A 72,089-nucleotide genomic window follows, 5' to 3' on the forward strand; every position below is an offset into this window, starting at 1 on the left:
CTCCTGTCCCATGGAGTGCGCATTTCCTCTGGGCTTCTCCCCTCCGGGGCCACGCCATCCAGAAAGGAGCGGCCACGCAGCTGTGTGACTTGCATTCATGTAACAGATTCCTGTATAAGCACCCAGGTCACATGCTCACATGAGCAGAGAAAGGGATAAGTCTATACACTGAGTGGCCAGATTATTATGATCTCTGGACGCATAATAATCTGGCCACTCAGTATATATATAGGAGGCCTGGTGCATGAATTCGTGCATGAGTGGGGTCCGGCCAACTTGGCCAGGGGGAGGGTACATGGGCGGTTGGCCAGCCTGCCTGCTGGTCGAACTCCTGATCGAGGGGACAATTTTCATATTAGCCTTTTATTATATAGGATATACACGGAGTGGCCAGATTTTTATGCTTTAAGAGATCATAATAATCTGGCCACTCAGTGTATATCCCTCTCCTTCCGAAGTTCCTTCTTATAGTCTTTGTGTACATCAGAGCACTAGGCAAACACCAACTGGCCCTATAACAGCGAGCTTGATAGCATCAGGGCTATGTATGAAATGCAGACATTTGGATGTGGATACACTGAACATAACTTCTGACTGAGGAAACAAAACATTGGTAGGTATGTGGATATGGAAGGGGTGGGCCCCGAATGAAAATTTTTGTGTCAACTCATTCTCTCTCAGTGTTTGCAATTTCACTCATGAGGTAAACGGCTATTACTATCCCATTTAAACTGATTTGTGTGTGTAGGTTCGGTAGTTCTATGCACCACACAAACTCAAGACATATATAAGCTAGAAAAATTAATTTGAAAAATTAACTTAAAACAAATATTAAGCTAGATAATAGTACTGCTAGGTAATATATTGAGTACCAGTCATTGACATAAAGGACTTTGTACCTGGTGAGTTAATTAATTTTTAGTATTACCCTAAGGGCTGTAGCATTATTCTTCCCATTTTGTTGATGAGGAAACAGAGGCATGGAGAAGTTGACTTGTATGGAAACACACAGCTCATAAGCAGTAAAGATGTATTTCAAGTCCAGGAACTTTGTCTCTAGAGTTTAAGCCTTTATCCTCAGTGCTACACTGTCTTCAGGGAAGATAGTTCTTGTGATGATGAGGAGGAAGAGTTTCATTATGATAGTATTGCTTATTCATGACCCTCGTAGTGCTTATAGATTGAAGGGAAGCGTTTCTGCTCAATTAGAACCTGAACATTTGGTTCTCTCCTCCTAAATTTGAGCCCTGTGGATGTCAGAGTTATGAGCCTCATTGCTTGGACAGAATTTTGCAACTGATAAATCCCCTTAAGAAATTCTTTCACTGTAGCCTTACAATAACCCAGGGAGGTGGAGAGGCTGAAGGCGAGCTTTCTCCAGGACCGATCATCATTCAGCCATGGTACCCTCTGGGAGTATCCCTGACTGCTCTTCCTCTCTCCCTTTACACGGCTAACTCCTCTGCCGGTCCTGGCCTTATCAAGTCACCACCTGCAGGAAGACTTCTTTGGTTACCCCTGAAGTGTGTTAAGCTTCCCTGCTATGCACTTTGGTCACATCTGCCTCCAGTGTCAAGTGGCTGATGTTCTGAGTCTTGAATTTTCCACACAGGACACTCAAGGAGGCTGAGGATGGAAGCATTAGCTCTGGTGGCAAAAGATGCGACCAAGGTCCCAAGGCAGCCCCATGTTCACAATAGGATTGTAAAATGCTACAAATATATGGAGGTAGTGATAAGAAGACCTGGCTTCTGATGGCAAAAGATTCAGTAGTTATCCATGGTAGTTATCCTGGTTTCTCAAAACTATGGACTCCTTCTGCTTTAGCTTAGACTCTTGACCCAGTGTTGCTCAATTTCTGATAAGACATTTTTTATTCAAGAATCGGGTATTGAAAGATTATGGTGTACCAGGGAGTAGAGAATAATGGTGAAGTGAGTGGGTTCTAGAGTTTAATCTCGGACCCTACTCCATTAACTGTGTGCTCTCAATTACTGGCTTCGTCTGTGACTCATCTGTAAGTTGAGTTTCCTTATCTGTAAAATGGAGATAATAATAGTACCTGCTTTATTGGATTGTTGTGAGGATCAAATGAGATTATTCATGCGAAACTCAGAGCCTGATGTTTGGAGAACAGCGAGTGCTTGGTAAATGCCTTTCTTAGCATTGTGAGCAAAACGCCCACTCTCTAGTCTAATTTCCTGGTCTCCAGAACACTGCCTTAAGAATTTATCTTCTGTTTCTTTGCTTCTTCCAAGTCCAGATATAAATCTTATTTTTCTACTCTAATTTCTTCTCCAACCTCTAGCCTGCTCTGCCATATCACATCCTAAGTTCTGCTGCTGCCTCCCTTTTCTAAATATATGCTGTCAAAGCAACCAGATGACTAAAATGAAAAAGAGGCAAAGTATAAACAAATGGATGAAGATGTGATGCATCCAACTCTTTATTGTAGTGCCGGTAGGAGAGTAAATCCATTCAACCAGTGAAGCTGAACACATACTTATCTTTTAGCCCAGGATTCCACTCCTCGGTCTGTACTCAACAGAAACGTGTACATATGGACACCAAACATCACATGGAAGAAATTTCACAATAGCACAGTATTAGTGATCTATTGCTGACTAACAGATTACTCCAAAACTGAGTAACTTACAACCACAAACGCTTATTATCTCATAGTTTCTGTGGGTTCTGCAGGCATTTGCAAGAGCCTTAGCTGGATGAAGGGCCAATCTCTAGACCTCACTTGATGGGAGACCTTGACTGAGTTAAGTCACTTTCTCTGAACTGCAGTTTGTACTCTGCAGAGCTGGGTGGGTGCTAGCACTTGTAGCCTCAGAGTGTGGTGGAGAATGTCAGGTAACATCAGGTGCAGTGGAGTCTGTTGTGCACAAGATTAAGTGCTAAAGTCGGGGAGTGATGTAAAAATCAAGTATAAACAAAATTCCCTTGACATTCCTTAGATAAGCCTTCTATCACTGGGTGCCCTTGGAGGTTCAAAAGCCCGGAACCAAGAATTTGCTTCATTTGTTTTTCTTTAGATTTCTGCCCTGGTCTTCCTTTCTGTGGGGCAGCCTAGGACAAGGTTGGCTGAAATGGCAGGGGAGGGAGGAGGGAATTTCATACTCTCCTTATTGGTTGTTGTTGTTGAGGGCACCTAATTGAATTTCCATATTAAAATATACCTTTACACTGACTGCAGTATATGTGAAAGCACTGAAGATTATGATTGAGGAAATGTAAGTCATGACTCATCTGTGGAACAGGTGCTTTCCCCAGTTTATCTTGGGTCTAGAAAGCCTTGTGGTTAATGTCAAGGTTAAACACAGTGACTGGTTAAAGCCTTTATCAAAACAAGGGGCTGCTTGATGCTAAATGACATTTTGGGATAATGGGTAGAGAAAGGAGCGGAGGTCAACATGAAATATTATAATAAATAGCAATTTTGCAATTGTGTAGTACTTTATAGTTTACAAAATAATTTCTTAAAAATTAACCTTATTTTTAAAATGAGGTTTAATTTCAGAATATCATCCGACTAGTTTACCAGAAGAGGTGGGATTCATAACCATAAATTCCAAGTTCAAAACCATAATACTTTACCAGAGACAAGGATATCTTTTCCTTTTCTTCTCTCCTTCTCTTCCTCCTCCTCCTCCTACTCCTCTTCCTCCTCCTCCTCTTTTTTCTTCTCTCCTCCTCCTCCTCCTCCTCCTCCTCCTCCTCCTCCTCCTCCCCCTCCTCCTTCTCCTTCTCTTCCTTCTTCCTCTTCCTCCTCCTCCTCTTCTTCTTCTTCTTCTTCTTCTTCTTCTTCTTCTTCTTCTTCTTCTTCTTCTTCTTCTTCTTTCTCTTTCTCTCTCTCTCTCTCTCTCTCTCTCTCTCTCTCTCTCTCTCTCTCTCTCTCGTACAAAGAAGTAGGTATGAGAATCTATGACCTGGCTATCCTGGGCTTGACCACTTGCATAATGGACTTGACTTTGATCACCTTCTCTAGGCAAGCCTACTTAGATTAATTAAGACAGTGAGGTGGGAAGAGCAGGTTCTTCTGTGTGGCTATGGTTCCCACCTGGACAGAGACCTGCTCCACGGATAAGGTTAAACATTGTTCCTGTGCATTCTTGGGATATGTGGGTTTTAGGGAAAATCCTGTTAGTTTTAGGGGGTTTCTCATGCTCCAGGATGGGGCCAGGTTATCATTTTAATACTAGTATATCATGCTTATGAATGCATTTAACATCTGCTTATTGATATATAATAAAATCATTTGTAAAGACAAACAGTGCCCAATAAACACATGTTATGAGATCATTGTGATATCATAATTTAAGTCTGGGTTTGACTAGGACTATCTCTGTGCATAGGACTATGTCTTTGCAGGGCCGTGTTCCCTTTAATGAGACCAAAGCTCCCTAGACAGGGCAAATCCTTCCCATACTTCCCAGGAGAACCCAGAAGTAGCCAATGTGAGATGGTCTAGGGGGGAGGGTAGGAGTGGGCTCAATGGAGACTCTTCACTGAGTTCTCACATCCAGGAGAGATGTGTCTATCTCCACATAGAATCTCATGTGAGTCATTACAATGTAAGCCATTCCCTGGTGTTTCTTTTGGGACTCAGATAGCAGCACGAGGCCCCCTGGTGGCCTGAAATAATTCATGAGTTTCCTTGTCAGGCATTGAAGGGCAGGTGTGGCTGGAGAAGGACAAGGTAGTCAAGACTCACCTAGACCTGGTGCTGACAGTGAGGCAGGGCAGAGGAGGATGAGCTCTTTGGGGAGAGTTGAGAACTAAAATATTTTCTTGTAAGAAGTGAAAACAAATGTACTGTAATTCTGGATAAACCACTCACTTTCTGATTTTTCATTCAATAGTTCATTTAGCCAACACTACCGAGTACCTACTCCATACACTTCTAAGGAGCTTTGGACGAGCATAAAACTTTTATGCCACTAACATGGTAGAAATGCAAGTGCCCTCAGAGAATAAATGAGGTGAAAGGGAAGGCTTCTAGGAAGAGGTGGCACTTCAGCTGGGGCTCTAGTGAGAAGCAGGATTTGGATCTATTGGGATGGAGAGGGAAAGGATGGCATTCTGGAGGCGGAAAAACAGAAGTTTGAACAGACATGGAGGAAAAGTGAAGCCTGTTTGTATTCTTCTTGCTTGGGACTCTCTGTGCCCCCTGAACTTGCATGATTTTTTCCTTCACCAGGGTAGGGAAGTTTTCCGTCATTATTTCTTCAAACATGTTCTCAATCCCTTGTTCACTCTCTGCCCCTTCTGGCACTCTTATTATGTGAATATTGTTATGTTTCATGTTGTCCCACAGCTCCCTTAAGCTGTCCTCCTGTTTTTTTTTAATTGGTTTTTTCTTTTTGATTCTCTGATTGAGTGGTTTTTTTCTTAACCTGTCTTCTAATTCACCGATTTGATCCTTACCTTCTCCTAATCTGCCATGCTTTCCTTCCATTGTGTTCTATTTTTAAAAAATATACATTTTTAATTGATTTCAGAGAGGAAGGAGAGGGAGAGATGGAAACATCAATGTTGAGAGAGAATCACTGACTAGCTGCCTCCTGCACGCCCCACAGTGGGGATTGAGCCCACAACCGAGGCATGTGCCCCGACCAGGAGTCGAACCATGACCTCCTGATCTATAGGTTGACACTCAACCACTGAGCTACACCAGCTTAGCACACTGTGTTCTTTATTAGAGTTGTCATTCTTCATAGTTACTATATTTTTTCTCATGCTGTTGAGCTTCTTTGCCATCAGTATTTTGAACTCCGTCTGATAAATTTCTTATCTCTATTTCATTTAGCTCTTCTTCTGGAGAATTCTTTTGTTCTTTCATTTTGGGCTTGTTGTTTTTGTTTTTGTTTTTGTTTTGTCTCCCCATTTTGGCTGCCTCCTTTGGATTTGTGTCTGTGTATTAGGTAGATCTGCTACAACTCCCAATCTCTAGTCCAGGACAATGTCAGACTCTGTTTGTGACTGGCCCTGAGTGCTCTGTTTGGAACTACCAGCAATCCACAGCTTGTGGCTCCCTCTCCTTTGCGTCATTTCTTGATTCTTATCTTCGATATCACTAGTTCTTTCCTATAAGTGGTTGGTTTTGTTTTCTATACTCAGTAGTTCACTCTTACTCTCCTTAATTGCATGCTTCATTTCCAGGATTTCTGATTGTTTCTTTCTTAAAATTTCAATTTCCTTAGTAAAATACTAATTTTATTCATTGATTTGTTTTCTGAGTACACTGAATTGCCTGTCAGTATTTTATCGCATCCCACTGAGTATTTTCAGCACTACAGTCTTGAAATCACTATCATTTATATCACATATTTCCATGTATTCCAGCCTTCTTTCTGGAGATTTTTTATTTTCTTTCTGGTCATTGTCATCACTGTGGTTCTTCATGGTATTTGCTGTCATCCTTTGTTTTCACATTTATTTATCTCTGAAGAGGTCTGAGAAAGGTCATTCTTACCTGGCTGAGACCTGTATGCCCCGGGACATAGGAGTTAACCTAGGAATGCAGTCAGTCCATTCTCCTTTTCTGAGAACTTCCTATCATCATGGAAAGGTTAACAACCTTGTTGCCTGTAATCTGGTCCCAGAGGCGGCCACCATTTGCAACCCCCAGCCTGCATTGCCTGTAACCTGTAACCATTATACCTTGCCTGTAATTCCTACTCTCCCATGTAATCTTTGTTCTTCTACCCCATATAAACAGCTGGCTTATGGGGAGGAGTAGAGCAGATTTTTGTGGATGACCTGCTGCTCTCCCATACTGCCAGCATTATTGGAATAAATGCTCATATATAATTCAACCGTTTCTTTGCCTAATTGGCTCAAGTTGTGACAGGCAGCCCAGACCCATTGGTTGTCCAGTTTCGGTTCTATATTACTAGGGAGATAGCATAGTGAAATCAGTATGCTCAGACACATAGACCTGGATGAGAAAATAACTTGTCACACACCATAAATGATTTAGCCTGTTTGTTTTTTCATTTTTAAAAGAAGGATCTATTGCCCTGGCCGGCTTGGCTCAGTGGATAGAGTGTCAGCCTGTGGACTGAGGGGTCCCGGGTTCGATTCCGGCCAAGGGCACATGCCTGGGTTGCGGGCTCCATCCCCAGTGGGGTGTGTGCAGGAGGCAGCCGGTCAATGATTCTCTCTTATCATTGATGTTTTTCTCTCTCTTTCCTTCTCCCTTCCTCTCTGAAATCAATAAAGAAATATATTTTTAAAAAAATAAATAAAAGAAGGATCTGTTTCACAGGATGTTGCATAAAATGAAGCAATAAATCTGAAAGCATTTAACAAACTATGAAGTGGCCTGTAGCTGTACAATTTTTGTCAGTGTCTCTAAAATTTTCTGGACTTTTCTTTAGTCAAAGCCTTATGAAGATTGTACTAATCTGTCTTCAATGTCTGGTGCAACTTATCAAAATACCTTTTAAATAAGCAGCTACAATATATAAAGTATATGTTAGTGCCTGACAAAAAAAATAGGCACTCAATTATTTTTAATATCCTTTACCCAGTAAAAGTATATGTTTTGACTCTCCACATAACATAATACCAAACATTTTACAATACAGATAACAGCCAAATTGCAATTATGCACCTGTGATCTTTTTGAAGTTTTGTTGGATAAACGAGTGGAAGGAAATCAAAATAACCTTTGTTATGAAACCTTTCAGCCCAGCTACACACCAGCCTTTTCACTTTACTTCCTTCTATCTCTCCTCTGCACCCTCTACCAACTACAAATCTGTATTAAATTAGCAAATTTAACTGTTTTGAACAAAAAGATCATAATTTTCCCACCTGTGACTGAAAGTTATAACACACAAATTACAACTTTAAAGAATCATGGTGTTCTCTTTTTTCCTTTTTAATGACACCAGGAAAACCTGGTGTAATCATGTAAAGATTAGATATTATAACTAGGTAATAAAATAAGTAGAAAAAAATAAGTAGAGAATAAAACTCAAATGTTAACTTCCCTTTCAATAGAACTGTCAACTTTTCCCTGCATCTTCAGTTTTCTCTTTATATATAATGTATGTTATTTTCTTACAATAATAGGATCATTCTGTTTTTCTATAATTTTTACAAACTGACTTTTAACACTATCCAAATATGGCAAACATTTTTCCACGTCAGTAAGTGGATCATCAGAAAGGCTACATGGTGTTCCATTGCAAGGATGTCCCATAATATCTTTATATATTTATAAAGTGCACATTGAGTCTGCTTTTAGTTTTCCCATTGCTGTTTTTTTAAATTTTCTTTTTATGTCCTATATTCTCCATGAAGATATGTCAGAAGTTAGAGCCAACATTGATAATACTCCACCATTAATATCAGCAGCTAAAAATGATTCACCAGTACCAAGATCAGAATGTACTGTACTCTCATGTATTTCTCCCACCCCTTTCCATTCCCTACACTGCTCGTTGCTTCTTACTAACTGGTATGAAAATACATCTATTATAAGCAAAGAGCAAACATTTTAATATGATTTAAAGTCTTTTCCTCAGTAAGATTTAAGAAGACATTTCATCTCCAAAATGAGAGTTGACAGTCATGAAGGACTAATCTGAGATCTGGTAAGAGTAGGTGAAAATTAGAACTGTAGTTGCCCTGTTCCTGTCTTAGTTACTGAAAACAAACAAACAAACAAACAAACCAATTAGTGAAGCTGAAGATAAACTGGAGAGTTTTCCCAAGACTCATAGGAAGATAATTAATAATAGGAAATAATGTGAGAAAAAGTTAAGCAATAAGGAATCCAACCCTGGCCAGGTGGCTCAGTTGGTTGGAGTGTCCTCCCATATACCTCCCCCCCCCCCCCAAAAAAAAAAAAAAAAGATGTGAGTTCGATTCCTGATCAGGGCTGGTGGTTGGGTTCCTAGGTTTTGGGTTCAATCCCCGGTGGGTAGTGAAGAGGAGGCAACAGATTGATATTTCTCACATCAGTGTTTCTTTCTAAAATCAATTTAAAAAACATACCCTCAGGTGAGGATTAAAAAAAACCAACAACAAAGGAGCCCAAAAGTATAGTCTATGTAAAGGTAGAGAAATCGCAGAGCAGGAATTAGGACCAAGAGAACACAGCACAAATAAAAGCAAAAGAAACAGAAATTTTTGAGCTGAAGAAATAGCTGAGTTTGAAACTTTAAAAAGACTTACTGAAAATAAATGAAACACATATCCAGATAGGTCCAGGCAAAATTCTTGAATATAGAGGAGAAATGAAACTTTCTGTACCAATCGCAGCTTTTAAAGGAAAACAAGTATATATTCTGGTGAGCACAAGTCAGACTACCCTCCCTAAAGCTAAATGCCTATCCTCAACGTTCATAGAACTTTAAAGAGGAGTCAAAATGAAGAACTCAAGGGTATTGAAGACATAGTTTGTAAGTTTTAAAAGTGAGCAATGAAATCATGCTTTTAAGACATTTTGCAAATGTAAAAATGCAATTCTCAAAATAGAAGAAGTCTGTTGTAAACTACAATAGTACTAATTCGGGTTTTCATTCCAAAATAATATAAGCCAACCCAGGAAATAGCAGAGGTTGGTGAGAAGCAGTATAGAATCAGTATATATTTTCTTTTATTTATTTTAAAATATATTTTTATTGATTTTTTTTTAGAGAGAGAGGAAAGGAGAGGCATAGAGAGACAGAAACATCAATGAGAGAGAAATATTGATTGCATGCACCCTGATGGGGAATCGAACAGGTGACCTCTTGGTTCATGGCTTGATGCTGGGCCATCAAGCACTGGGCCACCAACCACTGGGCCACACCGGCCAGGCTATTTTTCACTTTCCACAGGGAAAGTCAGTAATAATTGTTTGTTCTTGATACTGACATATATGATATGTGTATTCAAAAACCTCACCATTAGGAATTTCTTTTTTCTTTCTACTTTTCCTTCTTTTGTAAGACAGGCATATCTGAAGTGTGTCTTCTGTTTTAGTTATTTAGTGTTGCTCAACCAGCTACCCTAAATCTTAGTGGCTTCAACCAACCACCATTATTTATTTTGCTTGTGAATTTGCACCAGGCAGGCTCAGTGGGGCCAGCTTCTCTCTGCCCTTGCAGTGTCAGCTGGGGTGGGCTAGAGGATCTGCTTTCAAGATGACTCACATGGCTGGCAAGCTGGCACTCACGGCTGGCTAGGAGCTCAGCCAGGGCTGAGGGCCAGGGGCCTTAGATCCTTTTCCGGGGGTCTTCACAGGCCGCTTGGGCTTCCTCATGTCATGGTGTCTGGGTTCTGAGCGGAGTTTCAAGAGTAACAGGAAGCTGCGTTGTCTTCTGTGGCCTGGTCTTGTAAGTTACAGGGTATCACTGCTGAGGGCTCAGAGGACCAGCAGATTCAAGAAGAAAGGATGCAGACTCTACCTCTTGGTGGGATGAGTGTGAAAGTCACATCATAAAAGGTTATGTGGAATAAGAGATAATGTTGCAGCCATTTTTTAGGAAATGCAATTTGTCTGTCTTTAAATTACTAAAGGGAAAAAAGTATTTAAAAATCTCCTCAGGAGGAGGTAAAGAAAGGGAAAATTGGGGGACATCTGTAATACTGTCAACAATAACAAAGATAAAAAAATATTATAGCACAGACATGCACACAAAATACAATAAAATAAAAATGTCCTCATATATGGCTTTATTTACCTTAGTAGTTATGAGAAATGGCTAAGATTAGAAAGATCTGGATTTGAATCCTGTTTGTGATATTTACTTTCCATGTATCTATGGATGTGTCATTTAGTGTTGTGTGTGTTTTTTAACAATCTGTTAAATGGAAATATTGACACACAACTGATAGTTTGTAGTGAGAAATGTACCGTTAAGTACTAAGCATAGTCCCTGCTCATATAAGTAGTCAATAAATGGTAGTTTTAAAAGAGACAAAAATGGCTATGATAGCATTGTTCCAGAGGTTCTAGCCCAGTAATTTTCAAGTTTATTATTAACGGTAGAACCCCTCCCTCTCATAAACTCTTTTGCAGACCCCTGACGTAGAAAGCCAGTGAAAGCTTACCTCCTGATAGTGAAGCAAGGATGGGGGCCTGGAGCTCTACCTGCTAGTTTACCCTCTCTCCCACGATGGAGCCAGAGGCCTCTCCTCAGACACATCGCAAACCACTGTTCCAGCCCACATGATAGCACTGGGAAGGAAAATCACTGGGATAGCTGTTGGAAATGCTGTGGTGGATTTATCTTTGTCATTTCCCTTGACAGTATGATTGTCTATGTAGACAACTGAGAGAAGGCACTGAAAAACTAATAGAACTCACCAAAGCAATTTAGTATGGTGGTGGCCAGGATAAGGTGTCCCCCCATTCCCCCCCCCACAAAAAAAAAAAAAATATATATATATATATATATACACACACAGATCAGAGCTCAACCTAGAAAATTAAATCTATTTGAATAAGCACTGTCTTTATAATTATTCAAAGTGTGTGTGTGTATACATTTTGGGACACCCTATATATATTTTTATATTCATATATACATATATACATGTATATATACAGGTATTTATATATGTAATTCATATGTGTGTATGTATATATATATATGCATATATGTGTGTGTGTGTATATATATATATATATATATATATATATATATTTATATATATATGAATAAAGCAACCGTTTGTTTAACCGTTCGATTGTTCAACCATTTGATGGATAGCTATGACATGCAATGACCACCAGGGGGCAAATGCTCTGACTGGGGCCTTGTCAGCCCTGAATCTGGTTCACCTGCACCCCAGACCCAGAGAGGAGGAAGGAGGGAGCCCAATTTCTCGTGGAATCGGCTGTGGGTTAGCTTGCTGCTAGAGCCCTGTTGGCCCTGAATCTGGTTCATCTGCACCAGATTCCCTTTCAATGTGCACAAATCCATGCACCAGGCCACTAGTATATCCTATCTAATAAAGAGGTAATATGCAAATTGACCATCACTCCAACACACAAGATGGCCGCCCCTATGTGGACACAAGATGGCCAGCAGGGGAGGGCACTTGTGGGCAATCAGGCCAGAAGGGGAGGGCAGTTAGGGGGGACCAGGCCTGCAGGGGAGGGCAGTTAGGGGTGACCGGGCCTGCAGGGGAGGGCAGTTGGGGGCAACCAGGCCTGCAGGAGGGGCAGTTGGGGGGGATCAGGCCTGTAGGGGGGGGCAGTTAGGGGTGACTAGGCCAACAGGGGAGGGTAGTTAGGGGCAATCAGGCTGTCAGGGGAGCAGTTAGGCGTCGATCAGGCTGGCAGGCAGAAGCGGTTTGGGGCAATCAGGCAGGCAGGCAGGTGAGTGGTTCAGAGCCAGCAGTCCTGGATTGTGAGAGAGATGTCCAACTGCCCGTTTATGCCCGATCCCACTGGGACATCCCTTGAGAGATCCCAGATTGAGAGCTTGCAGGTTGGGCTGAGGGACACCCCCCACTCCGCGCATGAATTTCGTGTACCAGGCCTCTAGTATATATATATATATATATATATGTATATATGTGTGTGTGTGTGTGTGTGTGTGTGTGTGTGTGTGTGTATAAACAGAATCCTAATACTGATTCTCACCAGATATTTATGTGCCAGGCATGAGCTAGTTACTGGGGAAAAAGAGGTGAGAGGACAGACAGGTCTTTGCTATTGAACTTATGCTCTGATGGAGGAGACAAATGCTCAACTAATTACAGATCAAGATCAGTGCTGGAAAGCAATTCACATTTATGAGTTTACTTCTTATTGTTTTCCTCCTGCCCCCACTGGGGCACAGATCCAATCACAAGTGGCAACCAATTTTTACACAGGAAAAGAAAACAAAAGGCTGAGATCGAAAATAAAAGAGGCTGGGGGAGGAGAGTCCTTGGAAGGAAGATTCTGGCTGATACCAGAAGGACAAAAATGAGTGAAGAGCCTTCGGAGAGCAGTTGAAGCAGAGAAAACAAGAGGGCCAAGTTTCTGAGGTGAAGACGCACTAAGCATGACCCAGGAACTCAAGAGCATCAGGCTGGAGCCTGGTGAGTGAGGGGAGGGAGGAGAGGGTGGGGATGGAGATTCAGGAAGGGCCAGTAGGATGGCATGACTTTGTAGGCTGGGGTGAGAAGTTTGAGTGTTATTTAATGCAATGTGAAGCCTGTGAACTCTTATTGTAAGGAGGGGAGTAACATTTGACTTTTTAAAAATATATATATTTTATTGATTTTTTTACAGAGAGGAAGGGAGAGGGATAGAGAGCTAGAAACATCGATGAGAGAGAAATATCCATCAGCTGCCTCCTGCACACCCCCTACTGGGGATGTGCCCGTAACCAAGGTACATGCCCTTGACCGGAATCGAACCTGGGACCCTTCAGTCTGCAGGCCGACGCTCTATCCACTGAGCCAAACCGATCAGGGCGACATTTGACATTTTTAACACAGCTCTCTCTGTCTGTCTGTGTGAGGAATGGATTCCAGCAGGGAGACCAACCAGTTAGAAGGTCACTGGGCAGTTAAGGGGACGGTGATGGTGGCTTCGGTGAGGGTGGGCAGTGCAGATAGAAAGAAAGAAGTAAACAAGCCCTGTCGGTGTGGCTCAGTGGTTAAGCGTCGACCTATGAACCAGAAGGTCACGGTTTGATTTCCAGTCAGGGCACATGCTTGGGTTGTGGGCTGGATCCTCAGTGTGGGGCGTGCAGGAGGCAGCCGATCAATGATTCTCTCTCATCATTGATGTTTCTACCTCTCTCTCCCTCTCCCTTCCTCTCTGAAATCAATAAAAATATATTTTCTAAAAAAGGAAAGAAGTAAACAAATTCAAGCTACGTGGGCAGTAGAAATAGTAAAAACTGTTGACTCATTATACATACGGTTTGAAGGAAAGCGAGGAGTATCCTTACAAGGTTTTCAAATTTGCAAACAAATCTGATTTGTTCTCATGGACACACAATCCTAGTGAGATAGTGAGTAAAGGGGACCCGAGGGAGTCTTTTTCCCAGATGGAACTGGTCTAAATGAAGGCAGCTAAAGTCACGAGGAGCCTAGTCTACATTCCCAGAGAAAGACAGCCTGGCTTTGGTCCAAACTGGAGACCTTCACTCTAAGAGAGGGTTCCAAGTGTCCAGAAAAAAACAAAAAAACAAAACAAAAAAAAAGAGGCACCAGTATTTATGCTGCTGAATAGGAGAGTGCAGGTCTGCAGTCTGGGGATCACAGCCCAAGTGAAACCCTAGACACTGGGTGTGAAATGCCCTAGTGCTGAACTCAGATCCCTTGTGCTGATTAGTCAGGGCAGCGGAAGGGACCTGTAATCCAATACTTCCAGCTCTCTCTGGAATCTCCTTACTGGAAGGAAGGTGGATGATGACTTTATTCTCTGACCCCTTCCAGGATTCCGACAAATGCAGTTTTCTTAAATGTCAGTTTCACTTAATAAAGTTCACACAAAGTAGATGCCCCACAAGGCAAAACTCATCTTTCCTAACACCTGTTTTGTACGTCTGATTTTATTCGTATTAGCAGGAGAAAGGCAGTAGGGACCCTCGGTCTTGATGGATCTGTGACAACATGGGTTGACTAACTGAATAACCCAGGTATTACCCAAGGTATTATCTCTTTGTGCCTCCATTCTCTTATCTACGGAAGTGATGGATTAGATCATATGTAACACATACATAAAATAATTTATCTGATTAATTTTGTTCATGTAGATGGCAAACTAAGACCGAGCATTTGCATCTGACCCATCTTTGTACCCCACAATAGCTGTGATCGCCATAAAGCATACAACCTCATACTTAAGGAAGATTCATATGTTGCCTTCAATTTTTTATTTATTTTTAATCTATTAATGTAGTCACTTGTGATAAATATCGATCAATGATTAAGAAATATCAAACAACGAGTACATGAATAAATGAGAAGAAACTAAAGGTGATATCCATGTCCTTTTTCAGTGTTAAATGTTATAGTTTTATGGCTATCATGGTTCATAAAAAGTCTTTTAGGAGTGAAAACCTTTACAGATAGAGTTGGGTTAGAAGCTATGTTCACTGCTTTCTGTCTATGGGTCCTGCATCAGTAAGAGCTGACAAGGGCCCGAGTAAGCAGGCTCTAGACCAGCGGTTCTCAACCTGTGGGTCGAGACCCCTTTGGGGGTCAAACGACCCTTTCACAGGGGTCGCCTAAGACCATCAGAAAACACAGATATTTACATTATGATTCATAACAGTAGCAAAATTACGGTTATGAAGTAGCAACGAAAATAATTTTATGGTTGGGGGTCACCACAACACGAGGAACTGTATTAAAGGGTTGCGGCATTAGGAAGGTTGAGAACCACTGCTCTAGACTCTAACGGAATTGTGACCTTGGGCAAGTTACATCACTTCTCCAAAGTTCAGTGTTTGTTTTTTTTTTCATGTGAAATCTGGAGATTATAAAAGAACTGATTTCAGAGTGGTATTGCGAGGATTAAATGAAAACACTTAGCATAGTTTCTGGTTCATAATGAGTACTCTGCCGGCTTACACTATCATTAACCGATTTACAGGTTATTATTTTACAAGATTTGGAGCCCAGTGACAGTGAAATCCCCCTCTTGGGTCTCCATTGTCCCAGCGAGATAAAACCCTTAAGCATTTTAGCAGGAGCGGACATTCAGCAGTAGGAGTTGAATAGAGCAAAACTGAATGATGTGGACGGCCAAAGAAACAGGTTAAAATCAAAAGTCAGCTGCAGTTTGGCGCTACCTATTGAGACAATACACTTTACAAGTGTTCACTTTCACTTTACATTGTGCTTTTGTTTGTCTTACTTTCATATTCCTCCAGCAAATCCTTGAGATAGACACTAGAATTTTTCTATCACTGTTGAGTAAACAGTGTTTTAAAAATAAATAAGATTTTAGCCCTAGCCGGTTTGGCTCTGGATAGAGCCTCAGCCTGCGGACTGAAAGGTCCCAGGTTCGATTCCGGTCAGGGGCATGTACCTTGGTTGCGGGCACATCCCCAGTAGGAGGAGTGCAGGAGGCAGCTGATCGATGTTTCTCTCTCATCGATGTTTCTAACTCTCTATCCCTCTCCCTTCCTCTCTGTAAAATAATCAATAAAATATATTTTTAAAACAATAAATAAGATTTTAATAAATAAGTAAACAGCAACCAAAAATAAAAAATCATTTAAAAAAATTAAAGTGATTTGCTGGTTCTTAAAGTGACTAGAACTCAGACTGCAAAGCTAGTTTTCATAATCATGACTCGATCTTGGGAATCCACCAACCAAATTAGTTCTATACCAGGAAAACCATGCCTAGAGAGAGTAAGAAGTGCTGATCTTTACCAGATGTTTCATCCATGACACCATATATTTCAATCACTTCTCACTTCCTTGGTGCTCTGTAGCTTTTACTAGGACATAAGAACAGATATGCTTTTAGTACTCCAGTAAAAACACACACCACAACACTGATCAATCACTCAGCCACAACAGGGAGTTTGTGTATCAAAACACACACCACAACACTGATCAATCACTCAGCCACAACAGGGAGTTTGTGTATCCAGTTTGTGTATCCTCAAACTTACTCCCGTAGGTCTTTTCTAGTTGTTTTTCAAACTGTTGTTTACACTTTGGCCAGAACATTTTATGTCAGAGCTTTTATTACGTGTTTTATGTTTATTTCATGTAGTTACCTCCTCAATTCTAACTGGTTGCACAATTCTTACCCCATTTTACAGATGAGGAAACACGGGTTCCCAGAGTTTATTGGCACTAATGCGATGCTATACTGTTTTGATGTTTAAACTACCTACTTTATTCAAAGCCAAGTACAGTCTGGTGGTAATAACTATAGTAATACCCAAGGGACCTGAGAGAACAAAAAGGTCCTCGAGTTGTAAGAAGTCTAAATTTATGCAAAATGCAGAAATCCTTGGTGGATACAATAATAACTTTGATTTATTTTATTTTTAAAACCTTTGTTGTTGAAAGTATTACGTATGTCCTTTATTTTCTCCCTTTGACCTCTTCTAGAGGCGCCCTTCCCCCCCCCCTTCCCGCCTCCACCACCCTATTGTCTGTGATAGGGTGTTCTTTGGTTGATCTCTTCCCACCACCCCGCCTTCCCTCTGAGATTCCAGTCTGTTCCATGCTTCTAGGTCTCTGGATCTTACAATAATAACTTTTAGATCATCTTTCACCCTCTAGGCAGGCAAATTACCTTATAGGTCCAATATACAGGGTGCCCCCCCCCAAAAAAAAATGTATACACACTTAGACAGATGATAGCTCAATTTTGAAAATGAAATGTATATTAATAAACATTGCCTTTATAATTATTCAAAATGTGTGTATATGTATTTTTGGGGATCCCCTGTAGACTAGGTTTCTTGACCCCTTTTGTGGAATAAATCCCTTTGGCCTTCTGGAGAATCCCATGGACCTCTTCTCAGAATAATGTTTTAAAATGCGTAACAGAAAGAATAGAAATTATATTGAAACATATAGTTCTAGCATCTGACCCCTGAGATTTTCAAGGAGTATGGGATGGGTTACTCAGGGGATGTTTCTGAGATGACAGTGTCTTCCTTCTTCCGTCTATAAATAAGCCCCCATTTCCACAGGAACCCCAATCTTTCCCTAGCTCAAATCCAGTTTTTCTCACTTTATTTTTTTTTAGCCACCTTCATCTCTTGCTTAGCCCCGCCCACTTCCATAGCCCCGCCCCTTCCTGGGGCCACCCCATTCTAGACTCCGCCCCCCGCTAAGTCCCGCCTTCCCCTGGATTACTTCTCGGTTCCCTGCCAATCACGCTGGGCCACCCTTCCGCCCCGCCCCCGAACCTACATGCAGCCTTTGGACAGCCTCTGCGGCTGGGGAAGGAGCCCTGCTGCGGAAGGATGGACCCTGCTACGGCCAGTGGCTTCTCCCCGGAGCAGTTCCGGGAGGCCTGTGCCGAGCTCCAGCAGCCCGCGCTGGCCGGGGCCGAATGGCAGCTAATGATGGAGGCCTTGGGCATCAGCATCTACCGGCTGCTGGACCAGGTAGCGGCCTGCCTGCTGGAGGACCGCGGGGCTGCCGCGTGCCAGGGCCAGCCTTCCGGGGGAACCGAGGGGCTGCAGCCGCGGAAATCCGGACCCGGGCGGGTCTTCTGGTGCTGGGAGGAGCGAGTGCTGGGGCGGTGCCTCCAGCTGACTTTGTCCAGTTTCTGGGAGTGGGGGGGTCATCAGAATTCAGCCTCAGGTCTGAGGCCCCACGGGGGTGTGGTCTGTTAGAAGTTAACTGTCAAGTTAAAACGTGGGTCTGCTGATTCTTAGCCGCATGCACCTCCGGAGTGGGTGCCAGGGGTGTGTGTATGTGGGGAATTTCCTCGGGTTTGAATCTAGGTGGAAAAGAAAGGACTTTTCAGAGACTGGATGTGCAGGGTGGCTGGTGTGTGCGGAGAGGAGTGTCGCTGAGGAGGGGCTTACTATCAACTCTAGCCATTCCTGTGACCTGCTTCTTTTGGCTGCTGCCCCTTCCTTGTAAGTTGCACTTAATAACTTTAGTCTGAAGCTTCAGAGGGAAAGGTTCTCTGAAGGCCTTGGAGGAATGGAGTTGGTTATTAAGCAGGTCTCCAGGCGTTCCTGCAGGCCTTTGGAACAAGTAGCCATCCAGGTGGGAGGATCATATTGCACCTGAGCCCTGTCATCAGTTGCTCTGTGTAATAGCAGTTCATGACAAGTAGGTTAAAGGTCATCCTCAGGCAAGGTAAGTGAAATCCAGGTTTCTTGGCAGAGGACCAGAGTATTATAGTGTTAGAGCAGGGAGGAGCTCTGGATGTCTTGCTACATATACCACTGGGTGTAGCAAGGTGAGCAAGTTCACGGTCTAGAGCAGACAGAATTAATTTCCTAGGGAAATTTCAACAGTTACCTTGGTGCAAAATTGGACAAGTTTTCAGACAAGATCCGTTTATCTTCTCTCAGATTATTCCATTTTCCTTTACCAGCCACATCCAGGCATTTGGCAAGGTGTGTCCATTCGATTGTTGAGACATATCTGACATAGGGCCCATTTCCTTTCCCTTTACCTTTCTACATGTTTGTCACTATACATGGTACTGCTCACCTAGAACTGCAGTGACCTCTTAACTAGTTTCCCAGCTTTCCATCCTACACACTACAGTCCAAACACCCAAGAGGCTATGATCTTATCACTCCCGTTTCAGTGGCATTGCTGGTTGCAGAATTAATAATAACTATTGTAACAGCGAATACATTTCATGCTTTCTTATGTTCCAAGCACTGTTTAAGTCTTTGCAGGTACTTAATCCTGACATCATCCCTAATGTAAGGTGCTATGATTATACTTTTTTTTTTTTTACCTGTATGGAAATGAATCTACGGAAAGGTTAAGTTGCTTGTTCAAGATTTGAACTGGAATCAGAACTCAGCTGTCTTGCTCTAGTCCTGTGTCATAAATATGCTTCCATAGCGCCTCTCTGAAGGAAGGCAAATGTTGCCCGCAGGTTATCCTGAACTAGTTTGGTCTTTTTTAAAAAAATGTTATTATTATTATTATATTTTAATCTTTATTTTTGAAAGTATTACATATGTCCCTCTTTCCCCACATGGACCTCTTCCAACTCCCTCTCCCCTCCCTCCCCCCCACCCCCCCCAGGACTTCACCATGAACTAGTTTGGTCTTAACTCATCTTTGAACTAGTTTGGTCTTAACTCACCTTTCCAGCTTTATCTCCCATAACTCATGCATACTGCTCCTGTCCTCTAGCCACCCATACTCCCTACCCCATGGGCCTGTGCTTTTTTGCTTTTGTATCTTTTATCTCACAGTATCCATTGCCTGCAAGCTGAGACAGAGTGACTGGCTTTGTATTGTGTATTGTTTCCATTGTGTATTGTTATGTAGCAGGGACCACTTCTCTCCTGTGGGGGGGGACGTGAGTGGTATTTAGACAGTTCCTATCCCTACTAACCATTCTATATGTCTTATTCCCACCTGTTCTGGGGATGAAGACAGTCATGGTACATTGATGTAAATTAGCGAGCTTTCACAAGTTTGGAGGATCCTAAGATTCCCATAGGCGTGCCATTCAATGAGCCTCAGCGGACAGGATGGAGGGCCATTGCCCCTAGCCATTTTGATCTCCATCTGTATTGAAATGTGGAGGCCCTATTGGCTCAGGCTACACACCAGCTCCTTCCTAGAACCCTTACTGGCCTTTAGCATCATCCAGCATGATTTGCTGCCTGGCCCACTTTGCTAAAGCCTCATTTGTTTTCCAGGTTGACGCCCATCCTGTACCTCCCTCCTGCCAGAGAATTCCTTCTAAGCTTTAGTTAGTAAATCTTTTCTTATGAACACCCATAGATTTGGGGTTGTTGTGTTTTCATTTTCATTTGTCTCAAGGTATGTTTTGATTTTGTCCTTGATCTCGTTGTTAACTCATTCATTGTTTAGTATAAATGTTATTTAGCCTCCATGTGTTTGTGTGTTTTTCAGGTTTTTTTCTTATAGTTAAGTTCTAGTTTCATACCATTGTGGTTGGATAAGATGCTTGATATACTTTCAAATTATATTTACTGATAATGTCCCAATATACCCCCCACAGGCCCAGTTTACACCTATTGTCCCGGAGAAAATTTTTACAACTGCCACTCTCAAAAGTGTGCCAGCTGGAATGGTAAATTATAGGGTGACCCTATATATAGCCACAGGCACTCAGACAGCTTATGACTTATCTAATGACGTGTTCAGAGAGTGCCGAGACCACGGAGTCCGGGTCATAGACCATGGACTCCGCTGTCAGAGCACTGGCTTCATGCCTACGTTCGGCCTTCATTAGTTGTGTGACCTTCGGTGAGTTTTATAAACTCTCTTATTTATGGAGGGATCATTTATATGAACTTTATTGACATGTCATTTACAAATAATAGAATCCACTTATTTTAAGGACAATTCAGCGATTTTTAGTAAATGTGTGCAGTTATGCCACCTTCACCACCATCTGATTTTAGAACAGTTGTGTGGCTCCCACAGGAAACCTCTTGCTCGTTTGCAGTCACCTTGTTCCCACTCCCAGCCACCAGTCTACCTCCTGTCTCTGCCTTTTCTCAAAAGGTTTGCCTTTCCCAGGTTATTTCTCACAACTTCTTTAAGCCTCCGTTTCTTTGTCTGAAAAATTGGTGTATCTCCTGTTATCCTTGTGGATTAAGTGGGCTAACCCCATGTGAAGCATTCAGCCCAGTGTGGTATTTAGTAAGCTACCTCTCACGATCACTCTACCTAGCTATCTGCAATCCTAAGAGATGAAACCTACCCTGCTTCCTTAGAGAGATCTAAACTACTGAATCAGACTTAGCTCACTGTCTCCACGCAGTCTTGCTACACACTTCCCAGTGGCAGCTGTCGCGTTGGCTCCTGCCATGAGAACTGGTTCTCTCTGGTGAGAAATGCTCACTTTTCCTCCCATCTGAGTCTGTTGCTTGCCAGAGTGGCTGGCGTTGGACAGCTTCCACAGTCGTAGGCTGGGGAGGCTTCCTGTCCCCCTGAGGAATAGAAATGAGCTCTTCTGTGAAAAGCAAAGAAAATCCAGTGCACAGTCCAGGGTGTGCTGACAGGATTAGGGAAATGGGATTCATCAAGGCTGCCTGGAAGTTAGTGATGTAAATGCAGATAAACACCATAAATTGAAGAGAACGAGTGAGGTCAGTTGAGGGGTGGGTACAGGGGTTGGGGGTCCACCAGGGATTGCTTCTCCATGGGAACCGCAATGTCAAATGCAAACATTGTGACATTTTGATGTTTCTCATGTATACACATGTTAGCTCTTACAGAATTTATTATGCTTAGGATAAATACGTGTACCATTATTGGCAGTTCTGTTCCTCAACATATGTTAACCCTGTGAATGCGAGTGAAAAGAAATGGAACAGTTTTCTTGCAGGCATTTGAAAAACCATTGCTAAGAAATGTAGCAGCTTGCCTGGCCAGCGTGGCTCCGTGGCTGTGTCGACCTATGAACCAGGAGGTCCTGATTCAGTTCCCAGTCAGGGCACATGCCTGGGTTGTGGGCTCAGTCCCCAGTGTTGGGCATGCAGGAGGCAGCCGATCAATGATTCTCTCTCATCATTGATATTTCTATCTCTCCTTCTCCCTTCCCTTCCTCTCTGAAATAAATAAGAATATATTTTAAAAAAAGAAAGAAAGAAATGTAGCAGCTTGATATGGAGACCAGTTAGCCGGAATACCAGGGCATCTCAAAAATCAGCGATTTTAGTAGTAAGTGGCCGAACCCCCCCACCCCCCTTCCAGGTCTTCGTTTATATAGTGGAGATAATAACATGCTGACTTTGAGGGATTATTGTGCCTATTCATCATTAAGCGCAGTGCCGGGTTGGAGTAGGTACTCCGTAGATATTCGTTTTCCTAAAAACATGCATTATGTTGCAGTTCTGAATCCTGGGTTCTTCAGTCTGGAAAAAGAGTGTCATACTGACCTTGTTAATGAAAGTGATATCGAATACTAAGTACTTTTTATGGGATGAACTTTAGGCGGATCATCTAATTTAATCACCATAGTCATGTTATTAGGTAGGAACTCTCATTAGACCCACTGGGCCGCTGAGAAGAGCAAGGCCAGTCGGGGGGAGAGCTTAGACGCTATGCCTGCTGTGCCTCCGAGCCCCGCCGTAAGCACCAGGCTGTAGTTTCTGGCTACGATTTTCTGTATTTTCATGACTCTTTGGAATAACATAGAGAAAGACAGCACAGCCCTGCTCCGTTGAAAGTGATAACATTCATCCTTTCGCCATTCCCAGCTTTCCCTGGTCCTTATCTGAACCCCCCAGAAGCAGCATCCAAAAAGTACCTCTTGGGGTAGTTGGAGGCCCATTGGACACACACTGGGCTAAGGGACTCAGGGGAGCATCTCCGTGGGAGGTCCATCCTGGGTGGTCTGGGGCAGAAGCACTGGCTTGGGGACCGGAAGGAACAGGTTCCCATCCAGGCTTTGCCACCAGCAGTGTTGTTGACTGACGCTTGGCAAGTCACTGACATCTTTTACAAAAGGGTCTAAGGCCCCTTCTGGCTGTGATATGCTGTGTGATGGGTCTTGTTTACCTTAAGCATTAGCATGTGGTCTGCAACAGTGGCCTGGACAGAGGAGAGCTAAAGAAGGAGACATTGTGGGCAGTAGGAGGGGCCGGTGTCACCCTCTTTCTGTCCCAAGTACTAGCTGTAGGACTCAGGCACATGATTTAGCCTCACTTCAGTTCTTTGTACAAAGACGGAGGCAACACCAATGTTTCTATCTACACTGAGTGGCCAGATTATTATGATCTCTGAACACATAATAATCTGGCCACTCAATATATATATGTAAGTATTGCTAAAATATATATATTAGAGGAGGCCTGGTGCATGAATTCATGCATGGGTGGGGTCCGGCCAGCCTGGCCAGGGGGAGGGGACATGGGCAGTTGGCTGGCCTGCCTGCTGGCTGAACTCCTGGTCGAGGGGACAATTTGCATATTAGCCTTTTATTATATAGGATATACACTGAGTGGCCAGATTATTATGCGTTCAGAGATCATAATAATCTGGCCACTCAGTGTATATGGCAATCAGGGCTATGTTAGAGAGCACATGAGATAATGAATATAAGTCTGGAAACAGCACCGTGCTGTGAGAAACAATCGCTGGCATTATTGAAATAACGGGTAGCAGGTCCAAGTGATGGGAAAACTTCGAATACGAAGTGCATAGCTGCTGCAGTGCTGTTGACAGGTCACCAAAGGAAGCACTTTCCAAGCCAAAAAGCCAGCCCAAGCTTGATTTCTTCTCAAGACTAAGGACGTGGTGGGTCCCAGCAAGATTGTAATTTTTTTTTTCTGAGTTACTTAGTGGAAGGAGGCAGCACTTACTATAAAAGAGTGTGTGGAGTTGTAGATATCTCTGTGTAAACTTAAATATACTTCTATTTAATGTTCATTGACAGGGTCCATTATCTCTCACTTCTTTTCCTTGGCCACGCATTTTAGCAATGCTTATATACTTTTGTACTGTTGTGATGAAATTACACATAATCATATTTCCCTGTAAATGTTCATATCTTATCAGCATTATTCTATCAGTCTACTTTTCACTTTTTAAGTAATATGTTTTAGAGAGAGTGGAAGGGAAGGAAAGAGAGAGAGGAACACTGATGTGAGAGAGACACATCGATTGGTTGCCTCCCTTACACGCCCTGACTGGGGTTGCGAAACAAACCTGCAAGCCTTCAGTGTAGGTGCCCTTGACAGGAAATTGAACAACTGAGCCACACCGGCCAGGGTGGGGGTTCTTTTTTCTTAACTGTAATGTGAGTCTTTAAAACATTTTTTTTTTATATTTAAAAATTTTTAAATTATAGTTGGCATACAATATTAGTTGCAGGTGTACAGCATGGTGATTAGACATTTATATAACTTACAAAGTGATCACCTTGAGAAGGCACGTATCCATCTGACATCAGACATCAGTATTACAATACTGTTGACGGTGTTCTTTTAGCAAGAAAGAAGGGGGTGTCTTCTGGTGACTGTATCGCACACTAAATATTGACCGGTGCTCTACCACTGAATAATTCTTTTACTATGGGAAGCGTAGGAAGTTAAATGTTCTGTAAATGGAGCATTAGACAAGTAGATAGTGTGTTGTTTTCCAGTGTGATTGAAAAAATGGAGCCACTCTTCATTGTGGTTTAAAACCTTTTGAGTAAACTCATTTGTATTAATTTATTGAAATGTTAGGAAGCTTAGAAACGTAACTGCAACAAATGTTATAGAGAGTTTATATCTCTACTTTTAAGGAGCTCAATCAATAGTAAAACTTTGCCCAAATTAAGCTAAGATTTGTACTTTTTTTCTGTCAAATTGGACAAACAGCGGTACCCAATCCTGGTGAGGTGATCCTTTGCTACTGGGGAGAGTATAAATTTTCTTAAACATTCATATAAAGTATAAAAACCTTAAAATGTCAATATAATTTATCTCTAAGGAAGCTTTCCTAATTAAAAAGTTAGAATTATGGACCAATTTGGTCTGTATGAAATGATAGATTATTCCAGCAGAATTTATATTTGTAAAAATATTTGGAAACAGAAATAACTTAAAAGAATAACTAAGTTAGGTGTGATCTCTCCATAGCTTCAATATAATATTGTTAAAAATAAGAACACACGCTGTTTATACCATTATTACCATTTTTGTAACATAGAGAAGTATTTATTTACTTAAAAGTAATGTGTCCCATATTACCCATAGGTATTTATGGATTATGGGGGGGGGGAGGGGAGTGTCACATGCCATTTTTATTCATTCTTTTTTTGGCATTTTCCAATTTTCCTATAATGAATAGGAATTATTTCTACAATGCTAAAAAATTCACTGTATTTTTATTGATTTCAGAGAAGAAGGGAGAGGGAGAGAGATTTAGAAACATCAGTGATAAGAGAGAATCATTGATCAGCTGCCTCCTGCACGCCCCCTACTGGGGATCGAGCCTGCATCTCAGGCATGTGCTCTTGACCAGAATCGAACCCACGACCCTTCAGTCCGCAGGCTGAGACTCTATCCACTGAGCCAAGCCGGCTAGGGCTGACTGTATTTTTTAAAAGACAAAATAAAAACGTGAGCATATGTGCTGAGATCCTTTTTTTAAAAAGAAATAATGGGTGAAAAAAAGTGTTTTGACCCAGGACCTTGGGTGGGGCCACCCAGCACTCGAAAAGAACTTTCTATTGCTAGACTAGGAAAGGTGTTACCAAGTATCTTGTTCCTGTGAGGTCTGGCCTTTCTCAGCGCTGCCTCGAAGGGAGTGTTTAAAGGAAGCCGTCACAATAGCTCATTCTTCGGTGTTCACGTCAATCACCCCGTTCTATTCTCCTCTTCCTGGAGGGCTTCTGTTTTCTTTTCTGTATAGGACTGAGGTCACTAGGGCTGTGGTGCCACTCAGGAGGGGCCAGGAGCCAGTTTAAGGAAACAGTTTGTCTTAATTTATCCAGATAGCCAAAGCTAACTCATGTCAGGTTGGGGAGATAATGATCTCAAGACACAATTGTCCCTTTTGCTCAGCCTGTGTGGAAAATGGGGCCCCCAATATTCCTGAACAAGGAGCTAATTGTCTTCCTTCCGACGGTGATGAAAACACATGTGGGTCTAAATGCGTGCTATGGGTAAACCCTCACTGCCTTTCCATATGCGAGGGTGAGGGGCGGGGGCAGGAAGGAGAGGTTTCTCCCGAGGTCTGTCCTTCCACTGGGGCATCCCTGGCACAGCACGTAGGGGGTTCAGGTCTGTTAGTTTGTCCCTTGATGACAGGAAACCCTTGGTATAAAGCCACATACTTCTGGAGCTGGAAAATCCTTCTGAATTTCGTTGCAAGTTGGCCTTCCGTTTCTTGCCAGGTACTTTCACATGTGCCTGCGATTCCTAAACTGGGTTATTCACCCCTGGGTTATGCCACCCGAGCTAGGAGACCCTTGAACAAGCCTCATGATGTCTGGAAAGATTCACCATGCTTACCCCCTTGACTTCACACGAGTTTCCAGCAAGGCGCTGAAGAGGATGGCTTCACTTAGGCATAATTACCCGATAACATTATGTTAGCACACGGAAGTTGAGTGGCTCCAAAGGCTTGCTTTCTGTTTGTTTGCCTTTGCATTGACATTTAAGGGCCACTGGTTTAATCTTCAAATTAGAGCCTTTAGGCAAGGTGACGGTTAGGAACTTCGAAGTTGCCATCGTCCGGAGAGTGCAAATGTGTAGTGGCCAACTGCAGCCCAGTACCCTCGCAGACAAGGGTTCTTGGACTTTGGAATCTAGAAACATTTTTTTCCCCTGAATAAAAGGGACGAATATGATCTGCAACTGATGTTCCTTCCCCTTTTTGCACAAGTCCTTTATATAAAAAAGAAGCAGTGTTGACAAATTCTGTCTCAGAACTGATAAAACAGTGTGTTGGGTTCATTAGGCCCCGTGGAATCTGAAATAGTAACCTGTTCCCTGAATGCTAGCTGCCTATACGACACCCCCTACTTGGTTGTTTAATAAGCACCTCAAACTCAAGGTGGAACCCTTGATTACCCCACAGCCCACAAATGACCTCTTTCCCAAGTTTTTTCTTACAAAAAGGAGCTCCCCATTTGCCTGGTTGTTCAAGCAGAGGTTCTGAGAGTTATCCTCAATTCTTTGCTTTCTCTTCCCCTTAGCCAGCCTGTCCCCACCGCAATTGTTGTTGACATGACTTCTAAAATCTATCCCTAAGCCACTGACTCCTCCCCATCACTGTTGTTACCACCCCATTCAGATCACTGTCTTCTCTTATCTGGACTATGGCACTGTCTTCTAAACCACTTTCTCACTCTCTTAGGATCTCTTTTTCTACCAAGCAGTGAGTCATCCTTCTAAAGCCATACCCTGTTTGAAGTCATTCCTTGGTTTTTCATAGCAGTTAGAACAAAATAGTTAACACTTACACTGGTTTACAAATCCCTTGGGGGCCCAGTCCCACCACCTCTGTGGCCTCGACTCCTACCACTCCCTGGGCGCCACCATTCTCCAGAGCCCTGGACTTTTTGCTCTTTGAGCATTTCAATCTGTCAGCCTGAGGGCCTCCCCCTACTAGGAATGGTCTTTCCTCATCCTCCCACGCACGGCTCCTTCTAATATTTTGGACAAGAGGTTCTGATAAAGGTCATCCCGCATAGAGACCTTCCCTGACCACCTCCTTATTTAGGACCCCTCTCCTCTGAATCCAGCTTCATTTGTCACATGCCCCTTCTTGGCGCCCGTTTACATTAGCTGGATACTGTTTGTAGCTAACGCCACCACCAATGCTCCTGGCGAATTTAAGACCCAGGGGAGCAGGGGCCTCATCTGCTTCTTCATCATCATGCCACCAAGACGACAGGAAGGGGCTCGATCAATGGTGTGGCATGAACCCCGGCCTCGGCTGTTGTTCACACGCTGTGCAGTCCAGCTGCCTCGCAACTTGGGAACCAATAGGTTGTTTCTGCCTGTTCTGTTTCTACAGCGGACGGGACTGTATGAGTATAAAGTCTTCGGTGTGCTGGAGGATTGCCCGCCGGCTCTGCTCGCCGATGTCTATATGGACTTAGACTACAGAAAGCAGTGGGACCAATATGTTAAAGGTGAGTAGCACCCACTGTTTTTTTAAAAAGTCAACTAGAAAGTAGGATCTATTGTTATTTATTCTACCTAGCAGAAAGCGACAGGTTTAATTTCTACTCTGTTATGTTTCATTTTAAAGTTTGGCATAAACGCCTTAAGTGCTGGGCAGAAATGTGCCTTTGCTAGTCCTAGGACTTGCTCTTTGCATACTTTCTGATCCACTCTTCAGTTTGCTCAGCGGGCCACTCTGTTCTCTCTGTAACTTGGTTGTCGTTTTATACCTATGTATCATGGAAGGCTTCTTGGAGGAGGTGGTGTCCGAGCTTTGTTTTGGAAGTTGAACACAAGAATACTATATGTGAGGAAGTTAGGGTAAGGGGATGAGTGGTGCAAGGGCGTTCCATGCCCAGAGAACATTATGAGTCAAGTCAGGAAAATGTGAAACAGCATGATATGTACAAATTGTGAGCAATTGGGCAACTGAATCTGGAGTTAAGGTGGGAAGAGGGTTCAGATCCTCAAGGCTTAGGCTGGCTGCCAGTCTGCAGTCCTTAGATTGGACCCTATGGGTGATGGAGAGTTATGAAAGGCATTAAACAGGGGATCCCCCTGCCGTAGAGCTGGGAGAGACCTCTGCCATCTCGGTCACAGTGGCATAGAACTACGGAGTTGCCAAGGGGCACACTGACTCTGAAAGACCCTCTCAGTCAGGTCTCCTGGTTGCAAGCAACAAAGGTGCTAACAAATGCCCGTGTAAGAAAAGGAAAAAGTTTATTGGTTCGTGGCATTGAAAACTCTGTGGGTGTCTGGCTTCCAGGAGAGCTGCATCCAATACTTGACTCACTTCTCCATCTTTTGACTCCGTTTTTCCGCCCGAATCCTCAGGCAGATTCCTATGTCATGCAAAGATGCCACCAGAAGATCCAGGCTCATAAGTGACCATATGACTAACCCCAGAGGAACAGGAACGAGAATCCCACTTCCTGCTGCTGCTGGCAGCCAGAGCCCAGGATTGGCTCTCATTGGCTCAGCATGGACCACGTGTTTATTTCCCATGGCCCTTTCTCATGGTTTGGGGTCACTTACTGTCTTCAGATACGCTTCGTATCTAGGGGGAATTGTGCTGCTCGCCCATCCAAGGGACAAACTGTTTTCTCTGTCCCAGCCTCCCTAGCAGCCATTCCAGTCATGTGACTGAAGTGGCCCATAAAGTACACATGTGTCTTCAGTTTGGGAGAGAGCAACGTGAGGAAGCAGGCAGCATGAATCCATTTTCCGGTGATGGTCCCAGCAAAGGCATCCTGACTTTGGGGCAGACAGTTGCAGAGCTTCTGACATTTGGTTCTCACGCCATGGTGTCTGGTCCACCCGACTGGCTTCTCTGGAACAATCCTGCGGTCTAAACCTAACTCTGGTCCTCCTGGATATTCTGTGAGCTCCCTGAGAGCCTTTATACTAAGCCACTTCTCAGCTTAAACCTGCTCGAGTGGCAAGCTAAGACCCTGGCCAGAGGCACCTCCCTGACCTAACCCCCGTGGGGCCATGTCTTGCCACTTTCCCAGCCCTGGGATTAATGCTGAGCCAGTTCTGCTTAAACCACATAGTCGAGAAGGAGAGGAAGTTGATGCCCTGAAGGAGCATGGAGATCCTAGTCCACGAACGGGGAGTCAACTCGGAGCTTGGAAAAGCAACAGGTGTCCACCTCTTCCCTTCCTTTCAAGGCCTGTCTTCAATCCCTGTGGCACCAGTGGCTGGGCAAGCGCTTTATTAGATTTTCTTTCCAAAACTGAGTTGAATAATATGTTTTTTCCTCATCTGCTTCTCAAGGCACCCTTGGGTTGGCTTCCTCTCTAAATGTTAGGGAGATGTTTGCAGTACAGATGGGGGGAGAGGGGATACGTATCATCGGATTCCTTTGCTACCTCCCTCCAAGAGCGGCCGCTGTTTGCACACCATAGCACGATGCGATAGTCAGGAGATTTGGTCACTGCAGCTGTGGCACAGTGCACAGAAACATGGGAGAGAAGCAAGACCCTTCACCACAGTGACGCCCCCTTCCTCTGTGTCCAGGAAGGACACTGCCTTCTCCAGAACCTTTATTTCCCAGCTAAATGCGCTAGACTAAGCAGCTCCGTCCTGAGCCAGTGGTCAAGTCTTAAAATCTAGAGGCGGGGAAAAAGGTCTTAAAAGCAAAATTGTTGGTACTCTAGTGACATCTGGTGGTTACCCTGATCTTGAAACCTGAAGGTTTATTCTTGCCTGCTGGATAGTGACTGATTCATTGCTTCCTAGCTGAGAATCTTGTTTTTTTGCTCTGAGATAGACAAGTTTTGTTGTTGGGTTCTTTGATGTTGACTCTGCTTTTATATCCGCTGGACCGTGCCCTTAGGCAACAAGCTTGCAGTGGTAATGAACGGGCCTGACTTTTTTTTAGAATTCTGTGCTGTATGCATTCATGGTTTATCATGTTCTACGAGGTCATCCTACATAGGCGTCATGTGAATTGAAACCAAAGAGGCTTCCAGATGCATTAACTTCTTTTGTTCTCCTTAGAACTCTATGAAAAAGACTGCAACGGCGAGACTGTGGTCTACTGGGAAGTGAAGTACCCTTTTCCCATGTCCAACAGGGACGTATCCTTTCCCAGGGGGCACCGTTTCTCGGCTTTCTAAGGGTTGCTGGGCCCCGGGGCCATCGCCCGATGGTGGTATGTCCAGCAAGTGTGGACACCGTCGTCTTTGATCTTGCAGAAGCATCTGCTAAAGCTGTTATTGCACCCTGTGCAGCTTTTGGAGACCTCAGAGTGGGATTTCTGGGCCTGACCACGAGGAGCGTCTGTAACTGTGGTCACTGGAGGGCAGCCTCTACTTTCCTGAGATGTTTTCTAGGGCTTGAAGAATTGGGGACTTGGGAAGACCTTTTAATCAAGTTTAACACACTCCCCAATCTAGAGAGAGGTAAAGTGACAGAGGCATCCGTACAGGTGATTAGTGGCAGAGTGGGGACTAGAGCCCCCACACTTCCAGCCCTCCTCATACCTCCTCATGTTTTATGGACCCCACAGTGGTCCCTCCATCCCTCTTGGCTCTGGACACTGCGTGTATGCTTCTTCCCCTCGATTTCCTTATGTATCTTATGGTGCAGTTGAATGGAATGTGGGGAGTTTGAGCTGCCACTCCGAGGTTCTAAGAAGCCCACTTAGGACTTGCCTGGGAGGGTGGGATGGGAATTTGCTGGGAGAGCAGTACGGGGGTAGGGTGACTGACAGGCAAGCTTTCTCTTTCATCACAGCAGCTGAGCACTTCACACACTGAATTTCCACATAAGATCCTTTGAGCAAAGGGGCTCGTGGATTAAAACATAACTCTCGGAAACCACTGAATTATGTGATCACTGGATCTTTTCTAGCCCTAACATTCTATAAAGTCGGTTGGTTCCTAAATAATTATTCCCTAAAAAGAGAGGGAGTGTGTGGGTGTGTTCTGTGTGTTTTGTCTGTGTGTGTTTTTGTGTCTACCTGGCCCCCAACTAGATTTTAAACTCCATAAGGGTTTATTTTTTGCCACAGTTCCCACATCCTGCTAGATAGCTTACATTACACATGGCATGTATTTCAACAAATTGTGGGTTACTTAACCCCTTAGATTCTATGTGGTTTTCTCTAATCCTGCCGACAAGAGTGCAAAATGGGCATCATCATCCCCATTTCACAGTGAGGGAAACTGAGGCAAAGAGAAGTTCAGAACTTGACTCAGGTTCACACAGCTGATGACCTCACAGGGACACTGCTGGGTAGGTATTCGCAGGGGTGAATACTCAGGACTCCTTAAACTTTTATTTCATTGGCTTTCCAGTGCCACACGATGCCCGGAGTTGTTGTTTTTAGTCTTTCTCTATGCATATATGTCTCTCTAATAAGGGTTGTTAAATTTTTGAAAACAGAGAATAGTGCCGTGGTAAAGAACATTCATTTTGGAGAGAAAGATCCCAGGTTGTGTATGCAGCCATCCTCCGGTTTGCTGTGTGACCTTGTGTGACCTTGGAAAAGGCCTTTTGGGTCCCTGGGCCTCAGTGAACTGGTGGTTCTCCAGTCATAGGCTCTGTGGCATGCTGGACCTCCCAACCCTTCAAAGACCTCCGCCAAATTTTAATCAATATGTGTAAGTTAATTTTTAATCAATATGTGTAAGTTAATTTTTCCTCAATGGAGTGTCAGGTGACATCTGTCACAAGAGCTGAGTAAGTTGTGGGAGAAAGTAGGGCAATATTTGCTGTGAAGTGGGAGAGAGGAGATCCGGAGCCAAAGCAACATCATTTCTTCCCTAAAACATTTGAGAACTTTACTCCCCATGACTTAGAGATGGAGGGCAATAGACCATCACTCAGGATGCCTGAGTGATGAGTGGGACAACTGTGGGTGCTTTTGAGACTCTGAGGTGCATGGGGCTGTGGTTGTTGCTATTACATTAAGTGCAACTGTATTGTACTTAGAGTGATTTTTTTTATTGTCTTAGGCGTTTAATTCCTTCTAGTGTTAAATCTAAAATTCTGTCATTTGAAAGTATGCAGGCAAAGAGTTGAGCCCGTCCACCTATGCAAGTTAAATAGATTTTGAAGCCAGATCTGGGTTCCGATTCAGGTTTCATCACTTCAGCGGGGCAGTGGGACCTTGGGCGTGTTTCGTTACCTCTCTGGTGTAATGTCATCTGTTAGACCGGGGTGCTTGTACTGAACTCACGGTGATTTGTCAGGATCAAAATAGATGCTATAGGGCAGTGGTTGGCAAACTGCGGCTCGCAAGCCGTGGTTTGCCGCTCTGTTGACTAATGAGTTTGCTGACCACTGGACTAGACTAAATGTTACTGTGTAGTTGGAAGCTGTGAGGATTAGGCAATTGTGGCATATTGTGTGCAAAGAGGTAAAGGGTAGTATATGACAGTGGTCGGCAAACTCATTAGTCAACAGAGTGGCAAACCGCGGCTCGCGAGCCGCACGTGGCTCACGAGCCGCAGTTTGCCGACCACTGCTATAGGGAAAGCACATGGTAAGGGCTTAATAAGTAGTGACTTCTCATTTCTTAGGATTTAATGATCTTCCCCAGAAGAGTGCTATCGGCATAGAGGCTGTTCTGTTTATTGTGATGAAATAACTGTCATTCTTGGTGAACTAGTGCTAACTCAGAGTTAAATATTCAGGAAGTCAGTGCCTTCCTACGATCACCAGTTGTAAGTACATTGCTTGTCTGTCCTCTGTGCACAGAGGTCAGTACTTAGAGCTTTGGGGGAAGTCAGGACAAAACGGAATGACTTGAATGTTTGTCGAGTGCTTGTTCTGCTCCAGTCTTCCTGTAATGCCCCCATCAACCCTGCCTGCTGGGCGATGGTCCCCCCTTTCCCCACATAGAGAAACTGCGTCTCAGAAAAGTTGAGTAAATAAGCCAGGATGACACAGCTGACAAGCAACCAGTCCTCTGCTATCTCCCAGTGCCTTCTTAGAGACAGGAGTGGTTCCCCGCACAGTTAAAAGCAGCAAGGAATGGTTCACAGGTGGGTAATGCATGCTCTCACACGATGCACCAGGTGGTAAGGGGCACAATCTTGCAGTGCAGGTAAGGAGATGGGGCAGGTGGGTGAAGTAACAGTTCCAGGGAGACCATGGGAGGAACAGAACCCCCTCCTCTGGCTTCTGGCTTGGGGTGCTTTCCTTCTGCCCATCTGAGATGCCGGTGTGATGTCACGCCTTGACTGGCACTCCAGTATGTCTACATCCGGCAGCGGCGAGAGCTGGACGTGGAAGGACGGAAGATCTACGTGGTCCTGGCCCAGAGCACCTCCGTGCCACAGTTTGCTGAGAGGCCGGGCGTGATCCGGGTGAAGGGGTACAAGCAGAGCCTGGCGATTGAGAGCGATGGCAAGAAGGGGAGCAAAGGTAAAGCCAGAGTGCATGTGGGCGCACCGGCCAGGCCCGCCCATGCAAAGAGCACGCTGATCGTGAGGCATGTAAATGCATGATCCTCGTTCCCTGAGGTCAGAGAATGGGCAGGGGTGCAAGACAAACATGGGGAGAGATTCAGTTCATCCCAGAAACTTGGCTAGAGTGCAAGGTGGATGTTTAAATCTGACCCAATCCATTCTTTACTGACTGTTGTCCAGATGAAATAGAACATCAGAGTCCACCAGAGGGCTCAGCATTGACTCCAGGTGGGTCCTGTGGGTGGGGCAAAGAGCCCATAGGAATGTTTCGGGGGGCATAGCTCCTTCTCAGCAAAAACCCAGAGTCTCGGGGCCTGCCTACCTCGAGTTCAAACCATGAGAAGAGCTGGGGCAGAGCATGGGGCACATGGCCACCGGCCCTACTGGGTGAGAAGGCCTTGAACTGGAGGCAAAATCCAAGCCATAGTTCTGATGCCTGTTAGATCTGTCACCTTGATAAGTAAACCCACACTTCTTAGTCTCCATTTCACCCTGTATACATTGGGGTTTCATTTCACCACCTCCTTACGATTGTTAGGTTAGTGAGTGGAGAAATAATGAGACTCTATCCAAGTGTCTGGCATTTGCCAGGTACTTAATAAATAGCAGCAAAATGTACCTTGACTATGTTTTCAAAAATGTTTACATATAAATGCCCTGGAAGACCAGGCCGAGGAGAGAATCCACCCGAGTTACATGTTGCCTCCCCGCTCTCCTTCTGGGTCTGAATCAAGCAGGGAGGTTCCCAGGGTTTGTGGCTGTACCTTTCTAACCTGTTTTCTCCTGCTGACTCGTGCTTTCTCTCCCCCTCCAGTTTTCATGTATTACTTCGATAACCCAGGTGGCCAAATTCCGTCCTGGCTCATTAACTGGGCCGCCAAGGTGAGCTCCCAGGAGGCAGAGGGGGGGGGAGTGTGTTTGACAAATGTTGACTTAGCCCGTGGGGCTGTCAGGCCGAAGAGACACGCTGTCTCAGGCCTAATGAGGCTCTTTTATGAAGCAGCGTGGTTGAGTGACCACGGTTAGGACTGGGGTTGCCAACACCCAGGATGGAGCTGGGGCAAAAGACAAAGAATCCTTAGCTGGAACGCCAGCCCCTCCCTGCCTGTGGCCCGAGACCCCGCCAGGATCACTCTCTGGAACCTCGGGACAATAGCTGCTCCCCGTGCGGACAATGGTGCCTTTGGAGCCTGTGTCTGCTTACGGAGGAGCTGGCCTGGCCGGGGAGACAGCCTGACGTCTCCACGCCTGGGGGAAGCCTCTGGTTTTGTTCCTGTGGTTTTGCTCTGTTGCTCTGTAAGGAGAGGGAACCACAATGGTTGCCCCATCCCTGGAGACGGCCTAGGCGCCTGGCTTCACCGGGACCAGTCAGCCTGCTGTGTACAAGTCCTACTAACTGGCTGGAGGGCTCAACAGACCCCCTGGGAGCGTGACAAAGCTCAGAGGCTTTGGGTCAAACCCAGGTGACTTTGAATCCAGGCCCTGCTCTGTGTAATTGATGGAAGCCATCGAGGTTTTCCCTTTTGAAAGGGCCTGGATATTACCTACTTCGTTGAGTGGGAGTGGATAAGACAAGGTTTGGGAAAGTCTTGCACAATGGTCAACACTCACTAAAACAATTGTATATCCAGCCTCACGCCCCCAAATCCTCACCAGTCTCTAATTCTGCAAAGCGGGTCCTTTTCACTTCTTCAGAGGAGCTGAACAACCCAGCCCCCATCCCATCTCCCGTGTTTTCTTTTTCTTTTCAAGAAACGGTGTCTCAGAAATGCCTTAGCTTTTCATTAGCAAAAGCCAAAGGATAAGGCAGTGCCTCGCAACAGTGGCCTCTGTCGTCTAGTCTCGCCTGCGCCCTGGATCTTACCTTTCGCCATCGTCTGTGGCAACTTGAAATCCGGTCCAGGCCCTGTTGTCTTTCATTCTTCCCCGAGTCGCCTTTGTCTACCTGAGCCACATGCCAAGGAATCGGGGGGTGATTGCTGTGAGAATCTAGACGTGACAGTCTCCTTTGCTTTGCAGAATGGAGTCCCTAACTTCTTGAAAGACTTGGCGAAAGCCTGTCAGATCTACCTCCAGAAAACCTAAGGAAGGGACTTGGGAACCTTGTGCCCACGGACCGACGTCTGCGGAAGAGCCACAACCCACGGACGCTCGGCCTTCCTTTCGCTTTCCCCGTCCTCAGAGGCCGGCACACTCTCCAGCTCGGCCCCAGCCTCCGTGTGTGCCTGACGCCCGGCTTCCTTTCCCACTCTCGCTGCCCTGGGACCCGCTGGCTGCCTCCTTCCACGGTTGAATGTGCGTCAGATTAACTTCTGCTTGTTTGTTTTTCAAAAGGGAAGTCCACAGTAGGGAACACAATCACTCCATTGTGCCTTTGGAAAGGGATGGGTGGGTGGAGAAGCCACCACCACCACAACAGAAAAACACACACTAGTAAGAATGCCCCTTCCAGGCAAGCTGGCTCCTGCCCAGAACTGGATTTCTTGCGACTCTCCGACTCCCGAGGGGCCGCTGGAAGTTGCATTCCCTGCAGAGTCGGCCCACAGTGCGCCAAGACTGGAAGGCTGTGTTGACGTCCCTTTGCCTTAGGTCTGGTGACTTGATTTGGCCGGGGCTTGAGGGGATAATCCAATAAAAGTCTCTGCCCATCTCCACAGCTGGGGGATCAGAAGCTGCTTTGATTTGAAAACCACTGTAGGCCTGACTAAGCATACGACTATGATGTGACAACCGTTTTTTCCTCATCACCCATGTCTGGGTGTTTCTCTATCCCATATGCCACGGGGGAGAGGTTGGCCACACCTCACTAGCTCTTCATTTTACTGGAAATGGAGGCATCCGGATGGCTCTGGTAGTTAACAAAAGCCAAGATGCTTTGCACACAGCCCTGTGATAAAGTGTCCTTATAGGCAATACGATGAATTTCCCATCTGGAACGTTTAGAGATGTTGACAGGATCATGGTCCACAGCCAGGGAAATGTTAACGAGTGGCTTGGTTGACTCTGTACTTTTTTCTCAGGAATTTTACCCAAGTTGTCTACCCACCACCCAAAGACTTCTATGTTTGCTCCTGAATTTTTGGTTGGGCCAGATATCCTGTGACACAGCCTTGATGATCTCAGAGAAAACGTTTAAGCACTGTATGTGACGGTGTCAACCTTGATGAACGGGCCTAGACATTCAGGAGGTAAAGCCAGAAGCCAGGGGTTTAGTAAAACGGGATATCTCAGACTGTACGTTTTCTCTCTGGGAAGGAAAGTGATTGAATACCAAATAAATACAGAGTGGCTTCTATTTATCCTGTGTGCAGCTTCCTTCCTACCTGGTTCTTTTTGTGAGAATGAATCAATTTGGTCTCTTTGGTTTACAAGTCACACCTGTCCGAACTCATGGACTTAAACAAAAACAAACAAACAAACAAAAACAAAAAAAGAATTTTAGGCTCACTTACTTGCAAGGCCATGTGAAGAATGGCTTCAGGTATGGGTTGATACAGGTGCTCAAATTGACGTTATAATTCAGCTCTCTTCTTCAAGTTATTGTTGAAGTTGGGCTGTATTTGGTGGCTAGATTGCTGCTAACAGCAAAAGGTAGGCTTGCATCTTCCCGGGCTCATGCTGAGCCAAAAGAGGGAGAGAGAGAACATTTCTTTCCATTACACCCACACCATCCCATGATTCCCTTTAAACCATGTGCCTAACCCTGCCCCAGTCACTGTCATATGGATAGAATTATGCAACTAAGTGATACTTCATCACCGTATCATTAAAATGTCATTATCCTGAGTGTAGCTGGAATTTAATGATAAACTAAAGTGCCTTATGTTAAAAAGGTCAAGTTGAAATTTTATGTATAGAGCCACTGAAACACAAGCACTGAGATTTTAGCCTTGGAGCAGAGAATCGACATGAAGTGGTATGCAAACCACAGTTTTAAACAGTGTTTCATACCTTGCTAAGAACTGTGAGAATATTAAGAATACTGAGTTTCTAGGTAAGGCAGTTAGAAAAGTCACAAAGTTTGCTGTAACTAGTAGAGTTTTGATTCTTTGGCAAATACGCTTGCTAATTTGGAGAAGACAGTCCTATACAACATTGACATGTGAGGTTATGCAGGAAGCTGAGAAGCCCTGAGCCAGAAGCATAGAATGTATAGAGTTGGTGCTTAGAGGCTCCCCAGATTCTTCGGGGTACGCCTCTCCACAGGGGCTGGATGCCCCCTTTGGAATTAGAAAGTTACAAATACTTTGCCATTCCTCTAGCACCGTGTTTCACTTGTTTTCCCCCATGTCTGTGGCTCTAAATAGACACTAGTATCTTGTGAATGGAAACAGTTATGTGGCTTTGGTTACTGCCTTCTAGGGTCGGCTGCAGAAGGCACTCGGAGGGTCGCTGAGTGAGTGAATACTGAATACGTGATTGAGAGGAGATTGACCAAATGACACCCAGGAGAGGAGACAAACCCATCCAGTATGCAGGTTTCGTTTGATTACATTAAATAATAATTTAATATTTAGTAATTTAATTCAAGTTATTGAAGCAGAATTTTTGGACTGGAACACGCAGTGTTCCCCTGGGCAGGATGTCCTGGATTCTTTGTCCGCTGGAGTTGAAGAATGGATCCACAGAGGGAAGGTGGTATAGCAAAGGTGGAAATTTATTGAAGAACAAGTACAGACTCCCACGTGGGGAGGGAGAAGAGTCCCACTGGGTTCCTTTTCCCTGTGGCTTACAAAGGCTACAGATCCTGGTGCCTTGATATCCCCTTTGATTGGTCACTATTCCCTTAGACTGGTTACTATAGTAACTCCTGGGCTCAAAGGTGGAACCTCACATGGGACGTGTGAGGTTTTTCCTCCCCTCCTTATTGTTTTCCTATTCTCTTTGGGCTTTCTTCTTCTTCTTCTTCTTCTTCTGGATAAAGGTCTTCCTTCCCTTTATTTTGTAAATATAGGCCTGCTGTTCCCAGCTCCCTCATTCTATGGAAATGTACCTGTTGCAGCTTTTCAGCTCCCCTATTCTATGGAAATATATGTACCTTTTGCTGCTCTGCAGCCCTGTGTTTCTTCCATGGTCCTCTTAACTTCAAACATTTCCTAAATCTGTCCTTTTCACCCCTAAAAATTCCCGTTTCAGTATTTCCCCCAAAACATCCTTTAGAACGAAGGTCCCTTCTTTGTGAAGGGCTGTCTTGGCTGGTGTGTCTACAGGTTATATTTTATTGCCAATTTGGAGCCAGAAAAGGGAAAGGAAAAGGAAAGACCTAAAAAAAATAAAAATAAAAAATGTAAGCAGGTCCTTTCTCTCCAAAGTTTCTTTATCTGCACTCCTTCCCAACTACAGGAAGATTTTTTTCATTTTTCTTTCTTTTTTTTTTTTTTTTTTGCTTGAAATGATAGAAACACATTGTTTAGGTCCTCAGAGTTTAGAACCAGCAAAACAGAAGGGCTTCAGAAAAATTATTTAGATTGTTAATCTATTTATATGTATTTGTGTGTGTGTGTGGCTGCTTAAATACACATAACGGGTGCTCTCTTTCATGAGATATAAGAATGGAATGGCTGAGTGGCAGGTCGTGTGAGTGCCTGTTCAAGGTCTCTCTCTGCAGGCTGCACCAGGCTCCGTGCTGGGCGCTGGGTGGCGGAGTTCATACAGGAAGAAGGGACTCCTCCCCTGGGAATTGGCAGTCTAGCGAGGACGCAATGTGTGGTTTATGACCATAAACCATGAGAATGGGGTCGCCACCCCAGGAAAGGAACACATGCAATAGTTTAGGACAGTGGTTGGCAAACTCATTAGTCAACAGAGCCAAATACCAACAGTACAACGATTGAAATTTCTTTTGAGAGCCAAATTTTTTAAACTTAAACTTCTTCTAACGCCACTTCTTCAAAATAGACTCGCCCAGGCCGTGGTGTTTTGTGGAAGAGCCACACTCAACGGGCCAAAGAGCCGCATGTGGCTCGTGAGCCGCAGTTTGCCGACCACTGGTAGGAGTTTGTGGCTAACTGCTGCTAAAACCAAGGCAACTGGTCCAAAAGGGAGTTGCTTATGCTAAGCACGACATTACCAAACAAAGGCTTCACTTCAAGGCACTTTGGCTTTTAGAGACAGGAAATCTTAAACCAGTCTCTCAGGAATCCACCTGATCAGACCCCTGCCATCCCTGAAAGAAAAGTCCCCTTGCAATAACCAATCTGCTTTTTGTCCTGGTGTAGCTCCCTTGTTCCCCTCCCTTCTGCCTGAGGACCTCTTTCATTTTGTACAGCTCCTCAGGGCTTTCTTGTAGCCATTTGATTGGGTGCTGCCTGATTCAAACCACTGTTTGCTCAAACAAACTCTTGAAACTTTGAATATGGCTCAGTTTGTCTTTGAACAGCTCTGGGGTCAGAAGAGGAAACCGAAGGAGACCCCAACGTCCCCCAGGAGCAGCCAGTGCCCACGTAGGGACCCAGAGCGCCCTTGAGCTGCTGCTCTCCTTACTCTGAAGGTCATGGGCACGCCCCTCTCGGTCCAGCTCTGCCGCTTCGGCATTGTGAGCGCTCACACTTGATTTGAGCGTTTCTTTTTCTGGACTGGATCCCCAAAGTGGCGGGAGTCAGACTGGGCCTGACTTAGAAACCCGCCTGGGTCAGGGGTCAAAGCGAGTCCGACTTCAGCTGGACTGGGGAGGGGGTGTGTGCAGGGTGAGGCCTCAGGTGAGCTAAATTTTGTTTTAAGGCTGAACAAGCAGCCCCGCCTTACCAAGCATAACCGCGGATCACAGTGGCCACAGCGGAGAACGGTTAACCTAAACGAGCTCACCCGTTTATGAGGTGCCTTGGAGAACGCGGCGTCTCAGACAAACACTCAGCACAAAGGGTAGCAGGGAAGTTCTTTCTCCTCGGCTGCAGTTTCTGGTGATGAGGATGAGCCCTGCTGGGACACCCCACTCACTCCGGAGCCCACAGACAGAGTCCTGGGAAGCTGTCCGAAGCCCGCAAACGGTAAGAATTCTTAGCAGCGTCAGCTCCATCTCTGCCTCTGTCTGTGACGCGTGGTGGAGAGAGGAAGGTAAAATTGCACTTTTCCTAATGTATAATGGCAGCTCAAAAAACATCTGTAAGAATATTATCTTGGAACTGTGACTAGTGTGTTTTCAGGCACCCACTGTCCCCCCTTTCTCTCATGGGGACAGCTTTTGCTTCTTGCTTGTCTCATTCTGTGTCCTGAGAACGTGGCTTGGCGGCTCTTAGGTTGGGGACCCCCAAAAGAGGGTCAGACAGACACTCTGGTTGCGTCCTATTTGGCCCGAGATGTGAAGACAGAAGTGTGAGCGTGCCGTTTGCTGTCGGGGTCCCGGGAATGTTGGCAGCTCTCGGGGGACCAGGGGAATTGTCTTCTTTTAGCTTTTGGTTTCTCTCTGGAAGTGGCTCTGGGTCCTGGGAGGGGTCGTCTCGGTATCTTTTGCACCCTCTTTGGGGATGCCGCTTGTTTTCAAATACATATATACGCAAGATAGAGAACACGCAAATACCCAAACTATCTGCTGAGGGAGGGAAGGAAGGAAGGAAGGAAGGGAAGGAAGGAAGGAAGGAAGGAAGGAAGGAAGGAAGGAGGGAAGGAGGGACGGAAGGAAGGAAGGAAGGAAGGAAGGAAGCAAGGAAGGAAGGAAGGAATCTGTGGGAGCAGCCACCATGCCAGAAAGATGGGCCTCAGAACACGTCCACCTAAGTCTCACCATAGAGTGAACTTGGGGAACAAACGCATTTGCAGGGTGTTCTAAAGCTGGAATTGTTTTTGCCTTCCGGTTATTTATTATTTCATTACTTATCATTGTTTTGCTTTTCCATTCTGATCCAACACCTTTGGAGGACTTGTACCGACCATCTTAAGGTCCACACACTTGAAGGGTGAAACTGATTGAACTGGGGGAGGGGAGGGAGGCGGGGACCAAAGCCGGAGGAGAAGACCTTTTCATTTCCCGGCTGGGATCCCGAAAGCTGTAAACCTGGCTTCCCCCAGGGGCAGATACGGCGGTGGGGGCCGGGGGCCACACACCACATCCATTTTCTCCTATCTGTTTGCCCACCTCCCCTCTAGTGGTTCATACGCTGAGAAAAAGCCAGTGGAAAGCAAGCAGGACGAAAGCGGCCCTTAGAGCTCCGCGAAGGACATACAGCAGCTCTTGTTTTATGTCAAGCAGCTTGCGAGGGGCTGGATCTGTGGTCAGGGATTCTGCTTACCCGTGAAGGTGGTGTTTCATTTTCCCAGGGAAAGTGAATGATGCTCTCCACTGGGAGCCCGTATTTCAGGCCTGGTGGATTGAGTAATGACTGGACCGCCGAAAGCATCCAAGTAGGAGTTCACCCTCCACGACTCGGCTGGGCTCCTGTTCCCACCCCCGCTACTCTAAGCTTTTGTAAACAGCGTTCGTTCGTTTTTCCATGACAAGCTAGGAAATGTAACTGTGCGGCGATGATGGCGATGGTGCCGGGTCCCTGGAGGGGACCTGCCAGGGAGACCGTTTCCTCACATCTCAGTTCAGTTTCTAACCTGCTGGCGGGGTTGAGTCATTGCTGAAGCTCCGTGTCTTCCCATCCTATTCTGTTCCACTGGCTTATAAAAGAGCCAGCGACCCGCCGGAGGACAAGAGCAGATCTACCAGATGTTTCCTGAGCAAAGACAGCATGCATTTCCCCTTTGCTCATCATCTTGGGAGCGGGGGGTGGCTGGCAGGACACTCACCCGCTCTGACATCATTGGGCGAGGTAGCCTGGGGGAGAATTTCAAAGCCCAGCAGCTTGGCCCGGGAAGCGCTCAGCTGCCAGCTCTGTGCCGGGGTTATCTGACCCACATAACTAGGGAGAAGGAATCAGCAATTTACGTGTGTTTATTCTTTGGGAGGAAGTAGACTCTCCACTCCCGCATTGTCCATCTGTGGGCAAGAGGAGACTTTCTAACCACCCCAAGTCCCCTTTTTTTCAGCTTTATTGAGAAATAATTGACATGTCACTGTCCCCATCTGAGGTTCATAGCACGGTGGCTTGATTTGAAATGACCACCACAACAGGCTCAGCCGACGCCCATCATCTCACCCTGACACAATAAAAATAACAGAAAAAACATTTCTCCTTGTGACGGGACCTCCAAGGATCTGCTCTCCCGTACCCTCCTCTACCTCATACAGCATGTCCACTCCCCAGTTCCTTTCATGATTCTAATCTACAAACCTCTTCTAACCCCTTACCAACCCACACTCCCTCCTCTATTCCTGTAGACCAAGAATGTCAAACTCAAAGGCTAACACAGGCCAAAGAAATGGGGCATGTGGCCCGCAGGCTGCGAGTTTGACATGCTTGCTGTAGTGTAGACATTCGAGTTTATTCACCAGCACTAGTATGGCTCCCGGTGTTGAGAGGATCACTCAGACCACAGTGGGACTATTACTTGTTGTCATCTATATATTTTTTCCTGTTCATGCTGTGTGAGTCTGGTTTATCTTTTTTAAACCGCATGTTTATACGAATGGCTCATACCAATCGATTTCCTTTCCACCTCACTTTCCAAATTTAAATACCCAAACTCTGCCAACCCACAGCTCCGCCAGCCTCCACTTGTGTAATTGATCACTAACCAAAATGGAAGACTTCAGGCTCATCTCTACGGAGTTTTCCCAGGTCAGTTTTCACTTGTCCACACCCCTTTGTAGTATGTGTTAGACACACAGAAAGACTAGCTTTGGTTTATTCTTGTTTACCAAACTGACAATCCTCTGATATACCGATCCCTGGTGAATCGTGTGTCCTTCCATTTGTGGAGCATTTTCTCCTCTATTATTAGCTTCTGAGAGAGCATACTATATTAGCTTTTTTAGCTGAAGCCCATTTTTACTCATTGGGGTCATGTCACCCATTCATGCAATAAGGATTGATTAAGGGCCAACTCTGTGCCAAGAACAAACTCTGTGCCAAGCGCCAAGCAGCATGCTGGTTACACAGAGATGAACAAACATGGTTCTTGGCCTCATGGAACTTATGCTGTAGTATTTACATTTCATAATCATTTGTAGACACCTTATCATTGTACTTATAATTGCTAGTGATTACTAGTATATAGTCAGAATTTTGTGAGTTTTTTTTTTTTTTTCAACACCAATCCTGATAAAGCAAAAACAGCACGATGTGAATTATAGAACTAGGTGGTGGGTAGATGGATGTTCTCTACAATTCTTCCAACTTTTCTGCAGGCAGGCCTCAGGTTACATTGCCATCTCCCACTTATTTATATAAAAAAAAGTTCCATCATTTCGACGTATGTACATATGTGCTTTATGTTTTTTATTATTTATTTACTACAAGTAAAGGTCAGGAATTGTGATCTTTCTTTTAATGTTTTTTTACTGTTTCACTTCATTACTGCTGTGTATGTGCTCCATGTGAGTGACGTAGGTACTTTTGTAGGTGGGTTCCGACTTACTACGAAATTGGTTACGTCGTGCCGTAGGAATGGATCTCCAACGTAACCCGAGGACCTACTGTATTTGAAAATTTTCATAATAAAATATTGTGTGTGTGTGTGTGTGGGGGGGAGGGAATCTGCCTATCCTTCAGAAACTATATATCTTTTACAGTCCTCAGCCATGGATTTATATCTATCCATTTTAAACTCTTTGAATTTGATATTTTCAATGCCCTACACTCTCACTCATCCTTTTCCCCTCTACTTGACACACTGTTCAGATTCTCTCTATCTTTTTTGCCTGCTAACGCTTATGCATCCTCCCGGTCTCAGCTGAAAATACCACTTCCTACCAGAAGAGTTTCCCGATTCTCCTATCATAACACTTATTACTCCGTTTGGTGATTGTCTGATTATGTGTGTGATTTCTTCACTTTCATTGTAAATTTCATCTGGGAGAAGATGTCATCTTTCTTGTTCATTGTTGTATCCCTAGAGCTTAGCACAGTGCCGACACCTGATCGTTGCTCAAACGGTATCTATTGAATGGATTCATGAACGCAGTAGTCCTTGCTCTCCTGGGGATTGGAGTGCTGTCGGATATACAAGATAAGCACACAAATAACCAGGGTATTAGTGCCTCTTATTTCTCAACTCCCAAGGATCCTGTGAAGATAGCACTATTTCTCCCATTTTACAAAAAGGAAAACTTAGGGTTGGAAGTTATATCATTTCCCAAGATTCCTGTGTAGCTAGAAAGGGGCAGAAATGGATTTGAACTCTCGCCTTCTGATGTCAGATTAAGTGCTCTCTCCATAATGTTGCAACTAGATGTAGTAAATGTTACAAAATTGGTGTAAAATTCTACTGCATTGCAGAAAAGGGAGAATTCACTCCTAGATAAGATGGCATTTGAGCTTGGATCTGAAAGACAAATAAGCTTTTCATGAAAATATTTTCATTTATTAAAACCAAACCAAACTATAATCCTTATGCATTATAACACACTCAACTAATATAGGCATATTTAATGTAAGAAGTAAAAGTTCACCCCTCCGTTTGCTCTAATTATATTACCAAGACATAGCCATCATAAACCATATCTGTGTATATGCATATGATAGGATGCTTTTGTTTTATTTCCTTTAAAGGAATCGCGCTAGAAATACTGTTCTGCAGCCTCCCTGCCCTTTTTATTCAAACCTCAATACAACTGGACAACCTTTTTTAAAAAAAATATATATTTTTATTGATTTCAGAGAGGAAGGGAGAGGGAGAGAGATAGAAACATCAATGATGAGAGAGAATCATTGATCAGCTGCCTCCTGCATGCACCCCACTGGGGATCAAGCTTGCAACCTGGGCATGTGCCCTTGACTGGAATTGAACCCAGGACCCTTCAGTCTGCAGGCCGATACTCTATCCACTGAGCCAAACCAGCCAATGCTGGACAACCTTTTATCTGGTGCATCTATACTTACCTCTCACATTTTTTGTTAATTCTCAACTGAGGATATTTTTCCATTCCTCTTTGGAGAAAGTAGAAGGGAGGGGGAGAGACAGAGAGAGAGAGCAACGTCGATGTGAGAGAGATCACTTGGTTGCCTCCTGCACATGCCCTGACCCGGCCGGGGATCTAGCCTGCAACCAAGGTACAGTATGTGCCCTTGACTGGAATTGAACCTGGGACTCTTTAGTCTGAGGGTTGACGCTCTATCCACTGAGCCAAACAAGCTAGGGCTTACCTCCCACATTTTGAACTGCTTGCACTACATTCCTTTGTCGGAATGTTCCATAATTTGTTTAACCGGTCTCCTATTGTGGGCATGTTGCTGGTTTCCCACTTTCTCCTTTCTAAAGAATTCTGCAATAATTCTCCTCGTTTATATGTCTCTGGGCCCTCATTAAATATTTTCTGTCCATCAATTCCTAAAACTGGGATTTCTTGTGTCATGGGTAATAATGCAACTTCAATTGTGAAAGAAACGGAGGGAAAAAAATGCGCAGAATGTGAAAAAAGTTGGAATTGGAGGCCAAAACACATTCAAGGTGGGGAAAGTCTCATCAATAAAGGTCCCAAAACGCCTAAGTCACATTCCTTTATTTTTCCCAAGAAGTCTCAGCGTTTTAAACCTTTGTGAGAGCTCTAATGACAAATTCCAGCTCCTGCCCAGAGACCACCAAGCAATTTGTCAGGACGTCTCTTTCTCGTCCCGCTGTCCCTCAGTGATGAAGTCCCCGGAGGTTAAACACACTCATTATTAATTGCGCCACAAGAATCCCTGAAAACCAATGTTTGCTGCCCTTTAGTTCTTTCTTTTAAGGGCTCCTCACCACACACAGACCCCTTATTGTGCTATTCACAGCTTCCCAGATGAAACCAAAGCCTCGATTCAACCATAGTCAAAGAAAACGAATTCTCCAAGATCCCACACCCCCTCAGACACCGGCTCTCTTCTTTCCACCAATGACTCAAACTTCAAGTTGAATGAACATGACATGAGATGCTTCGAAAGAGCGACCCCCTTGCCATCAGCTTTATTAAAGGCACACATGTGCAGTCGCATTGAATGGTGTTTATTTTAAAACCTGCGATGTTTACCCTTGCAAGTCTATTAATGCATCTCTCACCTTACAGCGAACAAAAGGGCATTGTAACTCCATGTAGTCCGACTGCTTGCTTACATTGAGGTCTGCACTCAAATGAGAAAAATACTTGAGTATCAGTCATCTTGGAATCCAAGGGACTTATTCATAGGGCATGTGGGGCTCTATTCATAAATGATTTATGTCTTTGCATAAAGGTTAGTGGTGTGTGTGTGTGTGTGTGTGTGTGTGTGTGTGTGTGTGTGTGTGTTGCTCAGAGAACCATCAGCTGCCTCTCCTGAGTAATTTATACAAGATCAATATTTATCAAAGTGAGCCAAGAATTGTGCCATAACTCTCTGAAAACCAAATACTTCATTTACAGTTCCTTTCACCCATGGAAGGGAGCATAGCCTTGAAATGTTTGCGTAAAAGCTACTTAAAGTGGTCCTCACTTGGTTCCTGTTGCTTTAGATACAGTGTAGTGCTTTGGCAGAAATTACATATTTTTTTGCCATGGATGTTGCTTAATACATTGTAGATATAAAAACATGCCTTTGTTGAATTAATGAGTAAAGAGAAGTGAGCAAACATTTCAAAGAGAAAGGAGGGTGGCCTGCTGTATTTATTCCTTTAACATATATTAATTGAACACCTGCTAGGTATTATGTATTGAATTAGGACCTAGCTATTACCTGGAATGCTCTCCCAGACGTATGTGTGGATAATTAAAAGCAAATTAATAAAAAGTGCTGTATCCTCTATGAAAGGTTAAAAGAAGTCTTCTTGGAGATCCAGAGAAAGGATCAACTAATTCTTCCCCTGAGAAGTTTAGGAAAGGATACGAGTAAATAGGAGTTTAACAGGCAGCTAGTGAGCGGGGAAGGGAATTTTAGAAAGACGTACTGGCATAAGCAAAGGCAGCGTGAGAGAACTTAGGTTAAAGGAATGGGGTGGGTGTGTTGCCATAAGAAATTAGAATATTTGTGTCATTAATGGTAAATAAATGTAAAATTTTTAATTGGTTCTTAAAAGGCCTTATACACTCAACCAGTGATCTGTTACCTTATTTTGTAAGCAAGAGAATACTCATAAATTTTTAAAGATGGACGTGACATAATTAGATTTCCTTTAGTGACCTGTCTCTGGAGACACAACCTAAACTATCTATGTGCCATCTGGTAGAGAACGAGAAAGGTGATGACAAATGAGCTTTAATTTGCTTATCAACTCTAGTCGTGTCTTTATGGAGTGCTGCTTTGAGGAGGATTTTAAAACTGCATCTGGACGCATCAGGAGAATCTCCAATAAGAAAGAAGTGATGCCTGCCATGAATGTAAAAAGGGAAAGAAGAGAGAATGGCAGCAGGCAGAAGCTAGGCATTTACCACCTCCCTAATTAATAGGATGCTGGGAAAGTGAGTAATCTTAAGTCCTAAATGAGCCATTCTTAATGTATAAATGGGAGATCATAAAGTATGTTTATAATATACTAAGTAGATTAAATATGCTGCTCTCTCTCTCTCTCTCTCTCTCTATATATATATATATATATATATATATTACATAGGGCATATTTAATATATATTCATTTAAAAAAAATATATATATATTCCTGCTTATATAGGACTTGAAGAATTATGTGAAGTTTAAGATAGAAGAATAAAGGATGACTTTTTAAAGTTTGTAGCTTAGGATAGGATCCTGGGAAGGCAACAATCATTAATTAAGACAGGGAATAGAAGCAGAAAAGGGAGGTGATAGTGGTAAGGAGGAGAAAAGGAAGATTGATTACGGTATTGGGCATGTTAATTGCGAATGGATCACGAGAATTCTCGCTTCATATTACACAGCGTTTTACAAAGTATCATACTTTAAGAAGATATTAGCTTGTAAGAACATTAATAAATAACTTCAAAATGCAATGGGTATTTAGTTTTAAAGCGTGCCTTTAACATTTATGTAAAACGTTATTTGTACTCGTTCAATAGAAACTTATCTGGCCACTGGGTAAAGCTAGCAATAAAACTACTGGTCCGCTATGTGTTAAGTTCTAGGAGCACAGACGATCTCTAGAGAGAGGTGTTCTACCAAGTGTTTGAAATATGGGGTTGGAGCCCAGAAGAAGATTTTAAGATGGAGAGATAAACTTGGGATTTGTCAGAATAAGGGCAGCATTTCTTGTACTACAGGGATAACACTGCTCACGGAGAAAGCCTGAGGAACATCAAAGTCAAATAATGGACAGAAGGAAAAGAGATCCATGTGGATGATTTCAAACATCTACCAAGAGTATTTACAATTTGACAAAAATGTGAAATTCTCCCTCTACCTTTCAGTACCCCTCCCCCCCCCCTCCTCTCTCTCACACACACACACACACACACACACACACAAACATCACACACCCACTATCTCTCAAGAGCTTTTTGTGTGCATCTCTTCCCAACCTTAAGTTCAGTGACATCACATTAGTAGCTTAACATCATCTGTGGCAGGAATATTTACACCATAGAAATTGGTACATGCCACAAATGAGGACTTTTTGGAGATTGGGAGGAGCTACTACTTGATAAACATTTACCAGTATACCACCACCTGGGAACTACCACCTGAAAGCCCAGGAACTATACAGCACCAGCCCCGCCCCACCCTTCACCCATCACGTAGCAATTTGCCAGGATAGGTTGCCTATTGGAGACATAACCTATTGGTGAACTTGACTCCACTGCTGGATCTCAGTCACTATTTACTAAGTCATTGTGTACTTGGAAATATCATCCTACCTGTGCCCAGAGTGTTTGCACAAGTAATATAAAATAGTCCCTTCCATTTCAAATATTTGCAAGAATAGACAAACACCGTCAGCTTCATCATCTAAAATAGGTTTGTGGAAGAGACAGGGACTTGTCAGTGAGTTCTGAGAAGTATTGACCTTTCCTGTCCCCAAGTCCCACACGGATCATGGGTGAATGTTTTTTTTGGTTTTTTTTAAAATATATTTTATTGATTTTTTACAGAGAGGAAGAGAGAGGGATAGAGAGTTAGAAACATCGATCAGCTGCCTCTTGCACACCCCCTACTGGGGATGTGCCCGCAACCAAGGTACATGCCCTTGACCGGAATAGAACCTGGGACCCTTGAGTCCGCAGGCTGATGCTCTATCCACTGAGCCAAACCGGTTTCGGTGGATCATGGGTGAATGTTGGTTTGTTAATGACTCAGAACGCATTTGGTGCACTTGTCCCCTGTAATGAAAAGGAAATTTCTGTACATGACCAGGAGAACAAAGTATCGGAACATGTGAAAAGTAGCTATGAGGGGGACAGATATTTTGATGGTAGCAATCTCTTCTTGATTTCCAGAAATTTCCTTTGATGCAGGAATTGGGCCATAATAGAGTCTACAGAAATGAGTTGTGAATGATAGTCTAATCCTTAGGGCAACAAAATCATGCTGATGGGCTATGGTGATTTTTTATCACTCAGCATCATTGCTGTGACTGCTCCTGGGCAACCACCAAGTTCACAGCAGCTGTGTTCATTAAGGGTTGAGCTCTCAGAAGTGTTTACAGAACTAATCAACTCATAGATTTCTACTGGCAGAAAACAGTCATCATCATTCTGCTGTGTCGTAGCCTCTGTTCCATTCTCACATGGGGCTTGGCAGGACTGACATATGTATCAGAACCACGTGTACAATTAGGGTTGGAGATGGACTCTCTTCTCCCCCCTCCCAATTTCCTCGGGCACAAAGAGAATTCTTGAATCTTTACTGTCCACCCCCGCTATTTGAGAGAGCCCTGTCATTTGTAAGACAGTAAATCACTGACTGATACCCCCACCCTTTTTTGTGGGATGTGCTATAGGACAGTTCACTGCCATTCTTGTTTAAGCTTCATATGAAATGAGTGCTTAACTGAGACATATCTATATAGCCAACCTTTATATGCAAACATCAAGACCTGGATAGATTGGTGAAACATGTTTGCTTTTTCACTTTGAAGTCATCTTTCATTTAAGACTCTGGATAAGACCAATTTCAAGACAATCGCGAAGTACCCAGCAATTCCCTTGCATTTAATCTATTACATTTGAAAATTACATTTTTCTACTCCCTCAGATATAAAATAAATTCCAAGACTAAAATAACTTCTAATTTTTTGGTACAAAGCATTTTCATATCCATTATATCTTCTTATATTCTCCTAAAATGCTGAGAGTAAACAAAATAGATACTAGTGTTAATGACAATTACACTGTTAATGACTGAATAATGGCTTTAATAATGATGAGGGTGATGGTAATTACAATTTATTGAGGGCTTCCTATGTTCTAGGTTTTGTGATAGCTTCTTTACATATATTACATCATTTAATCTTTCCAACAATCTTATGAGGTAGAGAACTAAAACCTAGATATGTGAAGTGAATTGTCCAGCATCACACAGCCCATAAGTGTTAAAACCTGTTTTGGAACATGAGTTTTTGGTCTTCTGATCCAGGCTTTCACTTTCATCTGTGTCAGGGGTGAGGAACCTGTTTTCTGCCAAAGGCCGTTTGGTTATTGATAACATCATTGGCAGGCCATACAAAATTATCGACTTAAAAATCAGCCTCCTGTATTTGGTCAAACATTTAGTTAACTCACCCCTAATGCCTTGGCAGGGCCAGACCAAATGATTTTGCGGCCCTTATACAGCCCACGGGCCATAGATTCCCCACCCCTGATCTATGTGTTGCCAAACCTGATGCATGAAAATGCCCTTCCTACTCCTTAGTTGCTACATCTCGCCTCTGTCAGAACCTGGATTAACTTTACCTCCTCTGAGAAACACTCCCTGCCACTTATCAACCACATGGTTTTAGGCAAATTATTTAACACTAGAGGCCCGATGCACAAAGATTTGTGCAAGAATAGGCCTTCCTTCCCCTGGCTGCAAGCACTGCCTTCGCTCCCAAGCCGCTCTCCGCCTCTCGCCTTGTCGTGCCAATTTGCATATTCCCTCCTTATTGACTGTGGGTGCCGTCATCTTTGTCGTGGAGTAATGGTCAATTTGCATATTCCATCTTTATTAGATAGGATGAGTTTACTTATCCATAAAAAGGAAGTAATAGAACTTGTCTCAGGAATTGTTGTAAAGATGAAATGGGTTAACCTGAAAAGCCTGGAAAAGCCTAGCAGGTAGCTGGCACTCACTAGACTCTGGTTCATTGTTCTGCACTGGCCACTGGATCTTATGCTTCATCCTAGTTAGGAGTGCAAGCGACAAAGAGAGTCATGTTAACTCAAGGCTCTCCGAATTTAGATGTCAGCACATTATCCAAATTACTCATAGTAGCCAGCAAGTTGTACTCTTTTCTCTCTGTCCAAAGCTCTTAGTAGCATCGCACTGAATCCTGCCATCACTAATGGGGACTACAGTGTCCCATAGGAAGATGTCTGAAGAGAAGAGAAAAATGAAGAAAAATGCTGGGAGGTCAGTCCTAGAAGGAGCCATAGCTTGCACTTCCTCAAAGCAAACAAAGGAATGTACTTTCCCCTCTGGCACATTTAATGTATAGCTTCTCAGAGGTCAGTTCAGACTAATGGACCTGACCAAGTTCAGTGTTGGGCATCTGCTCCAACACTGTCCTGTTTGACACCTGGTGAGGAGTGGTGTCCAAGAAACATCTAGGCTCTGTAAAGACACCCCGAACCCAGCCAAGTCTGAAGGTTACATCACTAGTCTTCTCCAACCTTGAGTTAAAAAAGACTATAAAATAACACTCTACCTTTTTTTCCCTCTGTCTCCAAACAAGAAAACAGAATTCTGACATTTAAAAAAAAGATATTTCAAATCCTCTTACAGTTCTCAAAATAGTGGTTGCCCTTTTCATTTTTTCTTCTGCTCCCGTGAGAGTCTTCACTCCCCCTTAACAACAAACAAACAAAAGCTCCTTAAAATGAGATTGAGTTCAGTCTTATTTGTCCTCTATTGGAAAAGGTTCTCTACATATGATTTTATATCTGCTATCTCTTGGCATAGGATGATTCTCCTTAGGGTAAGTAGCATTAGTTTCATCATCTCTGTGCTGTGGATGGGGGAGGAAGTTTAGAAAATGTTGTAACATACCCAGGTGTCTCAGCCAGTCAGTTGGAGAGCCAGGACAAGAACCTACAACTTCTGACTTCAGGTTGTTTTTCCAAAATCAGAGCACCCTCAGAATGTTGTTGTTTTTGCTATGATTCTTGTGTAGTGTGTGTACGTCTGTTTTCTCCATACACATCAAGTATAGAGTTTAGCTTTGTAGATACATAGAAAAAATAATGAAGATGTTGCTACCTGGAAATTTACCTTCTGGTTAGCATATAGAGGATGTTGCCCAATTCAGAAAGCAAAGTCATGGTAATTAAGTGCTGGGAAGACCGAGCAAACCCATGAAGAAGCTGCATGCGAGTCATCAGGGCAGACTTCTGGGAATAGGTGAGAACCCACCCATGTGTAAAACCCAGGGCCCTGGTTTTCTCGTCCCCTGGCACAACCAGGGGCAGGGGTACTGTCCCACCAAATGGTCGGTGCTTCTAGGAAGCTCCTTCATTGAGGGTGACTCTACTGAGCTTTCCTTCCCTTCAACTGCCTTGATCATGGGCGTGAACTGAATCTGCTTTGTCCCCAGAACATGACAGTACCTATGACAGCTTGTCCACATCCTGCTCATGAGACTTGTAGGGGCTCCTTATGGCTGTAGTATTTGGAAAAGGGGTTCCAGGAACATGGATCAACCTGCTGAGAGTCAAGTGGAGGAAACGATGGTCAGTAAGGAAATTGGGGTCAAAAACGTCAAGACCAGCCTGGCTGGCGTGGCTCAGTGGTTGAGCATCGACCTATACATCAGGAGGTCACCATTCAATTCCCGGTCAGGGCACAGGCCTGGGTTGTGGGCTCAACCCTCAGTAGGGGGCCTGCAGGAGGCAGCCAATCAGTGAGTCTCATCATTGATGTTTCTATCTCTCTCTCCCTCTCCCTTCCTCTCTGAAATCAATATATATATTTAAACAGAATAAAACAAAACAAAACAAAAAAAAGGTCAAGACCAAAGCATGTGTTGACTTAGTGGGGCAAGGCTAGCATAAGACAGCAGCCAGGCCATGAGAGTTACCGAGAGGTCAGGAGAGTAAAAACAAGAACTGATGCATGAAGCAGGTGATATCAGGCAGTTTCAGCAAAATCTGAAAATCTTGGCATTTCTTTTGAGTGTGTGTAGTTCCAACCGAGCTGCCAGAGGCAAGCCAGGCATTGCCAGGATGGGCTGGATGGGTTTCATCTAGTTGTTCATCTTCCACATGATGCCCTTTCCCTCCCATTCATTACTTCCATTCTTCGGTTTCCTGTATGACTTAGCTCTAACCTTTTCTTCAGCATCGAGTTCCTTCTAGCCATGGAGACAATAGAACTCCTGCTTAGTTATGTATTCCATACAGCTCTGTATCATCATTTCATTCGTTATATATAAAGTCTTTTCTTTAAAAAAAAGCTGATTAGTGCAGAGGTGAGAATGTGATGCCTTTGGGAAATCTCAAAGGCCTTAGTAAAATAATCATTATTATTACAGCAAACACACATTCAGTCCGTGTCCTGCATCAGGCTCGCTTCTAAGCACTTTGCACACCTCTGATTTCATCCTGACAGCAGCCTATGCAGTATTTCCTATTACTACCCTCTTGTACACAGGAAGAAACCAAGTCCTAGAGGGTTTAAGTGATATTCCAAGGGCACCTTGCTTAAGATGCTGACCTCTGAGGTCTCCCCAGGCCCAAAGCAATTCATTTCTCGTGGACCCTTTTGCTTTGCTCAGTGCCAAAGAAGTAGATGTTATGGAGGGATCTGAATACAGCACCTGGCTGGAAAGGGTTGCTGGTCTGATGATTCACACTTTTAAATAAAAATAATAAAACCTTTGGCTGGACAGCTTTCCTTCCCCAGGCCAGCTGGATGTGGTCGCTGCGGTTCCAAAACACACTCGGGTGATATTCCAGCTTGAATAGCATAATTTGCACATTCGCTTGTCAAAGTTCTGCACGGTGGTCTTGTGATCACACTCCTTGCCCAGCGCCTGCCAAAAGCTCGCTAATGCCTTGGCTCCCTGTCCCGCTGGGCTGGGCTGGGCTGGGCTGGGCTGGAAGCGGCCTGGGAGAAGGTGGGATGCCTTCTCCTGTAGTTGAAACCAAAGCTAACAGCTATAAGAAGACAGGCTGGGTAAGTGACCCAAACCTAAGTCCCGATTCAACCATCTTTTAGTGAGCATCAAGCATATTCCTGTGTCCTGTTACACTGGATCTTCGCAGGGGCCCTGAGGGGTGTCACTCTTTACAGACGCAGAGGAAATGCAGATGTGCAAAGTAACATGCCATTCAGCTAATGGAGTGGGAGAGATCCGCTTCTAGCTTCCCTGATCTTGCAGCTACACCAACGTGCTTTTATTTATTTTATTTTTCACATATATTTTTTATTGATTTTAGAGAAGAAGGGAGAGAGAGAAAGAGCTAGAAACAGCAATGATGAAAGAGAATCATTGTTCGGCTGCACACCGGCCAGGCCCATCAGACGCTTTTAGCTCACTTTGAGGTGCACAAAGTGAAGCATTGGGGTCAGTGGAATAAACTGAGAATACTAAAAAACACCACTACCAACATTATGTGCCAGGCACCATGGGAACACGTTGTAAGCATCATTTCATTTCTTCCTCACGCCAACCATATGAAGTGCGTACTAGTATTTCTCTTGTGTTACCAAGAAGAAAAACGATGCTGGGAGATGCTGGCTCATTGGTCCAAGCTAACAAATGATAGCAACCAAGATTTGAGCCCAGGCATTTTGTCACTGAGCTTGTTGTAACCGAGTCCTAGAGTGTGGGAGTGCGGGAGTGGATTCTTTACCTGCCCTGGATCTTCAGGGAGAGCATGAAAGTGTGAGATAAGCACTTTGAAAAATAGGTCAGATGGCCCGCATTGCCAATGGAACCCATTCAACCGAAGTCCCAGTTCTCAACTGTCACCTGCATCCTCTAAGGCCAAGGTGGGAAAACGGCAGACAGACTCTCAGGCAGTGGATGGAGTGATTGACATGCAGCCTTACCTGGCCTGGAGGGCAGGTTGCCCAGGTCAGTTACCTGTGTCAGTACGTCCTTCTCAGCCCATCTTATTGGGAGTGAACTGGGGAGGGAATGTAGTGAATTCTCAGCCCTGTCATTGAGATATGAGAAGGACCTTTTGGCTAAGTGGTCTCGGACACCCCTTCTGGAAGATGCTGAGCCCTGTGCCCTGGGGCAGCCGTGGCAGTTTCTGCTGCTCCCCACAGTGGGACTGGCAGTCATTGCTTGCTGGGAGTGACAGCACATCACTCAGTTACTCCCAGCGCGGCAGAGAACAGGCGTGCCTGGCCAGGGAGAAAGAAAGGAATGGCAGATTGAGGATTTGTTTTATAGCCAGTTATTAACATACCAAACTAAAAAGCAGCAGGGCTTTCTGTGTGTGTTTATATATTACTAGTAGCCCGTTTGCACGAAGATTTGTGCAATAGACCTTCATTCACCTGGCTGCCTGCACCAGTTTTCTGCCGGCACCAGGGACCCAGGCCTTGGCTGTGGCCACCGCCTTCTGCCTTCTTTCAGGGTCTGGGCTTGGCCCTGGGCGGTGGCCTTGGGCTCGGCCGCACCCAGCATCCCTGCTAAGGATTGCAGGAGCTGACCCCCAGTGGTTTCCTGCGATCCGTGCAGGCTCTCCGCTGGTGCCCAAGGCCGGGAAAGCCTCCGCCCCAGGCTTTCCCAGCCTTGGGCTCCGCCACACCCCAACATCCCTGCAACGGTTTCCTGGTGGGCGCGGTTGGTGGGCGTGGCTTGGTTGGTGGGCGTGGCTTGGGCGTAGCGAAGGTGCGGTTAATTTGCATATTTGTCTATTATAAGGTAAGATTTGTTACTCAGTTTTTCTTTCCCCTCCTATTAAAAAAAAAAAAAAAGGTTGGGTGTCTTGGTTGGTTGGAGTGTCATCCTGTACACAAAAAAAATGTGGTTTGATTCCTGATCAGGGCACATGCCTAGGTTTCCGGTTCAATCCCTGGTCACGATGAGGACAGGAGGCAACTGATTGATGTTTCTCTCTTACACCTCTCTCTTTTTCTCTTCCTTCCTCTCTCTCTAAAATCAATAAAAAGAGTATCCTCAGGTGATAATTTTAAAAAAAAGACATTATTTAAACAATACTATAACAATAGAAATTTAACCAAGGAAATATGCACATTCTGCTTTAGGTTTTTATGATCCTTGCTCATATACCGTCCACTTTATGTGACTCATCCTAGACGAGAGTGCATGTTTTTCTATGTCGTCCCACGTTTCTTTGAAACATTTATTATCAGGAGATAGACAACTCAATATGTGAAGGACCTAGATCAGTGGTCGGCAAACTGCGGCTCACGAGCCACATGCGGCTCTTTGTCCCCTTTAGTATGGCTCTTCCACAAAATACCACATGCGGGCGCGCACGTACAGTGCGATTGAAACTTCGTGGCCCATGCGCAGAAGTCGGTTTTCGGCTCTCAAAAGAAATTTCAATCGTTGTACTGTTGATATTTGGCTCTGTTGACTAATGAGTTTGCCGACCACTGGCCTAGACCTAATACCTTTTCCTGTCTTCTTTTCACTGGTGACCTGATCTTTTCATTCTTGAGTGTGAGCTTATTCATATCCGTTCTAGAGGGTGAAGAAGGCCTGGAAGCCGAGGGAAATGTAAATTTGTCTACTCGGCATGTGTCAGTAGCTCCCATTAAAAATAAAACAGCTGTGAGATAGGAGAAGGGAGAAGAAACCCAAGAGGATCAAAAAAGTTGATTCAAGTGAGTGTTTATCCCAGTTCTTTTCAAGTGAGGCAAGCCAGAGGTGGAGAAATGCACTGACGAGCTGACCAACAGCTCTGCCCTCCGGAGGCTGCCCCCGGGGCGGGTGGGGCACCCCTGGCTGTGCCAGCAGCCATGCCAGGTGGGTGAGGTGGGGACAAGAAATGCCTCACATACCTTTGCATCTGTTTAGCCACTGACTCAGGAAACATGTCTGTGTCGCTCCGCTGGTAGCACCATTCCCTTGGCCTGGAAGGCCAAGAGTTCAAGTCCCACACCAGAAATTTGGCTGCTTGCCAATGCCAGTGCCTGCATTGTCGTAGAAGGTGGATGGCAGCGTGCGCTGGGAATGGGAGCCCTTTCTCTCTGGCTCTTGCAGGGAAGTGGAGATCAGAGGAGTGAGAGGGCCACCACACCGCTCAGTTTAGTGTGACCCACAAGCCTCAAAGACCCTGAGTGTGGAACTGATAAAACTATCAGCCAGTCGCAGGCACTTCCAAGAGTGTTGGGCTCACTGCCCCATGCTCTACCATCTCTTTAACTCGCCCTGCGCTTGGCTTTTGTTCCAGTGACAAGAAATATAGAAGCTAAGGGCCCTGCCAAGGTGGCTCAGTGGTTCAACATCAACCTATGCATCAGGAGGTCACAGTTTGATTCCTGATCAGGGCACATGCCCAGGTTGTGGGCTCGATCCCCAGTGTGGGGCATGCAGGAAGCAGTTGATTGATGATTCTTTCTCATCATTGATGTTTCTATCTCTCTCTCCCTTTCCCTTCCTCTCTGAAATCAGTAAAAAAAGAGAAAAGAAAAGAAAAAAGAAATGTAGAAGCTAAGGACAGCACAAATTTGTGGCAGGTCCTCGCTGCCTGAGAGAGGACATTGAAGTCCACTGTTATAGAGGAAGCCAAACCTGGAACTCGGGGCCACACTCTTGTAGAATAATCTTTTGAAAAGATCTCATTTAAGCTTTTTTTTTTTAAATTTTTAATGCATATATACAGCATTGCTTGAAAATTTAACCTGGCCTTCAAAAGCAATTTATCATTTAAAATATTTCACTTAGCTTCAAAGTTTAGAAAGTATTCTCACATTTGGAATTATTTATATTAAATATACCTGATAATTTTGCTTTTGACCAAATCTTGAAATTGAGAGGATGGGGGAATTTAAAAATGGTGGTGGAGGTAGGGCAGGCTGTGAAGGTGAAGATAGTGATGGATCTTTTTAAATTAAATAAGTCCAGCCCAGTCTTAGCTGGTTTGGCTCAGTGGATAGAGTGTTGCATTGCAGACTGAAGGGTCCTGGGTTTGATTCCAGTCAAGGGCACATGCTCAGGTTGTGGGCTTGATCCTCAGTATAGGGCATGCCAGAAGCAGCCGATCCATGATTCTCTGTCATAATTGATGTTTCTATCTCTCTCTCTCCCTTCTCTCTGAAATCAATAAAAATAAATAATTAAATAAAGCCCAGCACAATCAAAGATAAATTATTTAAGCATGAAATAGAATTTGTTCTGCTGCCTGAAGAAGTCCTATGGTAGCTTGCATGGCTTGAGAAATAGGTTGTGTTGTTTGTGCATGGGGCAATAGTTAGGCTTACAAGTTACTTTAGGGCTAGTTCCTGTTGTCTTACTTTGAGAGCTCCCCAGATCCCAGATCCCAGAGCCCTTTGCCCCAGGAGCGAGGGAGGCTGACTGGGGGAGGGGTTGCCGATCTTCTGGTGAAATTGTCTTGCGAATAGAGAGGTTACAGTAACAGGAGCTGCCTCCCAGCCCGAAGGATATCAACCTTCCCTTCTTTCCCCTTAAATAAAACACCTTGCTTGTGATCATGTGTAAGGGAGGTCCCCACTTGCATTGGGACCCCACCGAGAAGCCTGAGTGATGTTTCTGCTCTCAGGATATCTTTTGCCATCTTCTCAGGGGTTTCATTTTCATCCCGTTATTAGACACTCTCTTCCTGCTCCTGAAAGTCCCTCTCTCCTACTCCCTAAGACCTAAACATGTGCTAAAAGAGATTATGACCATTTTAAGAGAAAGAAAATCCTACCAAGCTGGAAGGAAATTAAGCTGTTTGGAATCTCCCCTCCCACCACCCCCCTCCCCCCAACCCCCAGCATTCTGTCTTTAGTTCTTTCTTTTCCACCTGAAATTATTAACATCTTTTCTCTTTTGGTGAGGGCAAGTTTGTTTTTCTTTTTTTCCTAACAGTTTTATTGCGGCAGCATTCACATACCGTACAATTTGCCCATTTAACATGCTCATTTCAAGGGCTTTTAGTATATTCACAGTTGTGCAACCCTCCCCACAATCAATTGTAGAACATTTTCAGGACCCCAAACCAAACCCCACAACCTTTAGGCCAGCACTCCCCAATCCCTCCATCCTCCCAGCTCTGGGAAACCACTAACCTACTTTGTGTCTCTGTGAATTTGCCTATTCTGGACATTTCATAGCAATGGAATCAAGGGTCTTTTTAAGCATCCTACTATTCTGGCAAAAGACCTTGCACCTAGTAGGTCTTTGAGTAAGGTTGAATTAGTTTACTTGTATTAGGTATATTTGATTGCTCAGTCTTGGGCTCAATATAAACCGTGAAGTGGGAATCTGGATAGTCCTAGATGAAAACCCTCAAAATGCCATAATGCAGGGTGAGCTCATGGTCTGGACATTATCAGAATGGAAGGACAACCTGTGATTCATAGTTTCCCCTAGGTCAGCTCCCACAGACACGGCCCCCTGTACTCCAGTCTGTTCAACGGCACGACACGGATGCCAGAAGCTCCACAATTCAGAAATCGATTCCTTAGAAGACCAGAGTTCTCTCATGAGTTGGCACACCACACTGCATGTTAACAGGCAGTAACACTAAAATGCACTAAAGACCATGTAATTTATTCCCAACATGCTGTTATTCTTTCCAAAACATTAGCTTTGGAGCAGAACGTTTGCTAAATGTTGTCTTTATTTCCAAACCTTGGGGTAAAGATCATATGCAACCAATGGCTCAGGGATAATTGGCCACTTTACAGGTTCAACCTCAAATGAACTCCCCCGTCGGAGTAAATTTCCTGGTAAAAGATCCCATTTTAATAGAATGTGAAAGCTACAAGAAGGATGGAGCTTACAGATCACCGTATGCTCTGTTAGATAAATGACCAGGAGTAAGATTTCTTAAAACCACATTTTGTAGACAGAGTTAATGGAAAGCCCAGAAAAAAAAACAAAAAACAAAAAAAACCCCAAAAATCCACCAAACCCCAACACTCAGTGGTTCAGCATTCACGCTTAAATGAAAATAACATGTGTGCCTTCAGCCCAAAGTGTGCCAGGGCTTAGAGCAAAATTGGCAAGGTTACTACCAAGAATCCTTGGGGGGCTGATGGGCATTGTCATCCTGGGTTTGACCTCACAGCCCTCCCTTGGAGGAGAAAGCGAAGGATGGCTGTGTTCTCAGAATTGCCACAAAGAGCCCAGAAAACTCCTCTTCTTGTAACTGGATTTTTTTTTTTTTTTTCTGAGCCGGCATTGAGTCAGAAGTGAAATGATCATTTTGTTGAAGAGCTGAAGAAATGGATGGCTCGTGCTTTTTCACCCAAATGTGGTCTGTGGTACTGCTGGGGGGTCTCGAAGTTGAGAAGTGCCTAAGAGCTGTAGGGTGCTCTTGCCCTGTGTGTAAGTGTGGCCCTCGGTTTCCTCCTTTGGATTATCATCTGGCCTGAGGTCTGTCTCATGGTGACCTGGTGAGTTGTGTTTTACAGAGTGGAGAGGTGGTTTCACTGGCTTAAGTTCAAATTTCACAGGCTTAAGCCCCTTGGTTTAGGATTCAGATTGTCCACCATGGCAGGGAACAAGAAATTGTCTCAGCTGTTAATCCATTTGGGTAGAGAGGTGGTTTAAATCTCCTACCAGAGAGGGAATCTGTCTATAGGAGCTCATTCTAAAGGTTCAATTAGTTATTCAGGAAACACTGGGTCAGAAACTATCCCGAGTCCTGGGAGACAGGGGAGAACTAACCACAGCCCCTACCTTGAAGGCATTCGTGATTCATTAGGGACTGGTTGTGGGGGAGAGAATGATGAGTGCTATGACACAGGTATGTATGGGATATAATGGAGCACAGCCTAGGGTGGGTCAGAAACAATTACCAGGGGAAGTGATTCCTATGTTGGGTCTTGAAGTATGCATAGGAGTTGGCCAGACATCTAGAAGTTGACAGTTGAATAGAAGAGATAGGTTTTTTTTTATTATTATTATTTTTTAAGGCAGAGATACCATCATATGAAAATGTACAGCAACAGAGATAGTATGACATGGTTTGGCATGTCTTGAGTGGGTGAGCCTGTGTTTTCTGAAAGATGGGGCTGGACAAGTTGTCAAAGGTCAGAGCAATAGAAACCTTATATTTGAAATGAGAGATACCACTTTTTAGCTCTTCCTGGATATCCCAAGATGGCAATTGATGCCCTGAGTTCTATTTTAGTAATTACTGTATGCCTATCCTTCTCTTTTGCTGCAAACAAACAGATCTGGAGTCAAATTTTGGTATGTATGTAACTTCAGACAAATTAGCCACATGGAGCCTCTGTTTTCTGTAAAACAGGACCAAACCGAGAACAACACCACGAGGTTATTACGAGTATCATGATGATTGAACAAGCACAATGCCTGGCATTAAAAAGTTCTCATGAAGTATTTGTGGAATCAAACCGGGTACAGGAGTGAAAAGGAAACTACTGCCTGAAAAACAGCCTTTAGCTTTCCAAACACCAGTAGCTGCCAAAGTAGTCTAGGACACCTGGAAAGAGGTAGCAAAGGGATCTGAACCCTGAAAAAGAGTGACAGAAAGCCAGGGACCCAGAACCAGGAGACAGTAGGCCAGCAAAGAAGATCAAAGTGGGAGGGATGCAGCTTGAGCCAGAACAACAAGGGCACCTCTGGGTCAGAAATGCAGACAGGAGGGAGGAGGTGGCAGATGCTAGCTCATGGGGCTCATGAGGGAGTGGATGCACAGCAGCCCAGGGCTTCCTCTTTCCTGATGACGTCCCTGTGTCCTACCAAGCTCTGGAAAGAAATCAAAAAAGGGAAAGAAGAAAGGGAAAAAAGAGAACAGCTGCATTTTTGTGTGATAACAATAACACCCTTTCCTGATGAAAAACACTCAACAAATTAGGAATTCATAGGCACTTCCTCAATCTGATGAAGGGCATCCATGGACAGCCCACAAATAACATCATTCTTTGTGGTAAAATATTGAAAGCTTTTCTCCTAAGGTCCAGAACAAGGCAAAGTTGTCTGCTCTTGCCACTTCTATTTAAAAATTGTACTGGAGGTTCTGACCAGGGAAATAAGACAAGAAAAGAAATAAAAGGCATCCAGTTTGGAAAGGAAGAAGTACAACTATCTCTATTTTCAGATGACCTAATTTTGTATGTAAAAAAACAATCTTGAAAAAGAAGAAAAAAAGCTGGGAAATTCACAGTCCCTGATTTCAAAACTTACTGCATGCAAATCTACATTAATCAAGACAGTGTGTTACTGGCATGAGGATAAACATATAGATCAATGACTTAGAATGGAGAGTCAGAAATAAACCTTCTCATTAACAACCAATTGTTTTCCACATGGGGCGTCAAAAATTCAATGGGGAAGGTATAATCTTTTCAACACAGAATGATGAGAAAATTGGGTGCCTACCTCACACCATATAGAAAGATTAACTCAAAATGGATCAAAGACTTAAATGTAACAGCTAAAACTATAAAAAGCTTAGAAGAAAATGGGAAATTTTTTATGACATTGATTTGACAGTGATTTCTTAGATATGGCACCAAGAGCACAAGCAACAACAGCAGCAGATAAATTGGACTTCATCAAGTTAATAACTTTTCTGCTTCAAAGGACACCATAAAGAAAGTGAAAAGACAGCCCACAGACTGGGAGAAAATACTCCCAGATCATATATCTGGTAAGGGGCTTGCATAAAGAACACCTACAAATCAATAAGACAAAAACTCAATGAAAAAATAGGATAGAATCTGAAAAGCTATTTATCCAAAGAAGATATACACGTGTACAATTAGCACAAGAAAAGATGCTCAACATCGTTAGTCATCAAGAAAATGCAAATTAAAGTCACAATCAGATACCACTTCATACCCACTGGAATGGCTATAATGAAAGAGATAGATAATAACAAGTATTGGTGAGGATATAGAAAAGCTAGGGTCCTCACACAGTACTGAACAGAGTGTAAAATAGTGCAACCACTTTAGAAAACATCTGACAGTTCTTCAAAAGATAAAACATAGTGGTAACATATGACCCAGAAATTCCATTCCTAGGTATGTAACCCAAACAGGTCCACCACAAACATGAATGTTCATAGCAGCACTATTCATAATAACCGAATAATGAGAAAAACCCAGATTTCTGATAACTGATGAATGAATAAGTAAAATGTAGTATATCCATACAAGGAATATTATTCAGCAATAAGGAGAAGTGCAGTATCGATACATGCTACAGCATGGATGAACCTTAAAAACATGTCAAGTGAAAGAAGTCAGTCACAAAAGGCCACATGTTGCATATTATTCCATTTATATGAAATGTCCAGAATAAGCAAATCCATAAAGAGTAGATTAGTGGTGGCCTGGTTGAGGTGGAAATGGGGAGGGACTGCTAATGGGTAGGAAGTTTTTTTTGGGGGGGGGGGTGATAAAATTTTCTAAAATTGATTGTGGGGATGGTTGAATAACTCTGAATATACCAAAAGCCATTGACATGTCCACCTATCTAAAACAAGAGGGAATATGCAAATTGACTGTCACACCAGTCCCCTCAGCCCCACTGGAGTCCCCCAGTCCTTTCAGCCCTGCCAGGGGGGTGGCAAGCACGTGGTGAGGCCGGACCTGTCCTCAGCCCCCCAGCCACCCAGGGCCAGCCCGAGGCACAGGCAAGCCTCAGATGGCAGCTGCCCAGCCACCCAGGGTCACCTGAGGCTCAGGTAACCAGGGCCGGCCAAGGCTTGCGCTGCTGGCAGTGGCAGCAGCAGAGGTGTGATGGGGGCATTGCCTTCCCCTGATCGCTGGGTTGCTTCCCGCCCTTGAGGGCTCCCAGACTGTGAGAGGGGGCAGGTCGGGCTGAGGGGACCCCCGCTCCAGTGCATGAATTGTCATGCACTGGGCCTCTAGTATCTTAATAAAGCTGTTAAAAAACAACAACAACAACAACAATACAAATAGCTGTCAATACAAAAGGCAGGCACTATACTAAGCTCTATAATCCTACCCAAGTCTCACAATAAGAATACCAGGAAGGTTTTATTATCTTACTAGAAGCCTGTTGCACGAAGTTTCGTGCAATAGACTTTCCTTCACCTGGCTGCCAGCACCAGTTTTCTGCCAGCACCAGTTTTCCGCCAGCACCAGTTTTCTGCCAGCACCAGTTTTCCGCCAGCACCAGTTTTCATCTGGCCACCCTCCTGATCAGAGCGCCTCCCGATCGGCTGGGGGCGGGACTTGGGAGGCGCTTCCATCTGGGGGTGACCAGAGGAAAACTGGTGCTGGCGGAAAACTGGTGCCCGCAGCCACGCAATCGGCCACCCCGAGTTCCACCACCTGCGTCTTCCACCAGCCCCATGGGTCCTCCCGCAGTGCCCTCCCTCCGTTTAGGCAGGTGGGAGGAGTGGGGGGCGGGGACTCGTGAGTCCCCGCCCCCCGCTCCTACCGCCAGCCAATCGGCTACCCTGAGTCCCGCCCCCTGCGCCTCCAGCCGGCCCAATCGTGGGCGTAGCGGAGTGATGCAATTTGCATATTACCTTCTTATTATGTAGGATTTACAATGGAAAAGCTTATGTTCAGAGATATTTAAGGAACTTGCCTAAGGTCACGAAACTAGTGAGATCCATACTAGCCAGGAGTTAGGATTTTGACTCCCTTTTGTTTCATTTTGAGTTTCAGGGTCTTGTTAAAAGCTTTTTGGTGGATCTTGTGAGCCTACTTGTGTTCCAAGTCTAGTGTTCACAATATGACGCTGGAGTTAGGTGAGCTGTTGGCTCCCAGTTTCTGCTGAATAAGAGGTGGAAAGAAATCTATCCTCAGTGTTCTCTGGCCTTCTAAGGACACATTTGTCCTGGAGACTTCCATAATTTCCCCCTCAGATGTGTCACAGCTGTAATTCTTGACCTCCACCCCCAGCACCTGATTTTATAGAGTCTGTTTTACGTTGGGAACCGAGTCCTGTGACTCTTGGCTCCATTTGCTTCCTAGTTCCAAGAAATAAAACGTGAGAAGGAAGGTGCTAGGCCCACGAAGACAAAGACGTCAAATAGACCTCACTGAGGAAAATTTGGATGAGTTTGGGGAAAACGACTCTGAAGCAGATGGATTACATTTTCTGTTTGGGCTCAGCAATTAAGGGGAGCCACAGCCAAATGTGCTCGGGATCTTGTCACACTCCCAATGTTGAAAAACATTTCAGGGTGTTTCACTGAGTTTGGCAGAACCACTGCCTTGACTGTGCCCCTTCGATGTTGGACAAAGGTGACCAAACAACCTATGATGATCCCAGTCTGAAAGGAGCCACAGTCACAATTACCCTTTTGTGGGAGGGGCACAATGGCTCCCTTTGTCAATGGGAACATTCCAATGGAGGTATTAACTATACAGATGGTTATAACAAGGTTTTTGACAAAGAGTGTGAAAATCAACTGAAGTAAAAAAAAAATTTAAGTCCTAAAGGGAAGTAATATATCCTTCCATTCTTCTCTTTGTGATGAAAACAAGAGTCTGGGAGGGGAATCATGTCCTTCCACAACTGTCCCCTACCCCTTATTCCATGCATTGTGCGGTATTCCCAGGAATTTTTGTGGCCTAACTCACATCCTTTGGTTTTTCCATTGGATTTTGAGAATTGGAGCAGAATCAAATGGGATGCTCAGAATCAGAAAGCCCTTCTCGTTGTCGGTACACCCAGACCCCCCATTATTGATTGAGTGGAAGGGAGAGGAAGGGGATGATGAAGTCAAGGCGACAGCTGAGCCCTTGCTGAAGTACTGAAATGGGAATAAGGATGTAGATAAGCAGGTGTGATGTTTTTAAGCCCCAAATTAATTAATTTAATCACAACATTTCCTGAATGTTCACCATGTTCTATGCCCTAGAAAGACAGCAGTTCATAAAATAAACAAAATCCCCCGCCGTCCTGGAATTCACACTCTAATGTAAAATACCAGTGTCATTTTGAAGATATTATGTTAAATTATAAAATTTTTAGAAGTCAGCTACTAAGCTGGTCAAAGAGGAGTATAATTTAATTTTTCTTCTATAAAGAGCTATTATCCCATTAGAATGTCTACCCTCGTACTACAAATTATCTTGCTTATAAACTTTAACATTAACCCTCATTGCTGGAATATGTTGTCTTTACCATTAATGTGATAGCAAAAGCCCAAAGCTAAATGTTATAAGAAGAAGAAGCAAATTTAAAAATCCTTTAAAAATTTTCCCCCGAAATGACTGAAAAATAGAGATTGGGAAGTGCTTATATCAATGTGCAGCTAAAGCTTCCTCCATGGTTATCTCTTTTCCTTCTCCTTGGCTTCTCATCACCAGATATTTTTTATTCACAGAGTTGGAAAGATTTGAAAGTAAAAGATATTAAATAGAAGCTTATGCAAGAAATAACCAGCAGCTTTGGATTTTTGCTTCAAGGCAAAAGGTTGGTCCCAGTTTCCCCTTCCTTCCATTTCTGCATATCAGTGTCATATAGTAATATTTTGTGATAGGAAATGTTATTTTTAGTGGATTCCAGCGCAGGCTATTATCAAGACAGCTGCTGTGGACATGCTAAGAGAGACAACTTTTTCAGTGCTGCCTTAGCCCTAGCCTCGCTTTCCCTGCTTCTGAGTCCCCAGCTGCTCACAGCTGATTCTGCCGATGCTCTCCAGCTGCAGGCTCGGCTCCTGACAGAGATGGATAATGCAGTGTGACTCTCATTCCAGACTGGTTTTATGTTATGCTCAGACCCAAGACTCGGTGACCCCAGATGACTGAAGGGCTCCCACACTGCTTACTACTAATTAGATCTGAGGTCTACTGACAGGATTGATTACCACGAAGGATTGGCTAAGTTTGGGTTGTAGAGCCCTCTGCTTCTTCTTCCCCTATATTCACCCGGTCAACAGAATAGAGCTGCAGCCTTAATGCCCTTTCCTTAGTTCAATCAGTTTACTTGTTTAGTTCATCCGTCCAGAATCTGGAGATTCTAGCTCCAATGACCTTTATTGACCTGGGTCTTCTTACTTAGAATAAGACCTTGGAGAGTGTGTCTACCTGGCCTGCTAGTCTGGTCAGTGTCCACCAGACTGATTTTAGGTTCCACTTACAGGATGCAATTTGTTGTTATGTCCATTTCCAATGTGAAGATGGAGACAGGAATAGCCTAAGGACACTGGGCATCACCTGACATCTAGCACCTCGGGAACTATTCCTTGTCCACCTGAGTTTGCATGTCTCAAGCCAACTCCTGCTCCATTCACACCTCACCTGACCATACTGTAGGCATCAAGGTTTCGAAGGTCCAAGTCCCAAGCAGGGATAATCTGTCATTGGAGCTACTTCATGGTAGAGAAGCTTTGGTGTCAACATTTATTAGCTGTTAGACATTCATGAAGTCACTTGGTTCCTGATCACATAGATAGGCAGCCCTGGGATTTATAGGCAGCCCTTGAAGGAGGTCCAGGCTTTAGAGCCATGAATGGCCTGTAAGTCTCTGGGACTAATTCAAGGCCTCATTCAACTCCCTCTCAAAACATCCTGGGATCCTCAGCCCCTGATTCTTCAGTGAACCCAGAGCCTGGTATAAATTTCATATTATCACCAGCCTCTTTCAATGTTGTGACATTTTTCTGTCATCCTTACTCTAATAATTTTGTACAGATGAATCTGGAGATGGGAAGGAGGGCTCTGGATGAGAAAGTGAAATTAAGAAGAGGCTAATTTAGAGAACCAAATGGCTCTTACCTTTGGAATTTGGGCTATATCCTCACAAAATGTATAAATTTTTCTTTTTAATGTCCTTTTCTCCCCTTGTTTAAGAATAAGAGTAATTGGTTCAAGTCTGTGACTCTTTGTCAAGTATAGGGGGTTCTATATTCTTATATTTTCATCCAATGTACAGGGCAGGATTGAGTCTCTTGACATGAACTCTGAAAGCCCCTTGAGAAGCCTGCTGCTGGTAGCTTGAGGAATGGCCATTTCCTTCTTTCTAATATCTTGTAATTCTCCAATTCAAGTGCAAAATAAGGATGGGACAAGCTTAAGGCTGCTTCTATTTCATGCTGAAAAAATGTTTGCTTGCAATAGAGAAGCAAAAGCGAAAAAGGCGAAATACTTTGATGAGTTCATAGAGAATTAAGTGTTAGATGTTACTGCCATCTAGTGATGATTTACCACCTGGCTGCCAGGGGAAGATGAGTTATCCTTTTGCTACAAATGCAGGGATCTCACCTTACAGCCTAGGGTAGCCTGGTAGGTTCTGGAATGGAGGTGACATCTAGGCGAGCTTCTGCACTCCTGGTGGGAGGCTGCATGGTGGAAAAATCTACTTTCCAACTGTGAGAACAGTACATGTCCTCATGTTAAATCCTAAACCTCATGTCTGTATTTCTGCTTTTAAATATATATTTATTGATTTCAGAGAGGAAGTAGAGGGAGAGAGAGATAGAAACATCAATGATGAGAGAGTATCATTGATCGGCTGCCTCCTACATGCCCCACACTGGGGATTGAGCCCGCCATCCGGGCATGTGCCCTGACTAGGAATCAAACCATGACCTCCTGGTTCATAGGTCAATGCTCAACCACTGAGCCACACTGGCCACACCGGACGGGCTCTGCTTTTGTTTGTAACTGTTCATTGAAACAATGAAAAATGGGTTTAAAAAAAAATCCAACTCTGCCTTCCCAAATACACGTCTACACATTCCCAGAGACCAGGTTGTGTAGCACTGCTCCCTGTATTTGTCCACAAGCCTTGTCTCTTCACAGAAGCATCATTAAAAAGCTCTGTCCAGTTCCAGACACTTCCCCTCTCCCTATGGCACTCACATGCTACCTGGGGATGAGGGCAAAGAAGGAAGAAGAGAAATACCATCGCTGAGTGCCTACCTTGTACTAAGTGCTTTTACAGCCATGGTAGCTCTCATCATAACCCTGTAAGGTGAGATCATCCCAATGTGAAAGATGAGGAAACTGAGGTTCAGAAAGTTTGGACAGTTGGCCAGAAATGGTACAGTTGACTACAAGGGTCAGAGGTAGAGTTTGAACCCAGTGTGTCAGGCCTCAGTCTGGGAGGTTTCTGTGGCTCGGTAAGCACAGGGATACAGTGTCGGGAACTACCATGGAGTGTGGAGGAGTTAGAAGGTGCTCCCTCTGCTCAACAAGGAGCCAAGTCCAAGTACAGCCCCCAAGTGGCCCCTCAGGCACACGTACAGATTCAAGAAAGGTACGGATGTCCATGAGTGTAAAGGGTTGGCAGTTTTAGATGCAATAATAAGCCCACTCCTAGATTACATCTGCCAGAAACAGATAGTGAGTCCGGGGCATTTATTTCATCCCCTTTCACTCCCCCATCTGAAGAAACAGGATGTTTCATGAAGGTAATCATCTCCACAGGGTTAAAAAGGCAAGAAAAGAAGAAGAAAAACAATCTAAGCACTGCATTAGCAGCTGCTTTGGTGTATAGAGGAAAAAACACGAAATTTGCTGGACAGGGTATGAAATGGAACTTGTGTTGCCTTGGATTTTGGGCTGAAGCCTCAAAAATAAAGACAAGAAAGACAAACATTTCATTTTCTTCCTTGGCACCAAGGAAGTTTCTCGTTGCAGTTAGATGGTCAGTGAAATCTGAGCCAAGCTCAGGCCGATGGAAATACTGTAAGCCGGGCCTGGGCTCTGAAATCTCCTGTGTGATCCTTCATGCCCTCTTTCTCTCTCGCCTGATGGTTACCTGTGGGATATTCAAAGGGAAACTCGGAGGGTCTAGAAGAGGTGGAATCAAAGCACGGGCCTTGAAAAATTCCCTGCACCAGCCTTTATTGGATTGGATTGTGAACAAGAAAAAAGCCACCAAGGTTTTGGGGTTGTTTGTTACAATATTCAATGTAAATTAGCCTGACTGATACACAACAATAGATGCTAAATATCCCTCCTGTGGGAGAGGACAAAAAAACTGGTCAAGATGCTCCGTAGCTCCATGTATCAGGCTTTTTGCAATTTGGCTTTGCATTTTCTTTCACTAAAGAGACAAAGGCTATTTCTCTGCTCCTTGAATCTGAGCTAAACTGTTGGCAAGTTGAATGCAAATAACGACAGTATACCACTGCTGCGTCCAAGCCTTTAGAGGTGTTGCATGTGCCTGTCACTCTCTTAGAATCTTGCCCAGCCACTATGATAACAAGCCCCAGTCTGCTGAATAATGAGAGACGTGAGGTCTAGTCACCCCACCCACGCCAGATTTGTGAATGAGGCCATCCTAGTTCAGCATTCAGCCACCCCTTTGCCCACCCACAGGCTGACCACAGAAGCATGAGTAAAGCTCAGATGAATTCAGCTAAGCCTGGCCCAGAGCAGCAAAATGCCCAGCTGATGGCATCGTGTGCATTAACAAATTAATTTCTTAGGGTATTAAATTTTAGGGTGGCTCGTTACGTGGCATTAGCTGACCGACACACCTACAATTTAGAGAGGTCTACTAGACAGACATGCTCCAGCAGGACTTACTAAGGAGGTAGCAAGAACCCTGACCCTGCTTCAAAATCAGAAGGTCCTGCATTAGAGCGGGAGTTAGAGGTTTAGAGGAAGCGTGCCGTGTTCTTGATAAGAATTCACTGCATTTTGCCCCTCTGGGCAAGATGAGAGGTTTTCCCACTTCTTTCCATCTCACACAAAGCATTCAGCTTCAGCTTTCTCATCTACAAACAGGGCCGTGAGTCAGGGGGCTAATGGGAAAGTTAAATGAGATGTGAAATTGCTTTTTGC

General features: G+C 44.2%; 1 protein-coding gene across 1 annotated transcript; it reads left to right on the top strand.

Annotated features, from left to right (window-relative positions):
• The first annotated feature begins 17,856 nt into the window (after positions 1 to 17,856).
• On the top strand, positions 17,857 to 37,438 carry PCTP (phosphatidylcholine transfer protein). Its single transcript, XM_008147743.3, has 6 exons — positions 17,857 to 18,046; positions 28,080 to 28,197; positions 30,731 to 30,810; positions 33,934 to 34,105; positions 34,964 to 35,031; positions 36,169 to 37,438. The coding sequence occupies exons 1-6, from the start codon at positions 17,903 to 17,905 to the stop codon at positions 36,232 to 36,234; spliced, it is 648 nt and encodes a 215-aa protein (XP_008145965.2). The 5' UTR covers positions 17,857 to 17,902; the 3' UTR covers positions 36,235 to 37,438.
• The last annotated feature ends 34,651 nt before the right edge of the window (positions 37,439 to 72,089 follow it).

Source organism: Eptesicus fuscus, chromosome 20 (assembly GCF_027574615.1).
Source record: "Eptesicus fuscus isolate TK198812 chromosome 20, DD_ASM_mEF_20220401, whole genome shotgun sequence".
NCBI classification, from domain to species: Eukaryota; Metazoa; Chordata; class Mammalia; order Chiroptera; family Vespertilionidae; genus Eptesicus; species Eptesicus fuscus.

What these genes read in the sequence shown, in the direction of transcription:
- PCTP (XM_008147743.3), top strand. Translation starts at nt 17,903, where the DNA reads ATGGACCCTGCTACGGCCAGTGGCTTCTCCCCGGAGCAGTTCCGGGAG. An exon ending in TCTACCGGCTGCTGGACCAG is followed by an intron (nt 18,047 to 28,079) that starts GTAGCGGCCTGC and finishes CTGTTTCTACAG; the next exon opens with CGGACGGGACTGTATGAGTA. An exon ending in TTCCCATGTCCAACAGGGAC is followed by an intron (nt 30,811 to 33,933) that starts GTATCCTTTCCC and finishes CTGGCACTCCAG; the next exon opens with TATGTCTACATCCGGCAGCG.